This window comes from Leopardus geoffroyi, chromosome C2, assembly GCF_018350155.1.
Source record: "Leopardus geoffroyi isolate Oge1 chromosome C2, O.geoffroyi_Oge1_pat1.0, whole genome shotgun sequence".
NCBI lineage: Eukaryota > Metazoa > Chordata > Mammalia > Carnivora > Felidae > Leopardus > Leopardus geoffroyi.
In genome coordinates this window covers 64,022,645-64,094,733 of record NC_059333.1, presented here as the reverse complement: position 1 = coordinate 64,094,733, position 72,089 = coordinate 64,022,645, and positions in this window count along the sequence as shown.

The following is a 72,089-nucleotide window of genomic DNA, read 5'->3' as shown; positions in this document are numbered from 1 at the left end:
ATGTTCTTTTGTTTAAAACATATCCTTGAACACTAATTGCATATTAAATAAATTAAAAATCCTTATGGGTACCTGGGTGGCTCAGTTGGTTAAGCTTCTGACTTTGATTCAGGTCATGATCTCACATCTCATGGGTTTGAGCCCAAAACTGGGCTCAGTGCTGAGAGCTCAGAGCCTGGAGCCTGCTTCAAATTCAGTGTCTCCCTCTCTCTCTGCCCCTCCCCTGCTCACACTCTGTCCCTCTCTCTCAAAAATAAATAAACATTAAAAAAAATTTTTTTTTAATCTTGATCCTGGTCTACTGAGCCCTGTTTGATCCAAAGCTTCTTTCTTTCTAGGTTTATCTCTTCACTACAACTCTCCTACAGTGATGCAAGATTATGATTTCAAATCATATAAAAATACCACTGCTGAATCATTAAAAAAAATATGGCAGTTGTTCAAACAAAAATAGGCCAGATTTTTTTTCTTGGCCTTCGTATATACTCTTCCTTCCTCTGCACAGATTTCCTCTGTTTCTTTACCTGGACAGTTTCACCTCATCATTCATATTTGAGTCTAGATTTAAAAATTAACCTTGGGAAGCCTGATCTGACTACATCCTCCTCCTTTCTGGTCTGAATTAGATGTCCTTGGTTTTTAACTCTTATACAAATTGGATTTCCTGCATAACATTTTAATTCTCTTGTCTTTCTGTGATCTCCCACTATACATAAACTTCATAAAGGCATGGGACAGGCTTCTTTTGATGACGGATGTATCTTGAATGGACAGTATAATACCTAGCATTTGGTAAGGCTTTAATAAATAAGTGGTGAGTCAAGAATAATTAACCTAAAAAAATACCATGAATGAGATATTTATTGCCATAATCTTATTTGGTTCTTTCAACAAAGGGTGTTATCTCCTGATTTTGATATGTACTCTAGCTGTATATGCTGCCATCATCAGAGGAAGTTGGGGAAAGGGTTCATGAGGTACTATGTACAAATTTGTGTTTGCCTAGGTGCTTCTAAGTATTTTTAAACAAAAAAAGTTAAAAATGATGATTTAGAAAAGCCAGGAATGGTAGCTCCCATTTAAATTTGAGGAAAGTAAAGTCATGTGCATGAGGCTTTACAGATTAAGGTCATGTGCATGAGATCATTACCAGCCTCATGCCATGGACACTTTTGAGTGGAGCCACTCAGAGACTTTTTACCTGTTCTGGATCTTCAAGTGAATATAGCACCAAGTACCGTGTTTTGTCTCTGAAAAAATTTAATTTTCTAGCCCAGAGCTTTTGTAATTGTTTGTGATGTGTTTTCTAACCTGAAAAGCTGAGCAAGAAGGGAATAGGACATAACCTTTAGGTCTGTCCTTGAAAACCTAGATTTTGGAGTCACCCCAGGCAATCAGCTTCCCCTACCTTTCTTTTGCTCTGACTTGAGTTCTCTTCGCTTATTATTTCATTTCTTCATTCACTGATATTTATGATATTTTCTGTATCTCAGATCATGCTCTGAAAACTCTGAAAAATGGAATATGATGCAGATTCTACTCTCAAGGGAACTCATATTCTAGCAGATGGCATTCCAGTAAAAAGTTAATGATAGGGCAGTGCTGTAACTACTGTTTCAGCAGTTAAGTACAGGGTGCTAAGCACACAGAAGAAACTCTTAGTTTGGCCTTGAAACATGTATAAATGCTCGGTAAAAGAGGTTATTGCTAAACAGAATGTTACAGATCAGGCAGCCAGAGAGAACTGTATACTTAGCAGGGCTGAATGGCAGAGTGGAATGGGGTGGGATAGCAAGAGTTGAAAGAAGTGGGATCATGTACAGAGATTCTGAAGAGGAAGGGCAAGACTGGGAGGAAACTCTCAAGTAGCAGGTATGCCTCTAAACCAAATAGCGCTGACCCATGCCTTTCTGTTCTGGAAAAAAAAAATAATAATAATAAGTAAGATATTTTTTCACTTCTCCTGCTTGAGACACCTGCAGACCAAGATATGAAGAGGGGATGGGCCTTGTTATTCTCCATTGCCAAGCATAGGCATCATTGTCTCCATGACTCCATGTCTCTATGCTGTCCATGTGAACTTTGATACCAGTGCTGAGATGCTGATGAGGTTCTTCCCTGAAAAGTGAAAAGAATGTAAAAAGGAAAAAGGATGCAGGAAACAATTGCAATGTTTAGATTCCAAAGAATTCTATTAACTTTTTTTTCTTTTTTTCCTTCTTTTTTCTAGGTAAGTGAAACCAATTCTTACAACAGAACTGTGATTATGGTACTGGATTGCATCAGCATATAATGATTTTCTCCACTGAATGTGCCACAAGCGACATCTCAGTATTTTCCATCACCTCTACTTGATTTGTGAGTCTTTACCCGGAAGTGCTAAATAACAATCTAGGGTTAAGAAACATTTAAATAGTTATATCTCCATACAGTGTTTAGTTGTACCTTTCTTTAAGGTAAGTGAACCCTATTCAAGTCATGATTTTAGACAAAGAAGCACTGAGGGGAATATTACTCTCTTTACAGCAATATCCATAGTGAATTTTCATTAAGTACTCTTCCCTAATGCATTTTTCTTCATTCGATTTTCATAAAGTAACTTTTCGCGGGGATCTTCAGGTAAGTGTCTTTTATCATTTGAAATTCACTTCTCTCTATATATTGATAATTCTGTTTTGTTCCTTTTGACAGTATAGGATTGGCATGATTTTTGGTGTGCTCTGGAGTCTAAAATATTAAACTGTGTGGCTTCTTTCCCATGGTATTATCCAAATCTACCTGGAGGTTGGAGTTTTAGGCTTGAAGTAAACGAACTCTTAGAAGTTCAGTGTAGAGTAGGATCTAGCTGGCCAGATGGGAGATAAATAGTAAAATGATGGAAAAGAATACTTGGGAGTTATTAAATATTTGAACAGTGACTTCTCCTAGAAAGTTGGCAATGACTCTTCTTGGCCTCTGGCCTCTTGGCCCTTCTTTTGACTTTACACACTGAACGATTCTTCAATTGCTTATCTTGCTTTCCAAATTTACTTTTCGTTTTCTTCACAGACATCATCAGCCACGTTGTGGTTGGCTGTTTGCACTTAGTGAGGGGGATCTTAGTTGTTTCAGTGAAATGACTTCTGTCTGGCTTGTGTATAATTTGGTACAGGTACTTCTACACTCTGTAGTGAGGTGCCACACCTCCTTATTCATAATAATTATCCCAGCTGATGGAGCTCATCAAGCCAACCCCCTGGCTGACTTGATGGGGACAGATTTTCTGAGGTGCTGCTGATTCTCTGTTTGAATCCTGTCATCAATATCCACGTGTGAAATTAATTGCAAAGCACAATGGAATGGTCTTGCAGCAAAAGATTGAACGGCTTCACTTGAAGGTCACCGTTGGAATTGGCCTTCTGTGATACATTATTATAAGCTAAACATTTCATGCTGTTTCATTGTTAATTGAGTGCCTCATTCAATGGTTTACTATTGTGTGTCAAAATGGGTCTTGCTATATATGGAAAACGTAGGATGGAAGTATTGCTGTGCATTACGTAGCTTTCAATTTCAGAAATGGGAAGGCCCAAAACACCTCTATCTTAAGGGAAAAAAAGAAAAATAAATTAAATGGGTTTAACGGTGACATTTTGATGAGTTTGGTTTCTGAAGTTACGGTGAGTCTACGAAGAACAAAATTTCATAAATAATAAACTATAGGTGATACTAAGATGATGATGTGATGACGATTATGATGTTGATAATGATAGTGATGATGGCGATGGTGATCTTATTCTAGGCGTGGACCTATCAGTGTCATAGCTTCTTTTAGCCATTGATTTTGCTGTGTCTTTATCATTTCCACGTAAATGTGGACAATAGGCTAACATGTAATTTTCATTGCCAAACTCTTGATACTGTTTACAACAACATCCAAAATAGCAAATGGTTGTATTATTAGATATAGGCCATAGATTCTCAGTGAAAAAGATTCAATTGTGATTCAGTAATGAGCAAACTGGCTACATTTTAATGAAGTAACTCCTGGGGCATGGCCACTGGAACTTCACTTGGGCTCCTCTGGTTGCCATCTGGGTAAGTAAACCAAAGAATGGAAAAAAGGATGTGTACAGAATGAAAGATAGGATGTTCTCCTAGCATTCACTTCTTAGCATTCTTCTACAGAGCTGTGACTTTCCTACCAAGATTCATCTCCATATTTTTTCCATGTTGTCACCTCTACTGTTGGCAATGATAGTAACAACAATAATAGCCAACATTTATCTCGTGCCTTCTCTGTGTCATGCACATTCTAAGTGTTTTATGTGCATCAATTTATTTAATCTTTGCAACAAATGTATGAGCTAAGTACTGTTATTGATCTCATTTTTTAGTCAGAAATCTTAGTCATAAAGAATTTGAGTAGTTTGTCCAAAATATTTGATTTCTTAGTCTGTGCTATAAGCCACAATGAATACTTACCACAGGATTGAGTGACTTGAAATTTCCTTACTTTTTGACCCCCCTACTTTGGTGATATAATTTTTATTATCAGTATCATCATGATCACTATGGCTTTTAATCTCTTAAGCTTTATATTTCAGTGTGTATATATTAACTAACTCCCACAATAACCAAAGGCTATCATTTGTTTTTTCATTTTATAGTTGAAGAAACTAACACTTAGTAGTGACTCTACAAGTGTTACCTGCACAGCTAGAGAGTGGTTATGCCTGATTTGAAGCTACATCTATGGAACCTCTAACTTCTAACCCTTATACACCAGGTCACACTAACTACTATACAACATGGCATAGAATATCCTCAGTGTATGCAGCGACTACTCTGATGGTATATAATGATGGAATGGGAACTTGTGTGTTTCTCCCAGCTTGAAGTGGTATGTTACCTTTTTAGAGAATAGCTCTGTGACAAAGCGTAGATCCATGTCTCCAGGGCAGTAATGACAACAGACACTAGTTTTTGTGTGATTGATAACGACTTGAGTATGCTGAACAAGCTTCCATTGGGTAACTATATACCACTATTCATCTCATTCTATATTTTAGTGTTGTGCAGGTCTGTGCTTAGACATGGCTGTAATTTGGGAGCATCTACAGTATTTCCTGGTGTGACTCCAACTGTCTTTTCTCCATTGCAGTCCCAAATGAGATAGTAGCAAAGATAACTTGAAAAATATTCCCATTTTCATTCATACCCCTATAAATCCTCACCATCTCCTTTCTTTTGATTATTTTTATATGTGGACACATTCAAGGAATCTGAATTTGGATTCATAAGATATACTTTCACAAAATACTCTTTTTAAGTTAATGTCTGTATCCCGCTGAACTATATCCTGTGAGTATACTGCTTTGATACTCTAAAACCTGTCATGGTCCTTTACACTCTGTTGAAACGAGTTTATAAAATCATTTCTCAAAGTAGATTTTTGTCAGGTCATGGTTGGGGTGGGGGTGAGATCATGAAAGGTCCTGGGTGCCTGGGGGAGTTTGGGAGTCATGGGTTGTTCTACTGGAAGGAAAAGGAGAGAAGGGGGCTATCTAATGAGGTGCGAAGCATTTTGCCTACCACTGTGTAGTAGGCATACTACTCTGTGTATGGTTCCTGTCATACTTTTTGTCTTTTTGAGTAAGGGAGAAGGTTTCTGGTAATATTATCTGTTTTCAGAAGGTACATGTATGATGAAATTGTCTGCCTCAGGCTACCTGTATTGATTGTTTTCAGGAAAATGTGTGATGAGGTAGGAATGCATTTTAGCACACATTATACTGGCTTTTCCAAACTGGATTTATTTTTCTTTGTTCTGTTGGCTTTTAAGAGGTCAGCATGGGGGATGGAGTTAGCACAGAACACAGTACAGTAGATGGGTATATGTGGTTTCGTAGTTTTAAGACTGAAAAAAAACAAACCTTCAATTAATACTATAATTTAAAATGATTTTTAAAACTGTATGGTAGTATGCACATATTGGTTATGTTTATGGGTTTTATCATTTCCTCTTATACTAGGGACCGAGGGAACTCCATAGAAACTACACATAAAATCATGTGGAAATATTATACCTAAATCTGGAGTAGTTTGATCTATGGTACTCTTAAGGTCTGGAAGAGAAAAATTCTCCAGTTGTCCTGTGTTCTTATAAAGTAGAATAATGATAAAGTGATTACACATAGACATATATTCTGTAAAATTAATTGATCTGAACATATTCAAGTGATATTTTGAAAGACTTCTTATATATAAATACATAAACACACAGTTTTCCTCTAATATTGAAATGATTAATACCTGAGACTTTGCTGAGGGATTGTATGTTTTATTTAATGTTCACTGATACTGTATGTTGGATATACTTCATTTAGCTGGTGTTTTAAGTTGAGAGCCAGAATCAAACATAGTGCTCCAGATCTTGTCTGGCCAGGGCAACCCAGATATGCACAGTGAGTAAATGACTGCTCCAGGATTCGATAGCAAGTACTATGTCAGTTCCTCAGCTGAAGATACTTTTTTAACCATACCTCAAGTTAGGGTGTAGAAGATAGTGGTCTAGGTTGATACACCTGTACATTGGATCGCCTCCATTCATATCCTGATCCCCCAATTACCAATTAGGTGACTTTGGGCAAATTCCTTTACCTCCTTATTGTGGGGGTTAAGAAATTCATAGAAATCACTCAGAATATTCTCTGGTCAATAGTAAGTGCTCAAGAAATATTAGTTCTTATAATTAGGCCCCATGCAGCATCCTAAAAGAAATTCTCACATACTTTTCAGGTCTTTCTTATCATCAGTGTTAGCACTAATACCATCATCATTCTATAGGAAAAGTAGTTCCTCTGGGGCCTTTCTGCTTCTGACAGTGGAGATGACTCTATAGATTAATTATGGAGCTTTGCTTCTGCGAGGCACTACATTTTTAACATTCATATTTCTTCCTGAAGGAAAAGAAATATTTTTGACCTGGGTTTTTAAACTATAATATTTAACTGCTGGTTTGCACAATTAATCAAGTGTTTTCATAATCTGGTTACTCTCTCAGACTTGTAGAATTTCAAATTAGGAAGGCTCCAATTGTAAATTACATTTGTATATTCACACTGGGTCACATAAGTAAAGGGAAGTAAACAAAAAATAAAATAGGGGAATAATTTAGATCGCTGAAGGAAAAAAATACACACTTCATAATTTCTTCAATTATTTGGCTTCTTTGGGTTTAAGATTTAGTATGAATGATTTACCTTTGCAGATGCATATCATGCAATGCAGAGTCTTAGACTTTAAAAGATCTCAGGTCATTTGAACTCAAACTTAAGTATTGTTGAACCTGGTGTGACATCTCCATGGATCCATGAAGATCCATAGATCTTCCAGTCTATGTTGGGACACCTTTCTCATTCTCAAAGTGGTCTCCATTCTCTCTTTGGACAAGTCCATTAGAAAATCCTTTCTCCTTTAGACAGGTGTTCTCTTTTCTGGTAGTTTCCATTCTTGGTCTTCCACTTCCCCCATGGGACCATTAATCCTAGCTTTAGGATTCTATTCTAAAACATTGAAAGCTTTTCTCCCTTTCTTACTTGGATATGTTTCATGTTCACCAAACAATGTAGTGAATTTCACTGATCCTCAATATATCGCATAATAATTGTTTTGAGAACTCAAAACAATTAGATAGCCCAATGCCCCTACAAAAAAATGCAATCTTAGTGTTTTCATGGGGGCAGAAGGTAGACATACTGCTTCAAGTTCCCTAGCCGAATTCTGATCTAATTTTGATAGGGCAAGGTTATCCCAGGACAAATAGATATAGATGCTGCCTTTTTCAGAAAACTATCTCAGGACTGTGTTTCTTTTGAAATTAGTTTTATTTCTTGGCTTAAAGTAGTAACCTTTTATTCTCTTGAGAAGGCTCTTCTTTGAAGAGTCTCTGGTTTGAACATTGATTTCAAATCTCAAAAACAAAAACTGAGGGAAAGAAAAGAAAGAGTAAAGTGAATAAGGGAACAGAAGGAAAGAGAAAGAGAGGGCAGATAGGTGGAATGGGAAGGGGGACAAGAAGGAGTAAGTGAGATGTATTTGTGATATACAACGGACTTAAATCTATAACTGAGAGAATAAAAACGTTTACGCAAAGAAACTCCTTGATTTATAATAGCAACCTGAGAACTTTATACATGGTAAATACTGTTCTAAGGGGTATATTATTTCTATATTAAATGTGTATTATATATTACATATGTTATAATAATTTTTATAATCATGTAGTGTGTATAAACTTTCCTAGTTGTCCCTAAGACACTTTAAAGTAGGTTTAATTGTCCTATTTCTGTAATCGAGATAATTGTGATGGTTGCTTAAAGTCATTTATCTGAAGGGCAGGGCGCCTAAGTGTCTCAGTCAGTAGAGCCTGTGACTTTTGATTTCCGAGTAGTGAATTTGGTATAGAGATTACTTAAATAAATAAATCTTAAAAAAATAAAGTCCCTCATCCAAGAAATGGTGGAACTAGGAGTTGATCCTAGGAAGTATTGTTCCAGAGTTTACCCTTTTAACAACACCCCTTCCAACAACAAGAACTAACATTTATTGATGACTTACTAAATATCAGCCCCTCTTCTAAAGAACTATTTAATCTCACAAAACACTCTGAAGAATATCAATATATTATCCCCTACAGATGAAGAAACAGGGACATAAATTTATTAAATCACTTCCTACACTCAAACATCTAGTTACTGGTAGAGCTAGGTTTTGAATCCAAACTTGAAGATATGATGGAGACAGAAATATCAGCCAGGGCCTTCAAGATGTGGCCTAGTGGATAAAAAGGGCACACACATAAATATTCCGCATATATAGTACTCAAAAATGGATTAAGAATACTTAGCAATATATCAGCGAGTAGAAATTATTGTGGTGCAATCTGATTACACAAGTGTAGAGAGGAACCTGAGTAGTTAACCTAATGAGGGAGGATAAGTGTGTTTTTAGTTTACATGGGAGACATGTGAAACAGGCATTTAAAAAAATTAAGGAAGACTAGGCTTGAAGAGCAATTGTTATCTGGTCAAGCTGCCTTAAGAAGGTAGGAGGAGTGCCTGGGTGGCTCAGTCAGTTTAGCCTATGACTCTTGGTTTTGGCTCAGGCCATGGTCTCAGGGTTTCTGAGCCCACATTAGGCTCTGCACTGACAGCACAGAGCCTGCTTGGGATTCTCTCTCTGCCCCTCTCTCATTGCCTGTCCCCAGCTTGTGCTCAAAATAAATAAACTTAAAAAAAAAAAAAGGTGTTATGGAACTGAGGGAATACAAAAGTACTGAGTTCCCTTTGAACCTGTATCTGTACAGAACCAGGAATCTTGACAAATTGTGTGCTAAGACATTCTTAGGGCCCTTAGCTAGGGTAATCACCTCCTTCCCCTTAGATCTTTTTCAGCTCTGGTATTTTGGGGCCTTATTCTTTTTTTTTTTTTTAAGTTTTAATTTATTTTGAGAGAGAGCAAGTAGGGGAGGGACAGAGAGAGAGAGAAGGAGAGGGAGAGATTCCAAAGTAGGCCCCACACCATCAGCCCAGAGCCCAACTTGGGGTTTGAACCCACAAGCTGTGAGATCATGACCTGAGCCAAAATCAAGAGTCGACATTTAACTGAACGAGTCACCCAGGCACCCCAATGGGGGACCTTATTCTTACCTGACTTAGATCTTGAGAAAAGTATTCAGAGACTGAGCAACAATGTAGGAATTTCAAATAACAAGACTTTGCTTCTATCTCCCTCAACCCCTGTTATTTTTTTTTGTGTTTTTGTTTTTTGACTGACATGAATTCCTGTTTACCACATGTTCACAGTCTCCCAACTTCCCCTGAAAAGAGGGGGGCTTTACTGTATCTAGTCTTTACTTGGTCCAGTTTGAGTAGGACCTGTCATTTGTAATGTAACTTTTGCATCCGGTGCCTTTCCACTCTCTGTTATGCCCCTTTTGAGCCATATCTTTGAGCCTACTCCCCTCATAAAACTCACATCAGACCTCTTCCTCCTTGGCTATATTCTTCATCAGTTTACCTGTGCCAGAAGTCCCCACACCTCTTTGGGGATGGATTTCATATAAAAAAAAAATATCAATGTACTCTCCATGAGTTGCAATTTCTTATTTTTCCAAATATGTTCAATAAAACATTCAATTTGCTGTCACTATGAATTCATGAATGTAAGAACATTTCCGTTCTGAAAACATAGGGAAGACATAAGTTCATAATAAAGGGAAATCCTTTACATTGAAAAAATTCCATGAAAATATTCAAGGTTATTTTTTGTTATCACCATGGGCCAAAATTAGGGAAAAGCTGAACTAATATGCCTTTAGGTATGCTGAGATACTCATGGCCTTCTATAACCATTCTAACCTTCCTCTTAGCAAAAACCATTTCTTAAGGATTTGTGTTTGTATGTGACTTAGTCATATCAGTGTTTACACAGATCAAAGCAGTGAGGTCATAGTCTCATAGATCATAAGTGTTTGCAAGCCATTGAGATCATTAAGTCCTAGGCTTCTTTTCACATGATTTTTGGATTATATACTGTCTTACATGGAATACCTAATGGTAGTAATTTCTGAGACTTGTTTTTATTTTAGTGAGTGTTTATCCTTACTATATGTCAGTGTCTGTGTTAGGCCTGAGGTTTATGAAAAAGACTGAAGTGGCATCTTTGCCCTTGGATATCCACTAACTCACCCTCGCACCTACCTGCCTGCCCTTTGGATATTTCTGCTACCTGCATCTCATGGTCTCTCATAGCTAAGTTGAGACTTACTAGCAAGGTGAGACTTGGGGAACCCTTGAATCAGAGGAAAGGGTGATAAAAAAAAAAATGACTGGACACCTGCTTAGGCTTTTTATATACTGTGTCAGTTTTTATGATCAAGAAAACCTTTTGGGTGTGTATGGATTTCAACAGTTTAGAGATGAGGAAGCTATCTAAGAGAGGCTCAGAAACTTGCCCAAGAGTTCTCTAAGGCATCCTTAGGACTGTTCCCAGGTTCTACTTGTCTAGTTCCAAAGACCTTGATCTTTGTACTGCATCTGCATACCTTCAAGAGGACGCAGAGATCCAAATTACAACCCTAGTAAAGGCTGAGCCAAGCTTTGTTCGCATTATATAATCTTGAAATTTGCATAATTACCCTTTGCCTTTACCTTCTGGATCCTTCACTTGCTGCTCTGTCTACATAAAATCTTTGCATGGATATAGATAGATATAGATACAGATATAGATATATAGATATCCATACACATACATACATACATACATACATACATACATACCATCAGTTCACATATTACTTCTTCAGTGAAGCGATCCCTGAGGGCTGGTCTGTACAGTTATCTTCTTGTTACACTATCCCCTTTCCATGTTGTAATATTTTATTACCCTCACTGTAATCTGAAATTATGTTACATAATTATTTATCTGTTTCCCCTCAGAGAATATTGTTATTGAAAGCACTATACTTGGATGGTATAAAACAACTATGTTCCTAGTGTGTAGAATGGTATTTAACGTAGAATAAACCTTCGATAAACTTGTAGAGAAATGAATGCATTTTAAGATAAAATTAGTTGGGGTGCCTGGGTGGCTCAGTCGGTTAAGCGTCCGACTTTGGCTCAGGTCATGATCTCGCGGTCCATGAGTTTGAGCCCTGCGTCGGGCTGTGTGCTGACAGCTCGGAGCCTGGAGCCTGTTTCCGATTCTGTGTCTCCCTCTCTCTCTGACCCTCCCCCGTTCATGCTCTGTGTCTCTCTGTCTCAAAAATAAATAAACATTAAAAAAAATTAAAAAAAAAAGATAAAATTAGCATTGTTATTCATCCTTTATTAGAATACTACATTATCTTTGAAAATTCTAGATATACTTGCTATCACAGAAGGCATATATTTCTAAAGAGTTATGAATTTTTCATATTGAAAAAATAATTTTCTATTATGTTAGGCATAATTATTTAGGAGACCTATAAACCTTAAGCAAAAAGAATATCCCTGTGTGTAACAAATCACCTTCTTTTAAGAATTCACCTTTCTACATTCATCTCATACTGCTGTATCTCACATATTTGAAAATGGCATATATTTAAGGTGGCCAAGGAGGTAAATGACATACTCAGTTTCTGCTAAGGGCAACCTGGGTGCAGTTCTCCTCTGCTGTCAGCAGGGGTCTCAAAAAGCTTTTTACCCACCAAAATACCTATTTAAAAAAAAAATTGCAGATATATAATTTGTTTTATTGCTCTTAACAGAATGGAACACACATACTTTAAAAATCATTAAGTTAATTTTAAAGGTCTCTCTTTTAAAGTAATACATTGTGGTGGGGTTTTTTTTTGTTTGTTTTTGTTTTGTTTTTTGCTTATAAGCATCAATAACTTTTTTTTAGTGTTTACCTAGCACTAAATTGGTAAGCCTATCTTAAGCATCAGAAAACACGATATAGAAAGAACACTGATTTATTTGTGTTTCTAATTAGAGTTCACAAATTCAAAGTTTTGAATGTACTTCGTCTTTAAACAAGTCCAAGGAATTGAATGAAATGAACAGAAATGGCATAAACACAGCCTGCAAGTCTTCAGTCTGCCTCTTTCTGAGTTTTTCAGTGACTTGTTAGGGAAACAGCCGATTGCAATTGTCTTTCAGAAAATGTCCTCCGCTCAGCTGCACTCAGATGAGTCAGGCACAGTAGCTGCCTTCCTGCTTCCCATAGACAACCCTGATTTCAGGAAGGGTAGCCCCACCTCCAGTAGCATTTTCCCCTCTCCTCGGCCACTTGATACCATTTTTGGCATTTCTCATTGTATCTCCATTTCCCAGAAAGTGCCAAAGCAGATCTACCTAGCAGAGCACCGCTTTCTAAAGTTTTTTCCCCCTCTGAGTGCACCCACTGATATTTGCTTATTGTTCACACTACTCTGACATTCTTAGAGTTGCTCTTTTTACTTGCATTACCAATACACATGTACAACTGGGAACAATCAGCATGAAAAATAGCATCTCCAAAGCACACCTTTACAGGTACCTCTATAAGATTTGTGATAAGGCATTCTCCCAAATCAAGTGTTGATTGTTGATGTGTCCCTCTGTTTTACTACATCTATCTCTAGATTGATGGATGGAAAAATGTATAGATGGATGAATGGGTAGATGGAGAAATAAATAAGAAATATCTAAAAATTTGTGGAGATATGATTTATAATATATATATTATATGAATAGATATGCATTACATGTACACACAAACATATGTATACATACCATAGTATGTGTGTACATATATATGCATATATTTATGCATACTGTATATTAGAACTCTTTTTATATTTGTCTGTCAACTTGTCCATCTCTATAATAAAACCTAGGGAGGGGCACCTGGGTGGCTCAGTTGGTTAAGTGTCCCACTTCGGCTCAGGTCATGATCTCACATTTCATGAGTTCAAGCCCCACTTTGGGCTATGTGCTGACAGATCAGAGCCTGGAGTCTGCTTCAGATTCTGGGTCTCGCTACCTCTCTGCCCCTCCCCAGTTTGCACTCTGTCTCTCTGTCTCTGTCTCTCTCAAAAATAAGCATTAAATTAAAAAAAAAAAAAACTTAAAAAAAAAAAACAAACTAGGGATACTGTGAATTGAGTTAACACGAGACAGCTTCTCCTTTACTCTTGACATTGAACTGGGCAAGGAAGGTAAAAAAAAAACAAAAAAAAACCTGCCTTCAAACCTGTATAATTTATGAAAGGTTATAAACTTTAGGACATGAAAACCTTAAGGACAAGTGACATGTAACTAAATTCATAAACTCTGTAAGATGCATATTGCTGAGGAGAATGAAATCACACCATGGAACAAAGGTGGGATTTTTAATGGAAGATATCTCAATGGAAGAGTGTTACGAGCCCAAATGTAAATCAATGAGTCAATCCCAGGTTGTCTTACGAGAGCATCCAGGTCCAGGAAAGAAGAGGATGCAGCAGGGTCTGCAGAGGAATAAATTGGAAGGGACTGTGAGGGATGTGAGAGTGTACTTAGCTTGGATTCTACACCTGGGTCTCCTAGACTTTCTCACACTTGAGAGGATAAGGGCTCAGACTGGTGATTTTGCCACTTGTACAGAAGGAATGGTCAGAGAACACTAATTGAGCAAGCATTGTCAGATTCCTTCCTTAATTTATGTGTTCACTCACTCTCTCTCTTGTTCACTAACCTTCAGGCACACCTTAGTCTCTTAGGCTCTTTAGGGTTTTCTCACATTTTCTTTTTTGCGTCTGAAATCTTTTTCTCGTGTTTCTTCACATGATGTGTCCATTCTCCTTTCTCAGGTCATAGTAATTGTAATTCCTTAAAGTGACTTTTCTTGACCAAATTTTATCACAACACACTGATTATTTCTTATAATGTCCAATCACTTATGAATTTGCATACCTATTTATTGTATTTCCCAGGAGATGTGAAGATACGTGAAAGCTGAAATATTTGTTCCCCACACCATGTGTGCCCATGGCCCAGGATGGTGCCTGGCCCGTAGTAGGTCCTCAGTAAATATTGGTGTAGATGAGTGCATGTGGCGCAGGAAGACACAATGAGGGTAAATACGAAGAGATTCAACCTAAAAAAATTTTTTTTTGTAGAATCCAAAGGCAAATCGAATCTAAATTTAATTTAGCCATGACCTGAAGGAGAACAACAATTCCAAGTGCTTGCATATAGAAACCATATTATGTATTAAAAGCATATATGATCTGTAGATGAATAAAGTATAAGCTGATACAAATAGTTCCTGAGGCATGACTTCATATTTCCCAGAGGTACAAATAACCAAAAAAAAAAAAAAAAAAAAAAAAAAAAAAGATACATGCTATAGTATTTAAAGCCACCTGGGGTATTGGAACTGATATTAGAACGTCTTTGTCTTATAAGATTAACATCCTCATCTTTAGAATACTCTCTTTCTAATGTACAAGATCTGTCATCATTGGCAGCAATATCAGCATCATGAATATTTATTAATTACTCTACAAGGAGTTGTGCAGTCTGGTTTAGAAGTAATCCCTGCCTGTATGGAAATTTGCAAGCTATAACAAATGACATTTGTATCGGTGACAAGGTGAATTTCTATGAACCAGCAAATGTCCGTCAACAATTAACATATTAGTAGATTATGCCTGTGTTGACACTTCCAGTCTCAATAAATGGTTTGCCTCATTATCCAATGGTTGTTATCGAGCCATTAGTGCTATCCATGCATCAGAGCAATTGTTTATTGAGGCAAGTAAAGTTGTGAATTAAGTATGTGCTTCCTTTGTTCCCAAGAATAGTTTCTGTGTTCTACCATCTTATCCTGTGCTAAGGAGAATACAAACTCCAAAAGGGAAGGGAATTTGTCTGTCATGCTTACAGCTACATCTCATTCTCTCTGCATGCCTAGTTCACATAACAAGTTAGGACCTCAATAGGTACTTGTTAAACAGTTGAAAAAGTTCAGACTTTTTCCTTAGATATTGAGTACCTACTGTATGTCAGAAACTAGGCTAGGCATCTTGCATAAACTATCTTATTTAATCCCCACTACACATCTTCAGTTTTGTGATTTATTATTCTTACCTTACAGACAAGAAAATGGAGTTTTAGAAAGATTATCTTGCCTGTGAGTTCACATACAGTCAATGAGGAAAAGACTGTTGAACCTCAGGATACTTTCTACCATCCTACTGATGCTATTAGACCAAAAGGCACTTGGAAGTTTGTACAACAGAGATTCATGCATGACGGAGACTTGAGTTGTTGATATTCTGTAGTCAGTAGATGACAGTAGGTATAATTCACTAATGTTCTCCAGGCAAAATTAACCTTTTTTATAAGTAATAGTAAAATCCTAGACTTTATGGATTATAAACTGCCATAAAATTTTAAATATAACTTCATCGGAAAGAAAGAACACTTTATAGAATATTAGCTGTGAGATATAAGACTAAATAAGTTGCCGGTTCTGCTTTTTATAAGCTGTACAGATGAATTTGATTTTTCTCTGCCTCAGTTTCCTCATCTATAAAATGGAAATGATTGTGACAAATAATATGGTAACTCTAACATGTTTTCACAAAAGCTGACAAACACTAAATGCTCAATAAATGTTACTGCTATCGTAATTCATTCATTTCAGTTCCAGAAATAAGAAGACATGGTAAATTTTCTTCAACCACCATGGATAAAAATCTATTTCAAACTGTGAATGGAAGGGTTTTCTTTTGAAGATGCTGTATCCATTTCTATGTCTCTGTCTGTATGTGGATACCCTAGAGTTATAGCAGACTTTCAATAACAAACAATTTAGTTAGTCCAATATAGTTGCCTTTCCTTTCCTGGACTCAAAGTACCTGATTGTGCACTTTTTGCAGAAAATTCCTTATATGTTCCATTTACTATATAATAAAAAGTAGGCAATATAGGACTGGCAATTGGTCTGGCAAAGAAAAATGTATTAGTTTGTAAATAATACCCCAGGTCAATATGTCAACCACTATACTACCACTTTTGGTTCTAACAACCTAGAATTCAGCCCTCCTGTGTTTTAAGTGACTCTAGCACTCGGTGGACAATGGTTTTGGCAAAGTTTTAATTACTATAAAATCTCCTCTAATGAAAACTCTATATGCATATTTCCCTCATAAAATGTCACAGCAACATAAATTTTAAAATGGGGGGAAATCATCAGAATCCTATCATTCCAAGAAATACTCTTCTTGTTCTATATCTTCCGACAGAGCTGATTATATTTATTTTTTCCACTGTGAAGTTTTGATTAACATGAAATTATAAATATTGGTCCTCGTAGGTACTTATTCTTAAATACTCTTTTAGTTGTTTATATGTTCCTGTAATTTGACTGATCAGTCCCTCTTTATAGATATACAAATGGTTTCTTTGCCTTTTTCATAACTGATATCACAAAAATTCCCTTTGTAAGAACATTTGTGTATTTATCTTAATATGCTTCTTGTAGGATGAATTTATGGATGTGGGATGGTCAAAGACTTGGTCAAAGGGTTTGATTAATTTTCTGACACCTGTATTATAAAGTCAAATCTTCTTCCACAGGGTTGTACCAGTTCATCAGAAGCAATTCATGAATATCCCAGATTTATGATTGACTTTCTATAATTTAGCTTTATTGTCATTTATTTTTCACCTTTTCATTAGCATAAGTTGATACCTCAATGTAGTACAGACTTGTGTTTGAGATGTCAGGCTCATCATTTCTAGTAATTCAATTGTGACTCCTTTTGTATAAATTAATTTTTTATTAACTTTTGTCCATTTAGTTTTGATGTCTTGATTTTGTTTTATTTGTAGGAAGGGGCATTTATATAATATAGACTTTAGTAATTTAATATTTCCTGTTAATTTTCCTGTCTTCCATTTCCACTGCAATTTTTCTCCCTCAGAAGGTTAATTTAATGTCGAAAAATAGATGGACTTCTTGCCTTTTTATTTCTTTTAATGTTTTAGAAATTCAACAGTTCTTCCACAGATCTAATAAATGTTGTAGGTTTCACTCCATGTTTTTCTTTACCTAAATAAAAAAAAAGAAATCATTTGGGTATATGGTATAAAGCGAGTTCTCCTTTTTCAAATGAAAAGCTAAACCTTTTACCTGTCATCATTTATTTAATTACATTTCTGTACCCATTGTTTCACGATGCTTGCTTTGTCATATGTTATATTCTTATAGGTAATTGGATCTCTTTATAGGCCTTTTGAAAACAGGATTTGACCTATATAAAGCAATGATGACTGGACATTGCTTTAGGATGTTGATTGAATGCTTCTACATGGCATCTTCTCTATGGCAGGTTGTTAACATTTGAATGTTTTATAGAAGTGAATTCTTAAAAAGATGTTTGTGAGTGCATTGGAAACCTTTTAAAAAGGCTGTAATTAGCTACTCTGGGAGAATGTTATAGGCTTTGATGGGCCCCTCAGTGGCAGTTCTAGTGGCCTATCCTATTGACTGACAAAAGATTGTAGGGGAATATTTAATGTTGTTTTAATTAACAACTCCTAAAAGAAAATGTCAATTATCTTCCATTAGCCTGAGGCCTTATCTTTCCAAAATTTTCCCTCCCCCACCTTTAAAATGGCACATAGAAAATTGTTTCTTTCATTTCCCCATGGACATCCATCATCTTTTGGAAGTGAGATCAGTGTTTAGTACATTTTGAGTTAATGATGATTTTTTCGGTCTAACAGAAAAAAAAAAATGCCGCCTTCAAAATATCTAGCTGGCAGTGATAGGGACTTAATTTTGGATATCTGTTTCTCAGAAGGTGAAACAAGAAGGTTTGGCAATCACAGAGCATAATTAAACATGTAAATTTGTTGCATGGGATTTAGAATGAAACACAGTAGATGTCATCCTTATTTCTTTACTTTGTGTCTCTTTGGACACATTTACCTTCAGTCAAAAACCTTCGGTGTTTCATGTGTAGAAGGGTAAATACTAACTTACTTCAAAGGATTGTTGTATGGGTTAAACACAAAGATCTCAACTGGTATGTATCACATGGCTCAGGGAACGGTGGCCATGGTTATCATTGGCTACATTCGATGGACCTTTTAAGGCCTAGATGTAGAGAAAACAAGAGGACATTTTAAGCAGAGCAATTATTAGCTCTGGACTTTTTGCTTGTGCTGACATCTCTGCTTTTGGAGGCATGCTGGGGGACTAGGTGTGCATTGCACAGAGTTAAAAAGAAAAGAGTTCCTGAATGAAGGAGTTTTAAATTTTAAGGCAGCATATGAGCACATTTTTTTTTTTCTTAAGGTCATATGTCAGAGAGTATGTCACTAGTTTGAAAGAAAACTGCCAGCCTACTGGTTCTCAGGCTTGATGATGCAATGAAATCATCCAGATTCTGTGATTGTCTGTGTTGGCCCATGGCTCCACTGGTGACTGTTTTCATACTCCTACTTAAACTATTGCAACTCCAGGTGCACAGAAACTGGCAAGAGAATCCTCAGTATGAATGACTTCTAAGGTCAGGAAGAGGTAGAGACTTGGAGGCCCTGAAACAAGAATTTATGCTTTAGGAAGGCTTTTTAGTGAAAGTGTAACAGGAATAATATTATAAAATAACAATTTTATAATATATACAATATAATTTATATATTTATGTAATATATAAAATAATAATTTTCCTTCAGACAAATGAGTAATTAGAGAATGTAACGGACATTATTTGGTCCATTTTATTTTATTGTATTTTTTAAAGTTTATTTTGAGAGAGAGCGAGAGTTGGGGAGGGGCAGCGAGAGAGGGGGAGAGAGAGAATCCCAAGCAGGCTGTCAGCACAGAGCCCAACACAGGGCTCAGACTCATGAACCCTGAGATCATGACCTGAGCCTAAATCAGAAGTCGGACGCTTAGCCAACTGAGCCACCGGGGCGCCCCAGGTCCATTTTATAAAATGGAAATAAATTGCATTCCTCTGTAATGATAGCTTGCACTGTATACATGTGTTACATAAGCATTTATTACACCACAGGCAGTGATGGAAGAACTTTATTAATCCACTTATATATTAGAAACAACTTAGGAAGGTAGGTACCCTTTTTTAACTCTTCTTTTCTGACAGTTTATCTGTTTGTTCTCAGTGGAACTTGAATTTGAACTCAGCAGTTTGGACCTGAGTAGTTCCTCTTAACCCGTATACTTCCAGTCTCTTTACATTAACATAGGCTAAACTCTTGAGAGAGCAAACAGAGGCATTGGATCTAATGGGCCAAACTGGCTGAACCTACTGTTTTGCCCAGATTTCTCTAAAACTTTCTCTGGAATTGCTCAGCCCTTTCTGAATGTCAGAGATCTGTTCTCTTTCCCACTTAAAAAGTGGACACCGTTGTCTGTACTTGAATTTCACATTTGTCCTTGTACTATCTCATGTTATCCCTGGCCTTGCTGACCATTTCCCATCATATGCTCAAAAAAATAGCAGGAAGTAGTCTTGTTGGTTACTAAAATTTTAATTTCTTGCTTCTTTATTCCTCAATGATTAGGGTCTGCCATCCCTGCCATTGTAACCAGGATCATCAATATAATCTAAATTGCTTGTTCATTCATCCACTCATTTTTTTTTTTCTCAATGCTTTTGATCAGGTCTTTATTCAGAATTAGCTGTCCAGAATGAACATTTACTCATTTTTGGTGCCACAGCTGATTTACTGTGCCCAGTATTTTGTAAGAGTAAGGATTTCTACACCTCACATCTGCTGAGTTCATCTTTAGAAGGCTGTCAGCAAGGGCTGTGAGAGAGACAAGAGAGGCCTGCAGGCCAAGTAAGAGGAGAAAGGGAGGAAGAGACCTGGAAAAGAGGAGAAGATGAGGAAGGAGCCAACAGAGGGAAGGATCATGGTAAAATCTCCTACAGGTAACATGTTCCAGAGAGTTTTCACACCGGAACATATAGTTTGGTGAACTCTTGAAAGATGAAGTTAAAGATAGTGGAAGTGAGAAATGAATAGAAGAAGTATGCACGATGAGCAATGAACATGTTGAATAAGTAGCCTTTTAAAAAATTTACCTGATTTGGGGCGCTTGGGTAGCTCAGTTGTTTAAGTGTCCAACTCTTGATTTTAGTTCAAGTCATGATCGCAGCGTTGTGAGATGGAGCCCTGTGTCTTGCTCTGCACTGTCAGCCTGGAGCCTGCTTGGGGCGCTCTCTCTCACTCTATGCCCCTCCCCTGTTCACTCATGCACTCTCTGTCTCACAGAAGAAATACAAAAAACACTTTTAAAAAATTTACCTGAGGGGCGCCTGGGTGGCGCAGTCGGTTAAGCAGCCGACTTCAGCTCAGGTCATGATCTCGCGGCCCGCGAGTTTGAGCCCCGCGTCGGGCTCTGGGCTGATGGCTCAGAGCCTGGAGCCTGTTTCCGATTCTGTGTCTCCCTCTCTCTCTGCCCCTCCCCCGTTCATGCTCTGTCTCTCTCTGTCCCAAAAAATAAATAAAACGTTGAAAAAAAAAAAAAAGAAAAAAAAATTTACCTGATTTCATGCAAGGATCTTAAGTTTTAGTTCATTTTGTTTTTTTTCCTTCCCTATAAGAGACCTATTTTGTAACAAGGCAAGATAAAAAGGTTAGTATTCTAGAAGTGTCTTTGAACTTTCCCCCCTAATATAGACTTAATGAAATATTGAGTGTAAGGGACTGACCCCAAAGCATCATTTTTATTACGTCCTGCCTCATTCCAAGCCCTGACGGTTCACCTCTCTCCTCAAGCCTCAGGGAGGTGAGAGACACTGATAGTTCCATACAGCTTCATGCTCAGGATTTTGTCAAGTTAAAGAATTTACTGCTAAACATTTTTGGTAAATATTTGGAACACACGTATGCACACGCACACACACACACACGCGCACACACACACGCACACACACACACCTACACACACATCCCTTGTGTGTACCATATCATAGTACAGATTGCTTTTCAATTGACTACTTTCATTCTAACATATAAAGAATCCTTGAGTGATAGAGAAATTGTTCTCTACCTTGTTAATGAGTTGATTTAGACATTCAGGGACTAGTGGTACCATAATACACATCTGTGTGACATAGTCTCTGACTGAGTTATGAACAATTCCTGGACACCTACTTATGCAGTGACACGAGAAAAATGTTATGACGGGAAAGGGTGGATCTGATGATGGTGATAAATTTTGCAACAAAATTGTGAAAAGGATTATACAGTAGTCATACTAGTAGCAGCTACCATTTTTTTGAGGGTCACCAAATGTCAGGCACAATGGTAGGCATTTTCTAATGTTATCTGCTTAATTAAAACAAGGAAAGTGAGAATCATAAAATTTGAGTTACTAGAGTAACTTGAGTTCATTCTTTCCTTTATTTAGCAAGCAAAGATTTTATGACAGGTTATGTCTGATACCAAAATCCATTTCCACCTTTACCCACCTTTAAAGACTCTCTGTGGCTTACATAAAGGCTCAGGAACCTAGTAAAAGAGGAAGGAATGAGTCAACTGCTATTTAAAAAGTGCATGTCAGAGCACCTGGCTGGCTCAGTTACTAGAGCATGTGACTCTTGATCTCAGGGTTGTGAGCTCAAGCCCTACGTTGGGTGTAGAATTTACTTAAAAATTTAATTTAATTTAATTTAATTAAAAAAAAAACAAAAGAGTGTGTGTCATCAAATATCTTAGCTTCTCACTGGTTAAAATGTAATCACTCCTTGTCCAAAAGTTTACAGGCCTAAGAAAGCCCATCCTATTCTCCTGACTATGGGTGCAGCTGTATGTAGGATTTGGAAAGAATATATTCTGGGGTGGTACATAGGTGCATTTAGAAAGTAACATGGCGTGCAAAATTATTCCACAGCAAAAAAGCCATAATGATTTCATGCTTAAAAAAACAGAAGACGGGCTTTTGGGTAGGGCTGAGTGGGTTCAGTGTCTGAGTATTGATTTCGGCTCAGGTCATGATCCCATGGTTTGCAAGTTCAAGCTCCACACTGTCAGCACGGAGTCTGCTTGAGATTCTCTCTTTCCCTCTCTCTCTGCCCCTCCCCTGCTTGTGTGCGCTCAAAATCTCTCTCTCTCTCTCTCTCTCTCTCTCTCTCTCTCTCTCTCTCTCAAATTAAACAAATAAATACATTAAAATAAAAAAGACAAACTTGCCTCAAGTCTTTTGGCATTATTGCTAGATCTCAACTGGAAAGTGTTTAGTCTAACATTAAAATAAATAAATGTTTATCCTTCAGTTATTTGTTTCTCATAATTTTCCATAATGTAGGGGACAAGGGTGCTGGGAAGACCTGCAAACAGTAACCTACCTTTTATCCTTTGCTAATAAATACCAAACTGGACCAATGTACAAATAATTATATAATTTTGAAGAAAACTCAGAGCTAATATTTTAACTAAGAATAGCTTTAATATTTTATTTAATTTTTAATATAAAGATTTGGAATGATTATTTTACTTCCGGAAGTTTCTCAGTAGTTTTCAAGTAGCACAGCAGAAAATATATAAGTGTCCTCTGTGTAATTTCCATCACATTGTGTATGTATGTGCATACTTTCCTCCCAAATCCTATCTGTAACTATATTAAAAATTAAGTTCAAGTTGATTACAACTTATTATTGTTTTTTTTAATGTTTATTCTTGAGAGACAGAGAACGCGCAGGGGAGGGGCAGAGAAAGAAGGAGACACAGAATCTGAAGCAGGCTCCAGGCTCTGAGCTGTCAGCACAGAGCCTGAGGCAGGGCTTGAAGTCACAAACCACAAGATCATGACCTGAGCCGAAGTTGGATGCTTAACTGACTGAGCCATCCAGGAGCCTCAATTATTTATAACTTTATATTGCTACCTTCAGTCTTCCAGTGATGAGAACTTTCATTGTACAGCAGCCCACGGAACAGATTCCTAAAAAAAAAGGGATGAGGAAAAAGCCTGATTACACCCGTAGCTCAGTAGATCACCATTAGAAATACTTGGATACAAAAAAGTTGCAACTATTTATTTGAAGAAGCGTTCTTCATGCTTAGCAAGGTAGACATCCTCCCTCACCACCACCGTGTATATTTGTCAAAGGAGAATGAGAGCAGCTGTTGCCATTCCTTAGTCCACCTGGCAAGAAAGCATGCACATGTGGGGTCCCATGTTTCTTTGTGGCCATGGCCCTTAAAAGGGACTTTAAAATCAAGAATTGGGGGGAATATTAGTGGGAATAATTTCCAGTAGAAAATTAACTTAAATCTGGAAGAGACTTAAAAGAATTGGGAGTGAAGATACAAATGGTTGTGTCATTTGGGGTATTGCCAGTGCTTCCATTTCACTACTTATTCAATCTCTTGGTCTATATCGGTAATCCCTCTAGATGGAAAAAAAAAAAAAAGGATGGAAATAAGTAATAATTCATAAAATATTTAAATTACCCTTGTACATGAATCTGGTGATACAGTTTTGTTAGAGTGGTTGGGCACAACGTGGTACTTAAAAAATTCAGGTGACAACGAAGTATTTTTTTTCCTGGGCAACATAAGAGGGTACTCAGGAGGACAAATACTAAGAATATACCTTCCTGGACACCTGGGTGGGTCAGTTGGTTAAGTGTCCAACTCTTGATTTCAGGTCAGATCATGATCTCAAGGTTCCTGAGATAGAGCCCCATGCTGGGCTCTGCACTGACAGTGTGGAGCCTGCTTGGGATTCTTTCCCCCTCTCTCTGCCCCTCCCCTGCTTGTGTGGGCATGCCCGTATGGTGTCTGTCTCTCTCTCTCTCTCAAAATAAATAAACGTTTTTTTTTTTAAAAGAATAGACCTCCCTGAAAAAGTCTTTCTACATTCATTCACTCACCAACTTAATTATGGTTGAATTTTGCCACTTGTAAGTTATAAAGTACACATTGAACTGTAATCCTAGTGTTCCCATTTCTAAAAAAGAAAATTACCTGCAAAATATAACTGACCAACCTAATTGATTTGGAGAGATTCTAGGAGTTGATTTTTATCAATCAACTTCTGAAAATAAGGCAATTGATGGTCAAGAAAGGAAGCCATGTATTTTTAATTCTTTAAACCCAGGGCCCAAATAATAGATTTATTTTAATTTTTTCCCCAAGGGTTGACACATGAGAGAAGTGATCATTAACTCAGGATGCTTGAGTGAATATGGAAAAACAAACTTTAACAATGTTCTAAATGATTGATTTAAGAAAAAAAAATAATTAGAAGTACCAGATTTTCCCATAGAGCATCCATAATTTCATTGGAAGCCTGGTTCAAGGCCAATAGCAGTGAATTTTGCTGCTACCTACTGGTGAGTTCTGAATCTATATAGCATAGAGGGAGAGATATGCAAGCACATTTAGGAATGCTCTTGGGGACATCTGAGCTCATGGTACAGCTGAAGACCGATCAGTGGTGAGTCAGGGTTTTGTTGTTTCTGAGAAAGTGTTGGCAAGATAAAAGCATCTAAATAAATATTTGAACAACAGTACTCATGTAGCGCTTTAAAGTCAATCCAAGTATTTTAAAGATTTTAACTAGGTGTTTTCACATGTACTTGTTTAGTCTCCATTTATGATGCAGATAGTAGTTTTTATCTCTCTTTAGCAGTTTAGGAACTAAAGCTGTTTAGAGACTAAGTAACTTGACAGAGGCCTTGTAAGGGAGCTGAGAAGCAAGCACAGGTTATGAGACTCCAGCCTCAAACTTTTTCTCCTGTATCACACTGACTCTTATGGTACCATTCCCCCCATCTTGGTACACCTCTCCTCATCCCGCAATTCACTGTTTTCCTCTGGGATCCAGGGTTGCTGATTCACATGGCATTGATCCCAGTGGTTCAGGACTAACCTATAATTCTGCCAGACACATCACCTTGTGTAGGATGATGCACAAGAGGCAGGGGAGACTAGTGATTAAGAGTTGGGAAATCAAATCCCTGGGTCGAACATCCTAGAGCTCTACTACCTACTGGCTATGTGGCCTGGGGCATGTTTTCTTAAACTTTCCCTTTCTCAGTTTCCATGTAATAATAGTACTGTAGTACTATCCCATAATATTGTTGTAGGACTAAATGAGTCAATTAACGTAAAGTTTTTAATATACCACCTGGCAAATGGTAATCACTAAGGCTTGGCTATTATTTTTAAATTTTTTTTTTTTTTCAACGTTTATTTATTTTTGGGACAGAGAGAGACCGAGCATGAACGGGGGAGGGGCAGAGAGAGAGGGAGACACAGAATCGGAAACAGGCTCCAGGCTCTGAGCCATCAGCCCAGAGCCTGACGCGGGGCTCGAACTCACGGACCGCGAGATCGTGACCTGGCTGAAGTCGGACGCTTAACCGACTGCGCCACCCAGGCACCCCTTGGCTATTATTTTTATAAACACCCTGTTCTCCTTGGAAACATGCAATGGAAAATGTGGTTTTGTCTTCCTCAAGTTCATCTTCCCTTAGGTACAACCTTTTAATTTATTTTCAATAAAACCAAGAGAGTATATTTTTTAAAAAAAGAAACTCATAGCCATGAGAGTGATGTCTTCTTTTCTGAATATCAGAGTACAAATGATGTGGGTTCTGACCTTGGTTCACCCTAGGAAAGAAATTATTTTCTAATAGTCCTTTTTACCTTTTGGATTTAATTTGTGTTTTTTGCAGGGATTTTTTTTTTTTTTTTAAGATGCTATAGAATGGCATCACATTTACCAAAACCGAATTTTGTAGCCTATACCTTTTGCAATGCAGAAGTCAGATTAATACATTTGCGCAAAGAGACTTTTCTGCATTTATACCTCATGCACCATGGACATCTTCCGCACAAACCTCTTCATCCTGCACAACTCGTCGCTTCCGTTTACCAACCCTGTGTTTCCATCTGAAGAGCATTCTTCATTTACGGAGTGAAGGGCTTTGAAGAGATGATTCTAACTTTGGGCCCATATAATGTGCTCTCAGCTGCTAATTCATTTATATCTAGCCAATTAAGAAATAATTTTTTCCTCTCTGTCTACATACTGCCATCTCTTGTGTAGCACAGAAACAACAGACTAGATTTCCTAAACCTCTTTCATTATGTTATTCCCTGGCTTAAAGACTTTCAGCTATTACTCATTACATATGGGTTAAAGTGCAAACTCTTTAGGGCAGAGTCCTCACCTGGGTCTGCCTAGATACACGGACTGCATTGTAGCTAAACTAACATTCTAACTCATATTTGTGCCCTTAGCGTTCTCTTCTCAACTTGCAAATGTCCCTATCCCTTTGTCTCTGTCCTAGTAAACTCTCTCCATCATGAAAAGCACCCTTATCCAGGAAGCTTCCTGTGTCTAGCCTACATCTGGCTCAGTAGACTAGAAGAGTTTTCTGTTCTACCATTTCTTTGTGGTAGAAGTGTGTATAAGTTGCTTTAAACATCTCAAGGCCTTACCCCGGTTGAGTATTGGGATGAATATTATGTAGCATTCATGGTTATGATGAAGACTTACTGAGGTAATACAGGTAAAAGTGATTGCTGTTATGCCAGAAACGTAGTTGGTCAGTAACTTCAACAACAAATATTACCTCCCATTTGTGTATCATGCAACTTATTAATGCTACCAATTTGATACATATGTTTTTGTCTGGTTATAGTTTTTACAGGTAATGTTCTATCCTTCCAAAGAGACCCAAGCTCTGTAATAGCTAGAATTACCTCGTATGCATCCTGGCATTCTCCACTTATCCTAGCAAAGGACTTTACACAAAATAGAGGCTGAGTAAATGGTTGCAAGATTAACCATGGAAACAGTTTTTCCGCAGGTACTGTGACCATGAAATTGACGGAACAGAAAATATGCTGTAGTCCCTGAGTGGCATAAGGTTCAGGGACCTGAAATAGTGGTCTTTGTATGAGCCTATGTTTGGAAAACAGAGAGCATATTTTAAGCCCTAGAAATTTTGGAGCCTATCAAGGACAGTGACTTCTTGTCCAGTGTCACCTTCATATAAGCTTGACTTGGCATTACAGTCACATTTTCTTATCTCATGAATAGATCTAAAAGTTACTCAAAAGAATCGCTTTCTTTTTGACCCTATCTTCATTTGTACATTCATTTATTTGTTTACTCAAATATATTCCTCACAACTTAGTGTGCTCTAGATGTTGGGCTAGGTGTTGTGAATGGATTCATGAGTCATAGTTTAAGGAGCTTATATTCAGTGAGAAGTATGTATATTTACTGCATGATGACAATATTCAGAAGAAATTAAAATTCTAAATTATTGCCATAATGGAAAAGTATTAATTCTAAAGTATTAATAATGAACACATTGCTATCTTTTTTGTGAGAACTCAGAAAATAACAGCATTATTTCGTCCACTGTTTTAAAGTACACACACACACACACACACACACACACCACAGTTTCCTCTGTTTTGAGGGACCTTTGAGAGTAACCAGTCTTGATGGTTTACTCTGCACATGGAGTCTCCAGGGGGGAGAGAGTTACTGTCTTGGGTCATGAAGTTGGCAAGGGCAGACCTAGGTACGAACTCTCTTGATGGTAGTCTATCACTTTTCCTTGTGGTTATCTTGTCCAACCCAATATTGGCGGTGAGGGTCTGTCAGCTGTCCCCTTGGCTCTGAAAGACTGTTAGGAGGAGTCAGCCTCATGCAAACCAGCAGCTGCTTTCTCTGAGCAGCATTTGAATGCGACACTGACCCCCAAGGAGGAAATGGTTTCCCTGTGGTGTGAACTCTTCTACACTCTTGCCACCCACACATATTTACATCTCCTGCATTCCTGAGTTACAGTGGAATGCTTCATTACAGCGGCTCAGCCAGGAGGACATGCCCTGGGGAGTTGATTCACAGACAAATGTATTATTCACAAGCTTGATCTGATCATACAAAATTTGCACTAGAACCACACGCCCTGAGGAAATTCCTTTCATAAACCTAAATGATTGTATTTAAGAGAGTGATGTGGAAGAACAGAAAGTCTGTGAGCTGGAAGGGGGTGGAGTGATCTCCAGTTTGCAGTGGGGCAGCTCACAGAGGAACCAGTTCTGAGCCCCCTCCTCTACTCCATGCCTCCTGTAAGCTCTTCCCTTCCCTTTAAAGAGCCCTCTTTTGACAGTTTTGAAGGAGGGAATGATGAATTAAGTAGAGTTGCTGAATTATTTTAATGATGGTTTCTATGACAACGAGACAAATAACTTTCCATGCACTCTGTGTTTTAAGCAAAGAAGCATTAGGCAAATAATTTTTCTGCAAAGTGAATGTGGTAAAAATGAAACCCTATAGGTATTTGGTTACCGTCAGGTATGAAAGATTTGTACAGTATTACTCCACCTGCATTCAAAAGTTGTTCTACTTGGAATCGGAGTCAACATTTTCTTAGCATAAAAGTCTCTGGCATTCCTTGACCCAAAAAATGTAACCTTAACGTGTACTTTTACATTCTTCAGACCTGGACCTCCCTAGTTTCCTCCTGAGGGAGGTTATAACCTTGCCGGTAATAGCTAAGGGGAATGCTTGATTTCTTTTTTTCTGGCAGTTCTTACCTGTACAAGCTTCTCTGTGGTCATTCTGTAAGTCCTGCCCTGGCTCCAACTGGCCAGTTTAAACTCACAGGGTAACTGCATTAATGTAACATTTTTGCATTGAGGGTTGGTCAGCAGAGTGCTGTGCAATTGATACTTCTGCTACTTCCAACTCGAGCTTTGCAGAGAGAAACCTATCTATTATTAAAAACCCTATTAGCAGTGGTAAGATTGCACTGCTCTCTCACTATAGCTGCTGAGTGTTATCTAATTGGTTTTTATTACTTCGAAAACCCTGAGAGTGTGCGGTTCAAATGCGCATTTGCTAACAGTTGTGTTCTTTCCTTGTACGCATTGGAGATGCTTTTACATCCTTTAGGTTTTTGTCAGCAGGAGAAAAGGGAAAATAATAGCGAGCATTTCCAAGAGTACCTGGATTAGGACTGCAGACCCCAGGATTAGGTCGGCTGTGACCACTGTAGGACTCAGCTACATGAATGTTCATCACTTGTGTGGCTTCTCCCATTATGTGGAGTGCAGAGTCTGTTTTCAGAATTATGGCATTATTTATCGTTCGTGTGATGCTATTGTCTATTTTCTGTAGACTTGATTTTATTCACATTAAGAAAAATGTTTATATATTTTGAGAGAGCAAGCATGAGCATGAGTGGAGGAGAGGCAGAGAGAAAGGCAGGGAGAGAGAGAATCCTAAGCAGATTCTGCTCTGTCAGCCTAGAGCTCAATGCAGGGTTCAATCCCACAAACTGTGAGATCATGACCTGAGCCCAAATCAAGAGTCGGACACTTAGCCAACTGAAGCCACCCATGAGCCCATTTATTTGCATTTTTAAACTGGTAACTCAGTTCTCTATAACTATTGGTTTACTCATTTAAATGGAACAATTCAACAATGAGCTTATATCCTTTTACTTGTCATGTGAGTGTCTTCTTCAGACTCAGTATGAGATGTTAGAAAAGATGCATCCTTTAGCCTCAGTGATTACCAGCTCTCTTGCATTTAATTTCTCTTGAGAGGTACTATGGTTCTTGCTTGAAAGTAGTAGTAGTAGTAGTAGCAGCAGCAGCAGTAGCAGCAGTGTTAGTAGTAGTAGTAGTAGTAGTAGTAACAGTAGTAGTAACAGTGGTAGTAGCAGCAGTGTTTAGTTGTAATAGTAGTAGTAGTAGTAACAACAGTGGTAGTAGCAGCAGTGTTAGCAATAGTAATAGTAGTATTACTAGTAGTAATAGTAGCAGCAGCAGTAGTATTAGTAGTAGTGATTAGCAGTTGCAACAGCTGCAGCAGCATTAGTATTTTCTCTGGTGACTTTTTCTTTTTCCCTCTAAGGGCTTTGCAGCCTTTCTTGAAATACTTTGAGCCAGCGTAAACATTCCAAACCACCCTCATTCTTGGGGAAAACTGACCTGTGCGTCAAGGCTTGATTTGTGAGTGTCTAGATGTTTCATTTAGTTCATTATCTCCTTCCTTTTTGACTCCATTTTTACCCCTTCGCTGAAGTAAATGGCTTTCTCCAGGATCATCTCCGGTACTTGCATTCAGCTTTCATCTTTGTTTTCCCTTTTTGGTATCTATGTTGCCTTTAACAGTATGTTCCCAGTAAGTGATAATAATAGCAGAATTTTGTGAACGCTTACGATGTGCCAAATGCTGTTGTAATCACTTTAAACGTATAGTCAAGTCATTGAAGTATTTCATTAACTCACTGAATTCTCACAATATCCCACAAAGTGAAGAAAATACTATACTTTCCAATTTATAGACAAGGACGTCGAGATAGAATAAGGTGAAGTCACTTGTCCTACGTTTCCCAACTTGGGGAGCTGAGATTCTATTCCAGATGTTCTCAGAGGTGCATAGTCTCTGTTCTTGGCCTCGCTGCAGGGCTGTCCCTCAGAATTCTCCTCTGGCTTGTCATCAGTGATGTCCTTGCCTCTCACACTGCTCAGGCCAAATTCAATTGAACAAACATGAATTGAGTGTCCAATAGGGGCCAGTTCATTGTCTCTTTCAGAGTCTCCTCTGGTCCCCTTGATCCTTTGTTGTATTCAGCAGGGAGAGATTAAGGCCGCAATCATGCTATGGCTTTTAAGATCTAAGAGCTCATTTCTGGGTGGGGAGAAGGCCGTGTTGGGAGCACCGAGGACCTGCGCCATCAGTCCTTCCTCATCTCCTAATGATTAATAATTTCACTGTGATCCTCTCGATGCCCCAGTCTTATCATCATAAATTTATGCAATCGCTCCCTTTTCTTTGACCTCCAAATCTAATCAGCGGCTAACTGTTAGTGATCTCCCCCCTTAAAATTCATCTCTACAGCCATAACTCTACCTGAGGCTCTAATCGCTTTGCTACTGAATTGCAGTAATGGTCTAAATGGCTTCTCTTCCCCCAGGTTCTGTCCATTCCAGTCCAGTTACCCACATCATACGCACTGGCCCCCGAAGCACTTCCAGTTATCTTCTGTGACCTAGATCAAATATGAACTCTCCTCTGAAACCTTTCCAGATCACTCTACAGTTGGTCATTCTTGCATCTTTTAGGACCAGTCAAATAGTATCATATACCTGTTTGTCACGTCACTGCCTTTAAAATTCCTTGTGACCAGGACTATTATTTTTCTTTGTATACATCACATTCAGCACTGTGTCTGGTGCATAATAACCACTCAGTTAATGTATGAATGAATGTACAATTGAATGCGGGGATGCATGACCGGATAAATACGTAAGTGAAAGAAATAACATTAAATGACTGAAGGGATTTTCAGTTGCCCACCTTAGCAAGTCCAAATCTCTCAACATGGTCACACAGGACCAGTGCCCTGCCCTTCCTTCAACTGGTCTTATCTCTAACACTTGATGGTTTGGCCCTGGTTTGCCAAGCGTGTTTATTCCTCTCTTCACATATTATTTTCTCCTCCTTGCATTAATGGTTCAAGGCATTCCCTTCTCTTAGAACATCCTTTTACATATTTCTCCATCATTTTCTTTCTCAACAAAGTCTACCCCGATCATCTCCAGTTCCACTAGTCATCATTCTTTTGTTCACATAAATAATGATCACAATAGACTGGTGAGGATCTGTTATTGTCATGATAATTTATTAAAATGAAACCATCCACCAAGGAGTTGGCATGATGCCATTTAACATATTTAGCATCAGACATCCAATGGCCAGGATTGCAGTCTCAAAGCTAGTATGTGCCCACAGTCAATGTATTGCCTGCTGTGAGCCTTAGTTTACTCTTTGGTAAATGGAGATAAAAAAACTATTAGCTACTTCACAAGTTTGTGGTAGTATCGAGTGTTTTCCAGGACCAACAACCAGCACTCTGATTCTGTAAAGGCCAACTGGGGGTCCAACAATTCACTTCAATACTGACAGTATCTATCTGTAGTTCGCACAACTTTGGACAAGTTAAAAAGTTCAGTCCCACGAGACTGCCCCCCACTTCAGGCAACAGTCAGAAGTCCTGGGCCTCCCAACCTCTGGCCAACTGGCTATAATCAGTTCCTATGACCCCTGCTAAGGTTCATTAATTTGCTGAAACAAGTCACAGAACTGAAGAAGGCAGCTTACTTATGCTTACCTGTTTACTAAAAAGGATACAAATGAACAGTCAGATGGAGAGGTACATAGGGTGAAGTCTGGAAGGGTCCCAAGTTCAAGAGCTTATGTCTCTAGTGGAGTTGAGGCACACCACCATCCCCCGCACATGAATGTGTTCACTTAAGAAGTTGAGCAGATTTCCTTGTTTTAAAGAATTTTATCTCTGGTGTCTTTCCCTTCTCAAAGGTGTCTCTGAAAGTTCTAACACTTTAATCACTTTAAGTGACCAGCCCCATCCTGAGGCTATCTAGGGATTCCACCCTAAGGTATCTCATTTGCATAAACTCAGGTCTGATCACATGAAGAACTAAAGACTTTCCTATCACCCAGGAAATTCCAAAGATTTTAGGAGCTCTGTGCCAGGAAACACTCGAGACAAAAACCAAGTACATTTCTTATTATATTACAAAATGATTAAATGAAACTATTTATGCAAAATATAATTTAGTAAAATATTTTGGAAGTAAGTTTTCCTTTGTAAGGTATAAATATACATAACAAGGTATTACGTAAGTGTTGTTGTAATAAGCACTTAACACTGCCTTTCTTCTCAAGACTCAAAAGGAAAAACGCAATGTTTTTCCTACCCCTACACCCTTAACATCATTTTTCCTACCCCTACACCCCTAACATCATTTTTACTGCATCACTGAATTCTATAGTTTCCCTGTCTCTAAAAGGCTTTCTTTCAAAATATCCCAACTAAGCTAATCTTCCCAAGGAATAGCCCTTAGTGTATGAACAAGCACACCATATATGGGGAAACTTCTAAACTTTCTCTAAACCTTACAACAGTCCTAGCTGGTCAACAGTATCATCCTCCATGAACAGAGGAATAAACTGAGGCTCAATCAAGTCAACTCACTTTCACATGGGGACAAGGCTCCTAGGTTTGGAGCTGCGATTCAAATTTAAGGTTATCTCAAAATGAAGTCCACACCCTAGTCATGGCACCATGATGACTGTCACAGAGGGTCATTATTTCACATTAGTATTTCATTGAGGATCCTATTTTACAGTAAATGCAGCATCCCTGCAGTTGGCTACTAGGATGTGAAAGGAGACAAAAGAACCACATGCGGATCTGGATGTCTGTGTGGAGCACTGTCCTGTTGGGGTCAGCAGGTTGGCTTCTTGCCATCCAGGGATGATGCCTTTTATAATGAGGAAGTTAAAAAGATAATTATGGAAATTAATTCCCGAACTGCTGTGGCCTGTGAACTCTACCAAGCAGAACTTTGAATGTGAAGGGCAGTGCTGCAAGGGAGAGCAGAAGCAGAAAATTGTACCTTAGCAGTGTCTTAGGGGGTGAGCAGAACTGCTTTCATACGACCCCACGGTCTTACTGACCGAGTGTGTGTATGAGCTTGTGTGTGGGTGCGTGTTGTGGTATGATTACATGTCTGTGAGCATTCCTGTCACCTGGTGCATACAAATGTTCTATTAACGAAATAACTTACTGTAGTCAATAGGCTAAATCAAACTAAATGACATCAACTTGCTCTACAAGGATAGAAATCTATTAGGATTAAGGGAATGTAAAAGCCAGTCAGAATGAACGGATGAAAAAGGAAAGAAGGAAAGAGAAAGTTGAACATCTAACCCATAATCTACTCATTTCTTCCTATTCCCAGAAACTGCCTAATCTACTTTTGCAGATAGATGAGAAAATACCCCGGCTTGCAAAAGCTTGTCAGCATCCCACCACATTGAACACTCAGCCGATGCCAAGCTCAAGGCATGAAGAAATTCAAGATCAATGCTGAGAAATGCATTTCCTAGGTTTTTAAATATTCTTGGGTCATAATCTGATTTCTTTTCAACCAGTCCAAACTCTTCCCAGTTCTGTGCTTCAGCTAATATGAAGGGCAGTAAGCATATTCTCCAAATGTGGATTCTGAGAAGTCACTTAAGAAACATTCTTCCTGGAATTCTGTGTGATTCAGATGGAAATGTCCACAAGTAATATCCATGTATCACTAAAAATGGAAGAAGAGAGGACCACACATTTCTATTTTCTAATACTGCCAAGGTGCACACTTCCTATAATTTCCAGAGACCCACACTATAATTCACTCTCTGTCCTGTGATCTGCCTCTTTTCTGTGTCTCATTAGATTTAATTCAGTAATCATACCCTGCAAGCCATTCAGGCAGAAATACCCTTGCTGATTGTAACTTTTGCCGACTAGTCCATGAATATTACTGTAGTGTGTGTGTGTACGTGTGCATATCCGCATGTGGGAGAAGAAAGACTGTTGCCTCCATCAGTAGCTGCCTCTCTCTGTGTGTTTAATTTGGTCTTTCTCCCTATTTCGCATTTCCCACTTTGTGTCCATGGGAATTGGAATGCCACCCCTCAAGAATGCCAATACCGGTAAACAAATCCTTTTTCCTCACCAGCCACCTTAGCGTGAAGTCTCTTCCTTTCTTTCTTTTCTGTAATTACCTCATTCTTGTGGTATTCACAGGCCATCACCCCTTCTCAAAGACTCCTGTGTTTGTAACCCTGTTATGCTTTTACAACTGAGATTTCTCTCTCAGCCTTTTCCTCTTACATTTCAGTGTCTGTGCATTGCCTGCTTTTTGTCCCCATTGTTTTTTGGCTTTCTTGCTTACCCCCTAATTTGTTTTCTAGACGTGATTATCTCTTGCTTATCCCCAGGTGAGCTTGTGAACATGGTTTCTTTTTGCTTCCCTTACCTCTTGTGTGGCATGTATACGTCAATTCCCATTTCCTCTGGGAGAGGTATAAGGAGTAGCAGTTGCTGAATGGTATGTGCATTTTAGTTTAGAAGATGTATCTGTATCTTTCCACTGCCTTGTTTCATTTCTTTATGCATGAGCAGCATCACTCAAGCCGAACTAAAGCTTAACAGCCTGCAACTGCACAATGCGTATCCCATAAAAAAATGGTTCAGGTTCCCAAATGAATATGAAGCATTGATTTGTATGGTAGAGAAGTTAAAGGGTCTCAGGAAGCCAAGATTTTGTATTTTAATATTTTTTCTTTATGCAGAGCCCTAAAGAATCATTGATTTGCATTCTGAAGGATCAAATAGAAGCCATAGCATTTTGTCCCTTCATATTGAGCAATGAGATTGAAGATTCTAAAATGCAAATCCTAAGGGAAGAGTCAAATAAGGTACCACATCTTAAAGGGGGTCACATGGGGTAAAGGTAGGACCACCAATATGACACCAATTTACCTCATGTTTCTCTACCTAGATCTTGTGTGTGGCCTCTGGCCATGGTCAGATCATTTCCCATTTCCCCTTTCTCAGCATTAAATGAATTTGTTCTCCTTCTGTAGTTAGAAATGATAAAGGCATGGTGAAAAATGTACAGAAATGTACAGTTCTATGATCTTGTCTCACTTGTACATTTAATAATAGTTGCACAAATTTGGACCGGTTTATACTTTTATATTGAGTTTAGATTTATATATGTGTATTTTAGTAAGGGAGGGGCAAAGAAAACAAGACAAGGGTAAGTATATGACAATAGACACAGATAAGTGGTTTCTCTTTATTGGAAAAGTGAATTACATAGTTTCAAAATGTGTACTATCATCCCTCAAGAATCTAAGAATGAAATATATTTTTTAATCACTTTATTTGAAGGGCTTTCTAGGAAAGGTAATGGTAAGAAAATAGGGGTGAGAGGGAGGGAAAGGGAAATTAATATTAGCATCTACCATGTGTATTCAAACACAGGGGAAACTGTGTTCATATGGAATGGTTAATCTAATTCTTCCAACAACCCTAAAATAGGTGATGTTAGCTCTATTTTTGTAGCTATGAAAACTAGAACTTCTATAAATTAAATCATTTCCCTAATCACACAAGTAAATGGTGAGCAGCAGACTTGATTTCAGATGACTTGATTTCAAAAGATATATTATTTCCTAGATTTATTTGGAGAAACTTTTTTCTAACCATGATTAAATGTCTTGTCTCTTGATTAGGTTACTATCTGTGGGCAAGAATGATTTGATGTAAGATATATGATGCTGTCTTCTCAACCCAGGAAATAAATGTAAAATTCTGTTGTTCCATACAGTGTTTATAGAAGTGTAGAGGTTTCTTAGCTGAGCAGTGTTTGTTTTTGTTTTTTTATTTGGGGCCCCACCTCGTTAACTGAGGTAGATTGTCAATCTTGTGAGTTATTGCCTAGACCCAGGGAAGAGGAGCTCTATACTGGGTACCATACTTAGATGATTTTGTCTGCTCCTTTAACAAACACATCTCTCCTTACAGGGTTAAGCGTCAACATACTAAAATAATGTTTGCCTGACACCTTCTAACACCCTATGCACCTGGCATCCCGGAACTCCCTGCCCAGAAAAGCCGAGACCCATTTTCTGGGTTTGCATTGGCTTCTTCCTGTCTGTCCTTGAAAGGGCTGGCCAAGAAAGTTTTCAGGGGTTGTCAAAGAGTGTGATCATGAGAGTAAGGGACGCTCAAAAGGATGCGTTGTAGAACTGAGGACAGCACAAGACAAGAAGGAGGGAAATTCATAGGTGAGGACCAGGAGTCAGGGACATCTGTTATAGTTCTACCTTCTTTAGACACAGACAACAGGGAATTGAGGATTCTAAGTGAGACCTGGTCTTCTTGGAGAATATGATGGTATTATTTCAATAAAGAGAACATAGACCTCTATTTGTATTATTTTCCTCGACCACACGTTATAATAGAAGCAGGCCTGCATAACACACTACTCTGATTGTATTTTACTAAGGAAAAAAAAGGATTCACCCTGCTGTTTTCAACCTAAATTATATTTTTAAACACAGTTTCATCTCCAGCTGCCTCTAACCTTGGGAAACAGAAAAAAAATCAAATACTATTTGGTTCTGAGTTCCCAGAAGCACACTCCCTTGAATACCAGCATCCCTACACACGTTCTCTTCCGTTGGCAGGCATACCAGCAACCGAGACCCTATCCTTGAATTCTGCAAAAATTGACTTCTTCTGATTGGGAGTCTGAGCATTCTTCTTTTAATGCTGACCTATTAGAATTGTGGTGAAAATTAAATCAACGGAAAATGGGGTGTATAGCGTTTGGCACCAGAATGCACAAGCTCACAAAGTAACTACATAACACATGGTCATTTCCTTTCTGTCCCCTCCCTTCTGCTGGAGCAGTGCTTTCATATCCGTTGGGAAACATGAGTAATCCATAAGTGGGGTCAATTGATCTTTCTCCTCCTAAGTTCTCTCCAAGCCGCTCCAGCACACACGTTTACCACCCTCCACCATGTATTAAATGGAAGATACTAAAGAGGACTCCCATACCTTTTCATCAGGTCCCTCACTGATAGGGTAAACACCCAGCTCAACTCAAGAGACACTTCTGTGTCCCATCCTGCCTTTTCTTGTCCTCATTCTTGGTGTCACTGTTTAACCTCCTCCCCACCCCCATGCACTCACTTCCCCGAAGTGTGGTCACTTCATCTCTGTCACTGGGCTTTTAGTTAGATGAATGGAAAGCACTTATCCAGGAGACCTGGCTTGAGTTGCTAAAAAAAAAATGTCACAGCCCATTTGCCTAAAAAACTAAAAATAAAGTCATCTGCCCTGTTTATCTCTAGCTTTCCACAGAGAGTGGCAGTTGCTGATGTTAATCTGTTGTGATAAAATGTTGTTTGGCCTAAAACCCACTGCTTTTCTTACCTGTGGATGCAGAACTGAAACCCACCATAGCCGCTTTGCCTGTTGCTTAAACTCCGGGTGGATAGGCGTGTGTTGCCGTTGATAATTTTCAGTTTCTCATTTTCTGCTCCTGATGCTCTTAGCATATCAAGAGGGACTTAGATTTGGGATTACAGCTCTTCCCTTTTCTGCATTAAATCAGCATGCAGGGTATGAAACTTTTCATATTTAAATATGCAATGGCTTTGTACAGCACAATATGGGAAGGAAAGTATGCCCTGTAGTACTGGTTGTGTTTTGAAACTAAAAGTGATGAGAGGAGAGTGTAACCAGAGGCAAGTATTATGAAGGTACTGTTATTAGGGGCATTTCTCTGTTCATTCCTTAGCAGTCTTTGCATTAACAAGAGTTTTAGTATTAGGATAGCTTAATGAGGTGCTAATGAGCAAAGAAGAACTGAGCCCTCTGTTAAGTCCCCCATACTGCATTGTTTACAAGGGGTCAAATGCTCTCTGCATATTTCTACATGAACAAAATAATTATAGTACTTTCTAATCTCATTTCAAATATTATCCAGCCAACCCGTGTGTAGGCTGCATATGTGCATGTGCGTGAGCGCGCGCGCACGCGCGCACACACACACACACACACACACACACACAGTGGTTTGAGTCAGTATAGAGAAAGTGGACTAGAAGTGGATTATAGAAAATGGAAGGAAGCTGATCCCCTCATCTCTATTCATTTCTCCTGGAGTTAACTGCTGACTTATTGACAATGAATTTGTGCTCAGCTTGAGTCAGTTACATATTTCATTCAGAACCGACAGGTTACAATCTACCTATTGGCATCCTGCTGGTATCATATGTGACACACTTGTGAGAGCTGCTGCATACTGGACATGTTTAAGATGAACATCTTGGGAGAGTTTTTCCCCAAACTATTAAACAGCTTTATACTTGGAAATAGGTCTTGCCTTAAGCCCAGGAGAAAAAAGAAGGTAGGGTGATTTTAGCAGCACTGAGAGGGTATACACACACACACACACACACACACACACACACACACCCCAAAAAACAAACAAAAACAAAAACAAAAAAACAAAAAACAAAAACAGAACAAAAAAAACCAAAAAACATGACAGTAACAATAAATCCCCAACCCACTTACTACAAATCATTTATTTAATAAAGGCCTAGTTGTCCTTTGCACGATTAGAAAGAAGACTTCATTATGAATATAACTGAAAGATATTTTGGTTCAACCTAATCATCAAAATTTATATCTGGGATAACAAATACAGTTCAAGAAAGTATTTATTGACTGTCTACTCTGTTTTTGAGAGCTCAGTTTTACAAGGATCTGTGTTATATGCTACCAGAGGTACTAAGGTTGAGCTGCGGAATTAAAAAAAATAAAACTGCGATAATTCCTTTATGTTGGTATGGTTACAGTTTTGGAAAAACTTTCACTTCTATCATTTCAAAATAACTGTCAGAAGAGACCACACAAATATTTCAGTGGTTCAGAAGGAACAGTCCCATCCAATTTGGGAAGAGAGACTATTAGGAAGAACTTGGCATGTAAGCCTGGCCCAGAATGATGAAAATCAGTTCCTCAACTGGACTTGGAAGCCGTGTTTTACAGGTATCAATAATAACAGCAGAGCCATTGAGATTAAGAAAATTCTAGGTCATTTGTTGGAAGAAGTCTTTAGTTTTATTAAGGTGGAATTTTGGTCATGCTGCTTCAATTCTGTGTCATGTAGGTTCTCAAGTGTCAGGTAAAGTAATTAGGATATAATTGAAAGTAGTGAGTAGCTAATGATGGTTTTTAAGCATAGGATAATAAGATGATAGCTGTGTTGTAAGAAGATTAATCTGTCAGCAGTGTGTAGAAGTAAGACAACCAAGTATTTCAGGTAAGGGACAACATGTGTCTCAATTACAGTGATACCAGTGTGGAAAGAAACCTGTTTTACAGATAAACTGCAGGGGCTCTGGTGGCAAAATGAATGTGGATTACAGGGAAAAGGAGGCATCTGAGTCGAAGAGCTGAAGAGTTTAGAACTAATGCTTGAAACAGTGACAGCAAAAGGAATAGCAAGAGATACTAAATGGAGAAAAGAGAGGAAGGAGTAAAAATAGTTAGGTTGGGGTGCTGGATGCATAGATTGTGTACAGCAAGGTACACAGGTGATTTTTTTTTATAAAAGGCATTAACCACAGATGGAGTGTGCAGATGAGTTGGGTTATATATAAATATTTTATTCACATATTCCAAGAAATAATATATATTTTAAATGTTTATTGGTGTGCAGATGAGTTGGGTTATATACAAATATTTTATTCACATATTCCAAGAAATAATATATATTTTAAATGTTTATTATGAGAGAGAGAGACAGACAGACAGAGAGAAGTGGAGGAAGGGCAGAGAGAGGGAGAGAGAGTCCCAAGCATGCCCAGCACTGCACTGTCAGCACAGAGCCTGATTCAGGGCTTGAACTCCCAAACATTGAGATCATGTCCTGAGCCGAAATCAAGAGCTGGACACTCAACCAACTGAGATACCTGGGTATCCCCCAGGAGATAATAATTAATTGGGGGCATTGATGAAATCACTAAGGAAAAAACTGCATGCAGTGAAAAGTAGGGGCACATAGGGTATGTTAGGGGGCACTACAAATTTAGGATATGAAGATGCAGTCCAGGAGGACTGTCTTAGAGCAAAAAATAATAGCATCTAAGACAAAGCAGGTAACAAATGCTAAAGGGAGTTTAGAGAGAATGAGAACCTCCCAAAGCAATTGGATTAGATTGATAGAGGCTTCTCAGAGTCTTTTCATAACACCTAGCTGGAAGAAGTAAGAGACTTCAGAAAGTAAAGTAGTCAGGAGTGAAGAGTGGGAAAAGCTGAAGGAAGTGTTTGTAGAATATGGCTTCAAGAGTATGAATAGGGGAATTGAATGGAGAGGGTGGTCATTTAATGGAGTTGGGGAACAAGAGCTGTGTGTGTTGTCTGTTTGTTGGGTTGCTTTCTCTGTTTTGGTTGCTTCTTGGTTTGTTGGGATAAAGTACAATTGAGTCTGTCTGTGAAAAGTGGACAAAGCAAATGGAAAAGAGAGAGGAGGGGAGAGGAAGAGATGAGAGGCAGGAGAGAGGCTTTGATGGATAAAGATTCCTCAAGAAACCAAAGGACTTAGATTTAAAATTCTCAGTAAGAATATTCATTAGGTCTGAAAAGAAAATGGACTGTTATCTTTCATATGTGAGTAAAGAGAATGAGGGTTATTATAGGTAAAGAGGGATATTGAGGTGGAGAGGAAATTTATTGGTCCTTTCTTGAGAAGAACTTTTTTTTTTTAATGTTTTTTTTTTTTTTTTCTTCTCTTGAGACAGAGACAGAGCATGAGCAGGGGAGGGGCAGAGAGAGAGGGAGACACAGAATCTGAAGCAGGCTCCAGGCTCTGAGCTGTCGGCACAGAGCCCGACGCGGGGCTTGAACTCACGGACTGTGAGATCATGATCTGAGCTGAAGGCAGACGCTCAACCGACTGAGCCACCCAGGCGCCCCAAGAACTTCTGATCTCAAGGAGAGAGACCATGAGGACCATAGTTCCCTAAAGAAAAGGGGGGGGCAGGGGAAAAAATAGAGTAAAAGGAGACCTGAGCACCAAACAAACCTTGCAGATTTTTTTGATTTTGCCTGGGGCCAACGATGCGCCGGAAAGCTTTCAGATGTGGTATTCTTCTTAGCTCAGGCAGAAAAATCAATGGACTGTATCATATTGACAGCACTGAATACAGCAGGATTGTTCCTGCCCACGAAGGGACTTTTCTCTCACTCCAAACATGGAAAATATATTTACAAGTAAAACCAAACAGAATGTGGTATTTTATTTTTAAACTAGAACAGACTTACCCGCTGTATACAAATAAGAGCAAGGAGCACACACATTTATTCAGAAGGACAAAAAGAGAAAATGAGGAGGTTGACCTAGGAAGAAGGCCTGAAGCAGAAGGGAGATAAAATGGAGACCATTCCTTTGATATTTAGGGAAACAGTCACTTTTGGCAACCTTGTCTTTGGCAAAGGCAGGAGCATTAATGCTATTGTAAGTTAATTGAAGTGGAAAGCTTCTCCATTTCTGCCTTAGGGAAAACCGGAAATTGTTGATGATAGGAATGTCTGTGTCTTAACCCAGAGATTTCAGTCACAAATGTATTCAATGAGGTGAAGCAGTTTTGACATTTCTGGGGAAAAGTGGAGACAGCTTTGACTTACCAAGCCAGAAGAGTGTGAAGAGGTGTGGCTGGCTCTGCAGTTGATGCAAGAACTCTTCGTAAGCCTTTGTCTTAACAGTGCCTGCACTAGGGCTATTACCCAAAAGGCTTTCCTTGAGTACTTGTTTTGAAAGTAGCCTTCTCAAAGGTGTGAGGATTTTAGTTAGTTCCTAGGTGAAATAGACGGAGCCAGTTAACATTAGAGTACTGTATCCACTGGGGCACCTGGGTGGCTCAGTCCGTTAAGTGGTTAAGCAGTTAAGCCTCGGACTTAGGCTCCAGGTCATGAACTCCCTGTTGGTGAGTTTGAGCCCAGTCAGCCTCTGTGCGGACAGCTCAGAGCTCTGAGCCTGCTTCAGATTCTGTGTCTCTCTTTGTCTCTGCCCCTCCCCCACTGGTACTCTGTCTGTCTGTCTGTCTCTCTTTCTCTCAAAAATAAGTAAAGATTAAAAAAAAAAAAAAGTAGTGTATCCAATATGAGAAAACACTTTCCTTTGGGAATAGGTCATAATCAGTAAAATTCCACAGAAGTCCTGAGGAAAGTTTGGACACTGCCACTCCAGAGGGGATTTGATTCTCTTTGTCCAACAAACATGAAGGTAATATTGCTATGATCAGCAGAGTGATACGCAACAATAAGGCAGTTGTTCTTTCATTTGGAATTTTACAAACTGTGAATACCTATTTTTCCCTCAGTAATCCTTTCTCCAAAACGAGAACTTGTTTTTGAAGAAACCGCATTGCAGGACCTACTTACCTACCTTATCATAGCACTAGTTGCTGTGTACCAGTAACTTAGATCTGAATTTGTGGTCCCCATCTAATCCATGAGATATATGGGAATCTGGAAATAGGCTTGTGACTTCAGTAACCCTCCGCATTCTGGCTAAAACTCAGGCTGACTGGAGAGACCTGTTGGCGTTGGTCTATGTTTGTGTGGAGTCCACTTTCCCTGGCTTATTCCAGCCAAATCTCAGGAATGAGGATTTTGTGTTAGCTATATTATGCATGTCTGTTGAAGTTCCCTAACTATTGAGGGTGGACAGAAAGCTCTCATCTAGCATCACCACCTCCTGCTCTCCTCACTTTGCTTCTTTCTTTCTTTCTTTCTTTCTTTCTTTCTTTCTTTCTTTCTTTCTTTCTAACAGTGTGGTTTAAAATAGACTGGAAGTTTCATGGGTAGGTCTGCATTAACCTTTTATTGATGGTATTACCCTAGGAATCCAGGAATGGGTTCAAGTAACCACCTACCAAATGGTGGTAGAAGAGTCCTCTAAGTTGACTTGGGATCTCAAAACAAATTTTATGAATCAGATATGAGACCAAGAGACCATAACAACTCAACTAAGATTGCTCTATGATCAGCATTCCATATCCTTCTGACTGGCCAAGCCCTAGAAAAGTCAAGCAACCTCAGAGGAACATTTTATATGTGTGTGTGTGTGTGTGTGTGTGTGTGTGTGTGTGTGTGTGTGTGTGTTTACATATGTGTATATGTATATATGGGTGAATATTTATATGTGTGTGTGTATATAATATACATGTCTGGCAAAAGAGAAAATACCAAGCCAGAGGTAATAGCATTGTTTTCTTTAGAGTCTTGGAAACTTCAACAGAATTTTGCCTCATTTTGGCTGAGTTGAAACAATTTATAAGCCGGGTTGGTTGTGGACAGCTGCCTGTGTACTATGATCTGATAGAGGACTGAGCCAGGACTCTGCCTCTAAATTGACAATGTCTGCCTTCTTGCCATGGTGATGTCTTTCTTTTGGATTTGGCTCATCTACTTGGGTTGAGAACACAGTTTCACAAGTAGGACCCATGGACTTAAAGTCCCCTGATGGTGGAAAATCTTAGATGTGTTTGAAAGAAGGATTGTTGGTGGACTTCTCAAACCTTAATAATATAAATTTATTTTATCCATATGATATCAAATATTATATTTGGCTTATAGGTTGCATAAAGCCCTGAACCTTCAGTGAATACTGCATATTGTAGTTGAACACTGTAAGTATAATACGGAGACAGATTATAATAAAAGGACTCTACCTCTTCAAAAAAGAGTTTAATGAACCCAGAAACCAGTTGGCTGTATATTGATAAAGCATGATGAAGAAGCATATTATATCTGGCCAAATGGTATAGGAATAGAAGTATTATCTTTTTTTAAGTTGGTTTGCATAGAAAACATATTCAAGTGCCCTAGCAGGGCTGAAAAAAAATGTTTTCATTAAGGTTAGTGAAAATTAGGATTCCTTTTTTAGTATATTAGCATAAACCTCATTTAAAAGAGAAAAAAAATCTTTGGTAAAATAACTAGTCCTAATGTAAGTGGGGATGCCACTTAAAGAATTGAGTTCACATTTTGATGAACCAAAGTAAATAGAGTATATAATTCTTACTAAGTTGAGTTTTGTCTTATTTCATAAAGAAGAAATGTCCTTGAATATCAATTTATCCATTTTTTGTCTTCCATATGAGCTATTGCTTAAGCCCTAACATTATTTGACATATACATTATTTTGTATCCCATGACAAATTTTGTAGAAGTTAATTAACAGAATTTGAGAGAGTATTAACACATATGGATAATTAACTTTATGTATTTGTAATTTAATTCAATATCTTGAATTAATTTGTTTTCCATGAAAAATCTCTTACGTTGTAATATCACAAAATTTGGAACATAGATACAAGATTACACTTATGAAAAATACATGTTTTTTCCCCCCACATAGGCAACTTAATTGTTTTATGAGACTACTCAATGTAAAGTTGAGGTTGGGGATTTTTGCAGCTGTGAATAAAGGCCATGTTATATAGTAATATTCCTGCAAGTCGTCTGTGAAGAGAGCATGTAAACTTGATAATTCTAAATATGCTTTTAAAATACGAGTGCATCTCATTTACTTTTTGGCTCCATAGCTACCAACCATTAGCTATATGCAAAAAACTGTATACTTCAAAACAAAAATTCTGAGACCTCAAATAGGAGCTTAAATTGCATAATTGGCTTGTGTGACCCTATCCATCCTTTTCCTAAATAAAAATGCTGGCTACCTGGCCCGGGGTCTTGACTCTGTAGCATTGTGAAAAGACGGCATTAAACTGCTAAATTCTAACACCATCTGTATGACTTAAATCCTAAGAGATGTATTGTCTCTGCTGCCAAGGCCAGAATCAACCTCAGCTGCCAAGTGCTAGACTGAAAGAGGAATGTAAACAGCTTGATGGAGGGGTGGTTCCTGGTGCACCTGTGGTTTTGACAGCTTTTGCTGCTGCTTGAGGAGGAAACAGGTTGCCTGTTTGTTCTTCAAGAGCACTTCTGGCATCCAGGTATTATGCAGGCATGCACTGCCAGCTGTGAAAGATGCTGCTTCCTTGTCACTTCAGAGAAAGATGCTCCTGAAGGAAGATCCCTCTTGCTATTTCATTCAGGGATCCTGAGAAAAGAAGACAAAAAGGACCAATTGCAAGGCACAGGGCACTAAAAGGGCAGGGGTCTGAAGTAACTTGTGTCAAAGTCTTGTGTTCAAATTCCAAGGTGATACAATAAATAAGAATGCTTTAACTGTGGTAATTTTTTAAAGTTGTGAGTCCACTAATGGATGAGTTAACGAATAGCAAGAAAATGCATATGTATCTGATTGTGACTGCCTGTATCTTTATCATCCAGTGTTCCATTCTAGGAAAGAGGAGGGTGTAGGATAACCTGCCCTATGTCAAGAATCACAAATGCAGAAAAATAAAATACTAAATTGTTATGCCAGGTTATTAATTGAGAGGTTTCACCCGAAAGAATGTTTCTCAGATAGTCTAGCACTGTGGCATGCATTGTTAATCTCATAACTAAATGAAACATCTACCTTAGGACAGATATCAAAAAAGAAATTTCAAAATATATTTTCATCAATTAAATCCATTGTAGAACTTCAGTACTTAAAACAATATAGTTTAATTGATAAAATGGATCAGTAGAACAGAGTCTGAGATAGACTCAAGAGCATAAGAGAATGTGATGTATGATAAAAAGAGCTTTTCAAATCCATCTGAAAAAGGTAGATGATTTAATACATTATGTGAGGCAGCTCTCAGGTAGAAGGGAAAGCTTGATCCCTTTCTTTCTTATATTAGTCTAAAGACCTTATAGTAGACTAAAAATAATAATAAAAGACTGAAATGTAAAAATTAAATAGTCACAAAAAATTAGAAAATGTAATAGTCTTGGAGTAAGAAACTCCATTTTAATAACATCATAAAATGGTTTCTAAAAACCACAAAGGAAAATATTTATAACTATTATCATATAAACACACAAAACTTTCTAATGGCAAAAGAAAACCAGCATATGGTGAATTTGAAAGGAAGATGAAAATTAATGGAAATATTTGCAATAGCATCATGGATAAAACATTCATATCCTTAATGTATAAAAGCTCTTACCAATCGATGAAGGCAGAGAAAATGGTAATCTCAATAGAAAAATTGGCAAAGGATCTAAATAGGCAATGGGCAAAAGATGAAATGTGAGAGGCTAGTAAAAACATGGATAGATGGATGGATGGATGGATGGATGGATAGGCAGGAAGCTAGGGAGAAAGAGGGAGAAAGGGAGTGGAGACACCAGCAGGGGAAGGGAGTGAAGGAGAGCAGTGGGGAGGAGAAGGCAAACAAAAGGCAAGGGAAGAGGGAGAGAAAAGAAATCGCCATTGTTCACTTACCAAACCGGACAAAGACTTGGAGAATGGGCCACTGTCATGCCCTAATGTACAATATATTCCAGTGCTAATTATGCACAGATTTGACCTAGCTGTCTCAATCCTAGAAAGTTACTATAGCTAATATTATAGCTATGAAAATATTCACAGCAGAATGCTTTATAATAGGAATTATAATAAAGAAAACAACCTAAATATTCATCAGGTATTATTTAATTGAATGATGGCACATATTATAATTGGATTTTATAGTTCCATTGAAATAATTATGTAGGGTTAATTTATTTGAAGAGATGTCCAGAACATATTGTTAAGTGGATAAAAAGAGATTGCAGAATAGCCTATAGGACATTTTCCTAGATCCTTATGTGTTTATATTAACATATGTACATATGCATAAATATCCATAAGGATAATTATGAAAGGACATCAGTGATGGTAATTTCTATGTGGTGGCATTTGAAGTAATACATCATTGTACATTTCTGCATTTTTTATATTATGTGACTTTTTCCATGAAGGCATATCGTTGTTACAACATGAACAAGTTATTTTCAAAAGATAAAAAAGCATTTTGCTAATTTTAATCTTGATTTGCCTTTTTTTGGATTGGTTTACTAACTTGTACTTTTTATCCTAAGCAAAGTAAGATGATTGTCCATGCATTTCCCTTCTAGCAATATTTTATCTGGAATTATGGTGCCTGAAGAATTACTCAGGGAAAGTTGTGTGTGCCTATCTTTCTGTGTTTACTGGTTATTCACTCTTGGTGTATTTGGCATTTTGTTTAATCTATAATTCAAGATTTCATGATCTAGTTTATAATTACTTTCATTATTGTAAAATCTTACAATTTGTTAGGTCAATAAATAGGGTTATAAATAAATGATTTTCAACCTTTTCTTTACAACAACCCCAAATGCCTCCATTTAGTTTTGAACACGTCTCAATATATCCACAAAAAAGCCTCTAAACAAAATTAAGTTTAATTCACTTTAAAGGAAAGCACTTCTACAGACCATTTTAAGGAAGTGGGGGGAGCCAATTTAAATAAATTATCAGATACTCGTTTTATACAGATGAGTACTGCTAATTACAATCAGTCTCATCTATTCATTAAAACTAGTCCGGCAAGCTTGGATAAACTTTGTCAGCAGTTAGTCACTGCATTTATTTGAAAGCCTTAAAACAACATTTCTTTAAATATGTATTTTAAGTACATTTTACTTATTTAGATCATTTTCTAGGCATCCCTAAATAGTGAGGATTTATAATAATTCTAATTTGTGCATGTTTCTTCTTTTTTGATATGTTTAATCTTAGGAAATGTGAGGATTTTCAATACTGTCCTCCGATATTCTCCTTTCTGTACATGTAAATCCTCAGTTGTTTCAAGTTATCAAGTATGTGTCCAGAGCAAACTGTGTTTCAGGAGAATCCTCCCATTGTTGTCACATGCAGTTTAATCTGGTGTAGTTAATTTCTTATTTGACTGTCCCAGGGTGGTGTCATCTAAGTTATAACATTGACTAGTCAATGGAATAGAGATTGTGCTTGGCGCATGATGAAAAACTCTAATAGAATTGGGCTTACCCTTATAAAACCACTATAGCATAACAACTGGCTCTTCTTTCCTAGATTGATCATGGAAAATGCACTGACTGGGTTTTTTGTCTCCTTATTGTCATTCCCCCCCCCCCCTAAAAACTTAAAGTGTAAATTATTCCAAGTGGAGCAAATGGTCTTTCTAGGCCCGTTTCATCCAAGACCGCTTTGGGCTGATCCTTTAATTATACAATTGGCTTGTTATTACAAGCCCACCAAGCCAGAAACCTGCTGGGGGATTTCCAACCAGAGATCTATATGTCTTTGCCACCTTAGATAATAGCCTAACCCACAACCCCCCTCCTTTTTATAAATTTCAACAGCTGTGTCTTGTTAGAAGATAAACAGTGTACATGATGTTACAATTCTTTCTTCAACTGAACAGTTCAGAGGCCATTTCAGCCTGTGTATACACTTCTTTCTCTAGCATTGAGCCCAGTGTCTGGCACAAATATCCCTAAATACTTGTTGACTGAATAGATTTTATTTTAATTAACTTTATTTAATAATTTTTATTGAAACTAATCTGAGTTAAATTTAATTGAGTTTTATTTATTAATTTAATAAAGATAGCCTGAAAGTATAGGAATGATATTCTTAGTTATAGTTTAAGTTATGAGGAAAATAAATGAGGCAGGACCTTTGTGGAGTTGTGGCTCTCTGCTATTTACTAGCAACAACATTGGAAGTTTTAAAACTTAAGTGTTCTGTGAAAATTCTTTTATCAACTTAGCAATTAATGTAAATCTACTATAATTAATTTCTGAGAAACCTGAAAAGCCTATTAGCTGGTATTTATAAACCAGCTGATACTAACTTGGGAGAATTGGTTGAAATAAATCCACTAGTATCAGCTAGATATGTTGTCCTGGCATCTGTCCAAATAGAAGCAGACTATTTCCAAGTTTCAGAAAAGGTAATTAAATTCAACTTAAAATGCGTCTAAAAGCCATTGTCTGATGTACTGGTCCATGGAAATAAATAATTGTAAATTGTATTACTGGACTATTTACCAGGAGTTCTAAGCACTATTTTAATATGCAGATGTTCATAATATTCTTATGAACTGGAAAGGAGGTGCATGTTTTCTGTGTATATTATTTACCGGGGCGGGGTGGGGTGGGGAACTTCATGGAAGTTATTGGCAGATCATGAGATATCCATTCTCTTTTGGGTTATGGTTCCATGTTTTTCCCAGTAGAACACATCACCCAGCACCCTGTCATCAGTAAGGCAGATACATTTTAGCTTTTTTCTTAAAAAGCAAATGGCTCCTTGTAAACAGATGGTACCACACTCCTTTCCAGCACTTTCCGTAACACTCCTGTTCTCAAAGGCTTAGCCTCTGATTGAGCTATAGCCATAATGTTGTCTAGCAGATCTCAGAGCTCTGTATCTTCTGAACCGAAAACACATGGTGCTAACTTGCCTTCTTCACTTCCCCCCCCCCCTTTCCTTCACCCTCTGCTCTCTCATCTCCTCGCATACACACAATAGGAAACCTCACAAAGAGACACTGTTTCTGGCTTTTAGATTCTTCCCTAAATCAAAAATTATGGTGTTATTCTCCTCCTCTCATGCTAACCTACTTGTAATGTATTTGTTTTTTCTGTTAACCTTCAACTTGCAATCTACTTGACTACCCAGACTCATAATTACTTCTACCTACATTTAAAAATTGTTAAGTTTCAAAATTTACTTGCTTATTTGCTTTTTCTTTTCTAAAATAGATGATGCAATAGATAGATACACATTTGGTTTCTCTGCCAATACCTGCTAGACAAAGAGCTCCTTGAAGTCTTTGTATCCTTAGCATAGGATGGCTTAGTCATTCTCTGCCTGCAGATGACCTTGTCCTGTTGTCTGCTTGATCAAGAACCCTCTTTCTTAAATACATTCTTATCTTAACACTTCTTAGGATTCAGTTAAATAGTTACCTAAACCCCAACATGACTCCACAAAAGTGTAGGAACATTGCTTATCTCTGTAGCTGTTCACCACAGCTATTAGTCTCTTTTTGAAAGGAGACAGGAGGCCAAATGTTAGGAGCTGATAGAATGTACTAAGTATAGAATCATGTTCAAGAATACCCAACCTTTCAAAAAACTAAAACGTATAAATCCCAGGTAAAAGAGACCGAATGTTAAATGTAATATCATTTTTATACCTGATCTTTTGGTGCAGTTGCAAACAGGGTATCTTTTATTCTGGCAATATAATCCTAATTATGAATCGCAGTTTTTAAAAAAGACACATTAAATGTAACATCCACTTCTCTGTACACTTTGACTTTTAACAATGTGCATGTATTATCTTCATGATAATAAACTTAATTTTTAAAATATGTAGTTGAAAATAGAAACAGAAGAAATTGAGTAATTATTAGATGAATTTATTCTTCATTAGAGCTCTTTCATTTAAACAGGTCAGGTTATGAAACCATTCTTAATGTACCTGTTTAATACTTAGAAGGGATGAACTTCTCAGATAATTTCATCAAGGCCATAGGAAGCCAAGGAATAAGGTGATGATAAATTCATATCAGTAAAATCTTCCATATCTACATGTTGGGGTGAAAACACAGTGGTTATGTGTTTTTCTTCATCTTTCATTTTTAGAAGAGAAAAAAGGGAATTTGGTTTGATGTTACTGGTTTTGATTTGTGGAAACCCAAAAGGTCCAGAAAAAGGATAAATCCTTATGAATTCCAGGTGTTACAATCAATGTGGAGAATGGTGATTGGTTCTATTAACTAATTCAATTAACAGGAGACCAGCAAGGATCATGTTAGGAGAGCTTCTGAGCTCCTTACTTAAAAACCGCAGGATAACCTCAGGGTTTTGCTGAAGTGGATATTATAGGTGTAGAAGTCTCAGATACTTTTCTGCAATTATACTTTGCTAAATGAGCAGAACTGCAGTTCAGGTAGGAAATGTTTATGAATTCTGGTGTCTTGGAAGAAGCCTTTTGGCCTTTTGGGTGTCTTATGTAAATGTAATTCTTCTTGAACTTGAGGAACTGATCTAAGTTGAGGAGCAATCCTAGAATGAGAGCAGAATATTTCCGAGGCCCCTTGAAATAGTTCTTGACTTATGTCCAACCTGGTTCTGAGTGTCTTTGCTCTGCCCTTTATGCACCCAGGCACTTGGTCCTACAATATTTCCTTTATAAACAGTTACTGAGATCTTAACATGTGCCAGGAACTATTCTTAAACTTTCCATATATTAACTCATTTAATTTTCATAACAGGGAGACAAGAACATATTTACTGAGCCGACCGCCCTCTACTATTGTTTGTTTTAATCCAATCATAAAACTATAAACTGCTCACTGAGAGCAGACAACAAATTTGATTAGATTAGCAACATCTAATTCCATGACATGCTCTTTTAAAATAGATATTGTATAGTTCACTTTGGGTTTCAGTAAACCAAATTAGAAAGCTGTCATATTAGTCAGTGACACTGAAGAGTTTAATTCTTCTAGAGAATGGATTTTGCCACTTGTGAACTATGCCAAGCTATTGCTAATGGTGAGAGTGGGCATTTTTGACCCATTGTGGCCTATTTGATCTCTCTCAGCTCCTAAATGACAATTGGGTGTCTTGATGAATCTTGCCCAACTGACAATGTAAAATCTTGGTCATAATTCAAAATTTTTGTCTGCCCAAATATAATTCAAATGCAGGATCAGATGGATATTCTTTTAGAAAGCCACAGTATGATTAATATTGGAAGTATCCGCTATGTTAAAAGTACTGGGAAAACCATAAGAGACTCTTAACTATAGGGAACAAACTGAGGGTTACTGGAGGGGAGGTTGCTGGGGGTGGGCTAAATGGGTGATGGGCATTAATACGTCAGGAATTGTAATGAGCACTGGGTGTTATATGTAAGTGATGAATCACTAAATTCTACTCTTTAAACCAATATTACACTATATCTTAATTCACTAGAATTTAAATAAAAACTTGAAAAAGAGCACTGGGCTGGAATGCAGGGGGTCTGAGTTCTAGGCCTGGATCTACCATCAGTTAGTTCCATGGCAATGAAGTAATCTTCATTCACAGAGTCTCATTTCCTCTACATATGGAAAAAGAGGTTGGAATACGTGATCTACAGATTACTTCTATCTGCAGAGCCTATGATCCAAAGAAATGAAGAAAGACAATGAGAGCACTTTCAGAGCTTTTGTATTTAGATGAACAGGTGTAAGAAGGATAACTTAATTTCTGATAGTCTAAAACATTTTCCAGGACTTCCACAATGCTGAGCTCCATTTTTTTTTTTTTTTTTTTTTTTTTTTTTTTTTTTTTACTATTTTGTAAAAGTATTTTCTTTAGAAAAAGAGAGGAAAGTAAAAGTTCAAGACTCCTTATTTATTAAGTTTCAAAAACTAGTTACTAATGCTTTTGGACACTTGAATAAAATGAATTTTTTGCAAGAAAGACATCCCTCAGCCTGTTTTTTGGACAATACTGTATTTCCTTATGTCTCATGAAAGCTTTGGGCTGTTGCTATTCATTGGAGATGTGAATGTTCTTAGTGGTGTCCAACAGTGTGAGTGGACTCTGTGAGCAATTGGACAACAGGCTTCATGTTCCTGGAGTGTCAGTTATACTCACGGGAATTTCAAGGAATGGGGTTGTTACTTTTACATTAAAAACATACATCTCTTATGAAGAGAGTAAAATCATGTATTAGTACAGATTCAAATAGATTACTCTCCCTACAGCAGATGCATTAGGTGACTACCGCCATCCCCTAAGGTATGCATTTCCCCTCCTCTGCCTCTAGGACACTTTGAGGGAAAAATCTTTGCTTAATGAAAGAGCTGTTTTTTTTTTTTTCTTTTTTTTTAAGAGTCAAGCAGAACCAGGTCAGTCTGATAGGTCTGTCACTAGCTTTGTAGACTGGATACATTGCTTCATGTTGCAGAACCTCAGTTTCCTTATTTAGTAGAGAGTGATGTGGCACTTGGTTGGCTCAGTCAGTAGATCCTGTGACTCTTGATCCTGGGGTCATGTGTTTGAGACCCACACTGGTTGTAGGGATTACTCAGAAGACAGTGATGATAACTTCATAAGATTGTAATGAGGAGTAAATTAGATTACTCAGGCAAGGCACTTTGCTCAGTGGCTGCTTAGTCAAGTCTACAGTAAAGGTCTGTTTTTGTTTTTGTTTTCTCTTTGTCCTGCTTGGGACTTTAATAAGTCCCTTTTAGATCTGAATTCTACAAGTAAATGTCTTCAGAATGTATGCATTTATAAGCTTTCAAAGGAAAAATTTGAAATGTTGATTAACTGCAAAAATGGTGTCAGAAACTTTCTGTTGAAGCAGTCATCTGGATTTTTTGCTTTTTACCTACATAGCAATACTATTCATATACACCACACAAAATGCATATACGTACACCTCCACCACCATTCACAGCCATTAAATACAATGCTAGAAGAAATTTGGAGGTAATCAAATCCAGCCATTTCAGAGTAGAAAGATCTGGGATCCATAAAAGTTGGCCAAGTTGCCTAATTATTGACTCAGATCCCCTAACCCTTATTTACTATTGAGGTTGCTTTCCCCCTTCTCTTCCTTCCTTTCCCTTTTAATTCTTTCTTTCACACATATTCATTACATACTTATTATTAACCACATACTCTGTTAATTACTAGAAACACCAATAGACGAGAAGCCATTCTAGTAAAGTAATTGCTAACAGAAGCATGTACAAATGCACTCTGGAGCCACTAAGGAGTGGTCCTTCTTGGTTCTCAAAATAAGGACCTGATATCCAGCCCCTTTCGAGATTTTTCTTTGGTCCAGAACTTTATAACTACTTAACACCTAGTTCATTTCCATGATGCCATTTATTCAAGAATCTGTTGAATAGAGGATTGTGCTAGCTATTGCCATTAATGTAGAAAGCGTGTGTGTGTGTGTGTGTGTGTTGGTTGGACATGATTTACTTTTTAAAGAACAAAAATTGAAGATACGGGTTGCTTGGATAAGAAAAGTTTGGGCATGCATAATTTCAAAATCAATATCAAAATAGAAGTCATTTCTCAAAAGACCGAATGTAAAATAACCCATGGAGAGAGGAGATAAAGGAACATAATTTAACAGGGGAAGAAAACACATTATCAGCTATTTTATAAGAGAAAAATGCATTTTGAATAAAATCAGCAACATTGGATGAAGATTACAGATGAAAGATAATAATTTTAATTTTGGCTTATTCAAATTGGAAACATTTGGAGCGTATGCAGTTTTTATCAATTTTGATTTTTATTTACTAATTAAGTGTGGTATTGCTCTTCACTTGGACTTGACACACAAAAGTCAGTGATCGAACCCAATCCTTCTAGATATTTTACTGGGCTTATCTACCATGCTATTTAGAATGTGTCTAAAATCAGTGCATATCAAACATCCAGTGTGCCTGAGTGTACAAGGACCATCTAACCATATGGTTGTGTATGTGCAAAGGTAATAATACCAAAGGGCCTTGGATTTGTGACAGCTCTCACACTGACTCATAAAAAGACTGTTGTCATAGGAGAGACTTTGCAATATCCTCTGAGCAGTTTTTATATGAAATCCATGGAAGTAGTTGGCATTAACACTGATACATGTAGAAAGTTACTCAGAAGGAAATAACCCATTTCACAATGGTGTGATAAATGCCTTTCTTTCTTTTGCCAGTTTCCAAGGATACTCAATTAAGGATACCCCAGAACAGTTCTAGAGTACGATCAGATCTCTTAGCTTTGGAAGCCATCATCCCATTCCCCAGAGGCTCCCAGCTGCAGAATGATCTTCAGTGACAGAAAGAAGTCAATATTGCTTTGTACCTAAGTCTCAGCAGGAATAAACAGGTGTTTGTTTTTGCTGCCAAGGATGGAGGGTCAGAAAGGGTCTAGGTTGTATTTTGAGCCTTTGAAGAAGCATATTTGGATGTATTTTCCCACTGAAATGTTATTAATGACTATTCATTTATTGATTGATTAAAATCCCATTACCACCAATTATGGCTTTAAAAAAGTCATTTGTAACAGGCACATCTCTGGATGTAATTTATCTCTTACTTTATATGGAAAAATTATCATTTTGCATCTAACTTTTCTGACTTGGTTATGTCTCTTTTATGTGCATTTTCAACATTCCTTATGAGTTTTTATAGCACATACAATTTTTTACATAGTTTTTTTATAAATATTTGTTCTCATCAGATGGTAAACGCCATAAGGGTAGAGTACATGTCTCTGACTCATCTTGTAACATCGGCATCTGTCTTCATGCTTGGCACATAGTAGACATGCTACAAATTCTAGAATGTATGAAAGGGTAAGTGGAGGAATGGTTATATAGTGTGAAGAAGGGGCTATAGTAGATATTGAGGTTCTATATTAAGATGAAGGCAAGGCACAGGTTCTGCCTTCAGAAAGCTTACAGTCTATGTAAGGAAGAAAGAAGGGGAGCATGCATAGGTAACTATAATATATGGTATGAATGAAATGTGATGAATCATGGGTGAAAATAAAGCAACATAGGAGAAGACATTAGTTACTTACAATATATTTTTTTTTCAACGTTTATTTATTTTTTTTGGGACAGAGAGAGACAGAGCATGAACGGGGGAGGGGTAGAGAGAGAGGGAGACACAGAATCGGAAACAGGCTCCAGGCTCTGAGCCATCAGCCCAGAGCCTGACGCGAGGCTCGAACTCACGGACCGCGAGATCGTGACCTGGCTGAATTCAGACGCTCAACCGACTGCGCCACCCAGGTGCCCCTACAATATATTTTTAATTAAACAATACACATCTTAGGTTTTAAGCAACTGACTTACAAATTGAATCATGTAATGTAAGCCAGGAAGAATTCATTTATAATATAGATATAACCTTGCTGTATTGTTTACTCTTTTTTTTCCATTCTGGTACATAAAATATATTATTGAGCAGAATTCTATTAATCTCTAAATTAATCTGAAAAATGAGTATTTCGGTATGGCCACAGAACAGGATAATTATTGTATCTAGCCCAACAGTGAGACACAGCAACATATTTAAGTGTCTTCTTGTTTTTAGGAAAAAATTAAATTATTTACAGGATAGGGTTCAGGGGAAATTATTCCACATAGAATCCTTATATCATTGTAAAAATGTTGGTAGGTTTAGGAACAGGTTGAATTTGCATTGGAACCCAGTCCTACCAGAGTTGTTTCAGGAGAAATCCTACAAATTTATTTTGTAGGATTGCCATGGGAGAGAATATGATTTGGTATACATAACAGTACTTGGCACAATCGAGACACTCAATAAATATTAGCCTTTATGATAACTATGACTGTGATTATTTGTAACCACTCTTTGCAAAGAGTTCTGAATTGGTCACTGTGGAGGTATGCTAGAAAATCAAATCTGGCTTTCTACTCTTAAAAGAGCTGATAGCCTGTTCTAATAGTTTTACAGTAACCTACAAGGAAGGGGGTGAGAGCAGTTAGAAAGTAGACATGAATATCAAAGCAATTTAATATAATGCAAAGTGTGTGATTGGAATAGTTTGGGGATAACAATGGAGGATTCCATGAGGAAGGAGTTCCTTGAACAGGATTATTTAAGGGAATACATGAGCCATCCCTTTGATTGGAGAATGTCCAATTAGGAGAAAGATCTAAGAGTTCAGGAGAGGAATGAAACCACCTCAGGTCTGAGAAGAATTTGCAGCTCCGCGTAGGGTTCCTGATCTCTCCAAATGCCTTCTGGGAAACCACACATGGATGTTCTGTGAGTGTCTAAAATGAATCCCACCTATTTTCCTTCTTGTCTACCTCCCTACCATCTTCTTCCTTCAACAACCTCCATCTCAGTTGAGAGTGTCACCATATTCTTTAGCTTTAAACTTTAGTTTTCTTTTACATTTCTCTCTTCTCTCTTTCCATATGCCCTCACCTAGTTAGTGTGCTCAGCTCTGTTCTCTGCATTCCATGTACATCCTCAGCTTTTTATTTCCATAGTTCCATCCTTGAAGAGCCTCTCCCCACTGCCACCGTTCTCACCAGGACCATTGCAAACAGCTTCAAGTCTCTGGTCCTGCCACCCTCACCAGGCAATGCTGGCCAAAGTCCACAGGTGTTCATGCCAACTCCCTGTTCAAACAAACTGCATATTTCATATAGTACACAGGAAAGGAAAACCAACCACATTTCTGTGTTTAGATATCAAATTTGTCCAAAGTTCAGTTCCACTGAGTCTTTCCCTTCTTATTTTCCGTTGCAAATATTTATCTTCTTCTTTACTTGACATTCATGGATCTTAATTTTGGGTTTATTCCCCAAACGTACTCTGCATCTCTTGCCTCTAGGTGTTGGTTTGCCAAGACTCTCTGATCATCAGCTTTTCTGCCCACATGTAGTTCTAAGCACCACTTATTGAAGGCCCAGTTCAGAATTCACCTTTTAAGAGAAGTATTCATAGATCACCTATGTCAAATGAACTGATTTAACAGAACTTTATTACTTGATTATCTTCTGGGTTCCTCAGAAATATGCTTGACTCCACCCCTTGACTACGAACTCCTAATAAATAAGGTATAGTTCTTACTCATCTGTGAACCTTTCTCAGAACAGAGCCCAACTAGTACATCATTGCTGGCATATGATAAAAATTGAATTTTCAGGTCAAAAACTGAAAGTGTTAGTACATGATTTATATGGTTCTTTTATTCATTATTGGACATATTTTCATATTGGGAAAAGTCTGATTTTTATGCTTTTTAAAAAGTATTTAAATTTAAAAGATGCATTTAGAGGCCAGTTGGCTTTAAGACTACAAAACTTAAACTTCACATTTCTCTTCCTCTCCTGCACAATCCCCATGCCAAAGCCCTGGGAGGGGCCCTAGCAATGGGTTTTCATGGTTGCATGATTCTGTAAAGTTGAAGAAGCATAATCACTAACTGCAGTAGCCTAAGGCTTCTCTGTTTTTTACATCTAATTTTAAAATTTATATTTTAAATAGAGCCTCTAAAATTTTTATAAGGAATTGTATTAGCTTTAGGTCCCACCAGAGCTGGATCTGGTGCTGCACTTGTGTGTGTTTCATGAGGGAAGGCCTCCACCATGGAGCCCACGGGAAGGCTCCTCACAGTGAGCAGCTGCTTAGTTAGGGCCGACTAGATCTGGGCTGAGTTGACTTCACCTCAGTAGGAAGAGGTCACCATGCTTTAGATCTTACACTCATGTAACTAACCCTTAGTGAGCATTCATCACCTCAATGTGTGTTGATGTCAGCAGGCCAGGAGGATTTGAGGTAGCAGAGCTAGTGAGGCTCAAATTGAGTTGGTGGCTTTTCTATCTGTGAATAAGTCAGTATTTCTAAATAACCTGGCTGGCCATACCTTTAGATGGCAACCTGAATTCACCACATTGACTACCATGTTAGTATTACCAGATACAGAGGTACCAATTGCAGCATCTGGGCTTCCTAAGTAAAATGGAGGGTACCAGGAATGGAAAAGGCAGGTATCATTAGGCCAGAACCAGGCCCATTCTTCTGAATGGGCTAAAACCCTTGGAGTACAAGAATATTGTTGAAAATGAGCTGGAAGAGATTGGCAATTATTTGAACAGTAAATGCTCTAGCATGGGCTTTAAGAAGAACCTTCAGGGAAGCATGGCTGTCACAGCTACTGGCCTTCAAAAGAACCTGGATACTGACAATGCAGGAACCTCCTAATGGGAGATGAGATCCACAGTGCCTACATGAAGCCACCGCTGATGACCTCATTTGGAGTCATAGAAGGAAACAGTGTTTTCATCTGTATCTCTAAACTAAATAAGATTGAACAGATCTCTGCTGAGGAGCTGGATAGCATGTATAGACTGACTCCCTACTGAGCCATCTCTGCTTGTCGCCACTGGAATTTTCAGCCTATTGGAGTGGATATGGGACTAGTAAGCATTTATACTAGGCCCAAAGGCCAGCTACTGAACTACACATCTCTAGCACTGTTCTCTGACTCAAGACCACAGTGGAGGAAATTTTAATGAAGGTTCACCAAAACTGAAACAACAACAAGCCAAAACAAAAGAGAAAGTCCACACACAGTGGCTTCCCCACAGTGACCAAGTCCCTGTCCCAGGCTCTACCTTGGCTTTGGTAGCTGTTAGCCCAGGATTTAGGAAAGAGAGATAAGGCCCAACCTGTAACTTATCGTCTCTTGGTCACTCCTGGAATGTTGAATTGCTTAAAAGACCTGGTCTTTTATTTGGCAGTGTTAGTTGCTTTGTATGAATAAGTAAATCGCCAAGTTTCCATGTAAAATATGCTTATTCTAGGAATTCCTTTCCTTCTTTCCTCTATTTCAACTTTTGAATGTACAAGAGAAAGAAGAGAAACTTGTGGAACAGTCTTTTACTCTAAACCTGTTTGAAGTACAATAACTTTTGACTGGAATAAACCAAAGGAAGATGAGATAAGGTTTGAATGAAGATACAATATCGTGGTATTCTTGCACTTAATATATTGAAGAGAGATCTGTATTTCACTACCTAATAGTTATAAGTAGTAAACATAGTTCAGTCTCAGTGAGACATAGAAAGTTACAATATCGTGCTCCTGAGAGATTTGGTACACAATCTGGCAAATGACCCATTTCACTGTTACAGCCCAAGATGGGGGTAGTGGATATGTGGGTTGTGAAGTCAGCGTTTCTCCTGCTATGGCACAAAGGGGAAGCAAGATTAACTGCACTCTTCTACTGTTAGTGCTCTAGTGGGGGACTGTAAGAAATAACCACTTATAACCTTATTACCCCAAAGGGGGTTTTGAGAGTAACAACCAACTATTCCATTCTACGGTACCACCAGTACCTTTTTTGCCACTGACCATTTCACTGGGCATAATTCAAGAGTTTATCGAATTAAGTTAAATATGAAGTTATTTTTCCCTACCTGGTAAAGAAAGTTGTCTTTGTATAATTTGAGACCAAAGGTGCCTATTAGCTTAGAGGGTTAGTACATGGTGTTAACAAAGTCATAGTCATTATTACAGCCTAAAAATAATGTACAATCATATAATGCTTTACAATGAGAGAGAGTGCCACACTGTCACACTTTTAGCCTTTATAAAGGAACACTCTGGAAAGTAGCTTTGTCAGGTAGTGATAATTCAATTTCATAGATTAAAAACAAAAACAACAACAAAAAACTGAGGCTCCGACAAATTTAGGAACTTGTCAATTAATGATCACATAGAAGTAGAATGAAAATGGAATTAGGACTTCTGACTTTTAACTTATTATACGCTATTTGAAGTCACTCAGTATCTTTTAATGTTTACCTACTGATCTCAAAGTAAACTCCCTTTGGAAATCCTGGCCTGTGTTGTAGACAGTACAGAATAAGCTTAATACCACACTTCAGGATAAACAGTTAAAAAAATGTAGCTCACTAGCAAGGGCTGAAAAACTTTCTTCAGTCTAAAACAGATTCAGGAAATATTACAAACCTAGTAGACTTTTCATTCTAATAGGGGGTCATCACAGAATTAATAATAAAAGTTGTAACCTTTTTAGTGAGATGGTGATACCATCAGTAAAATACCATTTCACGCTATGTTTAAATATGGTGGTATCTCATGTCTGTATAGTCCCTGAGTACTAGGAATAGTATCCCTGATTCTCTCTGCTTTTCTTATAACCATGGCGCTATATTTTGAAGTTATAAAAGACTAACAGACAGATGTCTTCAAGAGCTCTCTGTGAATGCCCTTCAGTTAAAGGCTCCAAGTCAACTCACTTGTAACGCAAAAAAAAAAAAAAAAAAAAAAAAATTACTCTTTTCTTGACAGGGGTATATACAATGTGGGACAAATGGAGACTGCTGTAGGCTCAGATTGGCCATTTCTTATCCTTGACGTTATGAAAATATTATTTAGACACAGCCCACTAGTGGAATATAATTTTGAAGTCCTGTCTTGGTAAGTGCTAAACTGAATAAAATCTAGACACTATAGTCCACATACATTCTATAGGAACTTAGGAGATTGCAGTTCAGTAGTGAAAAGAAGTAGCCTTGATTTTAACATAAATGATCAAGCATTTTATTAATAAAAGTAGTCATCCTGAAATAGTGTTATTTTTGCCACTACAGAAAATGTTTTATTCCCCTGCCCTCCAGGAGAAAGTGTACATTCCATCCACAGAGGGCTTGGAATGGGCTCAGAGTTCTTATATGTTAAATAATGACTAGGGGTGAGTAAGGGGGCCAGCTGTCAAGGAAACAGATCAATTGGCCAATTGAAATGTCATTTCTCCACTCGTAGTAGGATGTTGCCATGTCTCTTTGCGCTCTCTCTCTCTCTCTCTCTCTCTCTCTCTCTCTGTTATTCTCTTGTATTGTGATTTAGATATAAAAGCTGAGACATAATTTAAACTGACAGCAGAATCAAACAGTGTGACCTTGCCAGGATTGTTTCAGCCCTTCAACACAATCCGTTGGGGGTAAAGCATGGGCAGAGGGAGGGGTGAGTGAGAGCAAATGAGAATGGCGAGAGTGAGCCTCTCCAGATGGCCTTGCTGTGCACATGTTCCTAGAGGGCTGGTCTCAGGTCTGGATGTTTCCAAACCTGTCTAACAGAAGAGTACAGCTGGGATAAGAAGGGGAAAAGAAGAAAAAAGAAAAAAAAAAGGGGGGGCAGGACCAAATGACAAAGACTGGAGCAGTAGAGTGGGGATGATAAGCAGCCTGGGATGTGGCTGTATTAGAAGTTGAATGACTGGTGTTTAATGTTTCAGGGCTTAGTCTTGCTCACATAGGGAGAAATAGCTATGTCTATGTTAGTAGTAACGTAACCAGGTAAATTCTACTTTGTCAGATGACAGATACTGAAAGAATGGCTAGTAGAAGGGCACGTAAGGCCTTGGCTGATGGTGTGCCCCCAAAAGGTTTCTGTGCAATAACTGCAATTTATTAATCCAGAGGAAGGGGTGGGCAGACCAGTAGGTATGTTTGAGAGGACTATAGACAGGGTAAGATTGTTCTTGGCTTTTTTTTTTTTTAACTCAGAATGTCAATATTTTACAGTTTGTCTGTTTACATATGTATGTATGCATGTATGTATGTAATCTCTACACCCAACATGGGGCTGGAAACTCATGACCCTGAGATCAAGAGTTGCATGCTCATCTGACTGAGCCAGCCAGGTGTCCCTGGAATGCCAATATTTTAATGGGCAACGTTGATAAATTTTCCTAGCATCTAACATACATGTGTGTACTTATAGGATGACTCTCTCCAGATATCAGATGGCTTGGGAAGTCAAATTAGCAGGTGGTTGGGCTGAAGAATCTTTAACCCACCCAGGCACTGGTGAAGCCTGTATGAATCACCCTGCCCCACATCAGAGGGCACCTTTCTCATGGCAATATGTCTGTGGAGTCATGTGACCTTGATGGGTAGAAGGGAAATCACTAATGGTCAGTTGATGCAGAAGATGGTCCTAATAGCTGTACAGCACACACTGGCTATCTCCGAAAAAAAAAAATCATCTCTATGAAGTTAGCATAACTTCTATGAGATGCAGCTTTAACATCTAAACGCTCAGCTTTTACACTGAAAGATAGATGTCAATAGAGCTTGTGTTCCACACGAGAGAAATAAATCAGCCCTGCCTTTTTCACAGTCAGCTTGCAAGCTTGAGATATAATATATGGGCTTCCCCTACTCATAGCTCCAGAAGTGGGAGGAGGCCCGCTGTTGAAAGGTGCTAGTTTCAGGCTTGTAAACCTACCTTTCAGTCAAAAAGAGCTATCTTGTATATAGCACACTCCTCCCCAACTCTGTGTGAGTTAAGCCTCATCCTTCAGCTAACTGGAATTACCACATCATTTCACTCCACCAAGTTTCCTTGACTTGGCAGTTTTTCTGATTGCCTGGCAGTCATAGACCATCTGTCTTTTGCTGATACAGGGACCTGAGAAATGAGGGAATTGGAAATGCACAAGGCTGTCTTGGGGACCCCAGCACAGAGAGGTCCCTGAGCTGGGAATTTTTGTTGTTGTTGCTAAAGCATAGAACCAGAGTCATCTTCTGATTCTTCTGCTGACTTACTTCCCTTTTGCCCCCTATATGTCTTCTGTTCTGTCCCTTTGAACCTTGCCCACCTTAGGCAACTGCATTGTGCATTTCTGCGCAGAAGTTGCCCACAGGTATCTTGGGCACCTTACCATGTGTATTTTTTTTTTAAACCAACATTTCTTTATGGTCAACTACAGTAACCTGTGTCCAGAGCTAACGGTCCTTAATAAAACACATTTCCTCTATTCCAGTTCTTCAGAAACTTTTCCTAACCCCACTTGGTCACCATAGGCTTCCCAGGTTCAGGAACAAAAGACTCTTCTTAAAACTGAAGTTCCCTGACCCAATCCTGTTAGGGATTTTGGGAAGTAGAGACAAAATATGTAGCCACGGCCCCTTTAAATACACAGCTACTCTTGCTACTTAAATCTAGAGCCCCTGCTATACTACTTTTGCATTAATAATTTTCCATTGATTGTTATAAAAGAAGAGAAAGCATGCAACATTTAAAAATACTTTTTAACTTTAAAGTTTTACTTTGGAGATGTTTTAGAGATATAAAAACACTGCAGAGACACTACAGAAACATCTCCAATTACTCCACATGTGTTACTTTCCTGTTATTTACATCTCTCATAGTATGGTACTTTTGTTACAGTTAATGAGCCAAAGTTGATACATTACTTTTTAACTGAAGTCTATCCTTCATTCAGATCTCTTTAGTTATTACTTAATGTCCTTTTTTCTGTTCTGGGATCCCGTCCGGATATCATATTACTTTTAGTCGTGTCGCCTTAGGCTTCTCGAGATTGTGACAATTTCTCAGACTTTCCTTGTTTCTGATGACCTTGATAGTTTTAAGGAGTACTAGTCAGGTATTTTGTAGAATGTCCCTCAATTGAAATTTGTCTGATATTTTTCTCATAGATTGGGGTTATGGATTTTTGGGAAGAAGACCACAGAGGTAAAGTATCATTTTCAACATAACATATCAAGGGTACATACTGTCAATATGACTTATCATTGTTGACGTTGACCTTGATACCTGGCTGAGGAAGTGTTTCACAGGTTTCCTCACTATAAAGTTAATGCTCTTTCCCCCCTTTCTTTGTGTTGTGCTCTTTAGAAGAAAATCATTGTATAGAACCCATGCTTAAGGAGGGAAGTTATGCACCATCTCCTTGAAGGTGAGGCATCTGTATAAATTACTTGCAATTTTTTTGAACACAAGATTTGTCTATTCTCCCTCATTAATAATTCAGTAATTTATTTATAACAATATGAACTCAAGAATGTTTATGTTTGGGTTATAATGCAGTACTGAATTCTGTTGCTTAAATTATAGAGCTGTGGCCACTGGGAGGTCACTCAGTTGCTTTTTGTGGGGTTTTGGTTGCTTTGTGAGCATTTCCTTCCTTTCTGGCAGTGTAAGATGTTCAGGCTCATCTTGAGTATTTCTTACCCCAGTCCTAGAATGAGCAATTTTTTCAGAGATCTCTACTCCCATGAATTAGACAATAGTGTTAGAAATCAAGATCTGGGTGCTAGGTGAAAAACAAATTTTTTGAGCACCCAAACCTGATATTTTGTGTTAAGATCTATGAGGTGATAAATATAACTTTCACATAATCTTGTAAGAAAAATGTTAATATTTTCTTTGGTTAAGATGAAAATGGAGTGAGGGACGCTTGGGTGGCTAGACAGTTAAGTGTCTGACATTCAGCTCAGGTCATGATCTCATGGATCATGAGTTTGAGCCCCATGTCTCAGCTCAGAGCCTGGAGCCTGCTTCAGATTCTGTGTCTCCCTCTCCCTCTGCCCTTCTCCCACTCTCTCACTCTCTGTCTCTCTCTCAAAAATAACCATTTTAAAAAATTTAAAAATATAAAAATGGAGTGTTAGAGACATTAAAGAATTTTCCAAGTTTATATAAACAGTGGGCACCAGAGGAAGACTTTAACTTTGCTTGTCCAGTTCTAGAACTATACCTCTCAGCCACTTATTATGTATTGTACATTGGCAACAATAGAAACAAGTGAAATATAAAGAATGGGTTCACCACAGTCAAATGAACATGGTTTTTAATATCACATCTCTATGTCTGTGTATCTATATGAGGTGGTGATGGCAGTACACATGCAAAGCTTTTAGCACAATGCCTTGCATGTGGTAAATACTTGATAAATTTTAGCTTCTGCTATATCATCATCATCTTTATTGTCTTCATTATCTACTGTCATAAGCTTAATTTCTATTTCCCATTTTTCAACCACCTATCATAGGCATCCTGGAATGTGCCTATCTTGATCTTTTGGAAATAATAAAATAATGAGGCAAATAATTCACTTATGGGTGCCCAATGTCACACACAATATCTGATATACAAGTGCATTCCTTTAGTCATGTAATTTCCTACTACCCGTTATGGAGTAATGCAAAGAAAGTTTGGAAAAGGCATTGGGAAGGAATATTGGAGGAAAATTGCTGAGCCTACCTTTGATGAGAGTGACCAGATTGGTTGGCAAGCTGGCCAAAATCTTCTTGTCCTAGACTTATTCCACCTTTTTTCCCAGAAGTCTTTTCTCCACAGCCAACATGGTCTTCTGGTCCCTGCCTGAAGGTGTGTGGGTGAGTGGAAGCATGGAGGAAATGTGTGTGTGTGTGTGTGTGTGTGTGTTTGTGTGTAAGGGGCCTGTATCCATATATACTCCACTTCCTCTCCTCTAGAAACAGAAAAACTGTATGCTAGGTGAGGGAGGGTATGCAAGTATTCATGGAAGAAACTGGGTCATCAGTCTTCATTTATTTTGGTGATCCTCATTTTTTAAATATTAACCCTAAGTTATACACAGCCATTATGCACAAAGCTACTTAAAATGTAAATCTTTATCATTTCTACTTTAGCTTTGCAGCATCCTGAAAGGCCTGTTTACAAGGGACATGCTTTAAACAAGGAGTATACACGCTAGGTCAAACGTGAGCAGAAAGGGAGAGAAAGGCACTGCTTTGCTAATGAACTGAGATTTGGATTTTCTTATCTTGGAGATGTCACGTCTAGGGTTTAAGCACCTCTGATCTAGCAAGAGATCAGAAGGTCTTTGAGAGAAAGGGGTTTCACGAGGTCATCTGTTTCTTCTTGAATACTTCTAATGCAGGAGAGATGATCAGGAGACACTAGGCAGGCAGTGCAGGTCTGGCCGACTGCTACATTGTTTTCCTGATAATTTGAAGGCATCTTGAGTACAGTTTACCCCTGGCCAAGCTCAGTCTAGGTGGTGGCAGATTATTATAGGGGGCCCATGAGGAATGTGAAAAGAGCTAGATTCCCATTGAGCATTGAGCCCTGATTCCATGTTTTCATCTCTTGTTAGTCCTTACTCTGGCTAGTGCGAAGCTCCTGGCTGCTCCTTCAGTATAACCTCTGTTGTGCTTTGGCAACAAGGAGATGTGCCTTACAGGATTTGTTTCCTTAGAGCTCCTGTGAGCTTTTGATGGCAGTTGAAGCTAGTATTGAAAAGAAACAGAACAAAAGAAGAAATAAAGAAGAAAAGGGGCAAAGAAAGATGAAAAAGGAGTGATAAATGTATATAATTGTACCTGATTAACTTGTTGTTCAATTAAAGGTAGAAGATTATAGGAGTGAATTGATGGGTAAATCTACCTGATTCTAGTCAAGAGTACACTCACTTTCCTCTCTTTTCTCTGATACTTCCTTTCATAGAATTGTAGAAATATAAAGAGCTGAAAATAAGCCAGAAGATCATCCAAAGCAAACTTTTTTCCCCTTAATTGATGAAAACTTGATTCCTGAGTAACTGAACTCAAGTCCATATTTTTGGATTCCCATTATAGTGTCCAGGGATACCCTCCTCATAGTCTGTTGTGTCCTTCTTTGCCTTTATTCTCATTCTATCCTCTCTCCCAACTGCATGCAGGGCTAGTCCTATATTTGTTACTGTTTCTGCTATATTTGCAACTTAACTTTCGGATGGAAACATGGAGCCCCACTGATCTCTGGCAGAGATCTGCTTCAAATGCTGATGAACACTCCTAGCACTGGGCACCTGTCCAACAGCAGGTGCCTTGCTCGCTGAATGGCTCTGTGGCTGTGTCTCAAAGGAAGCAGGTTGAAGTCCAACACTGTCTTCCTGATGCTTCGAGGTTATGATCTACCACCAGCATTTCTCTCCTCTGGTGAAAGGAAGGGAGGTATGGCTGCCAAGGTTAGCAACACTAGACATGGGAGGTGGCCATAGGGAGCATCTGTGACAGCTTAAGGATTCTTAGCTTGATGGATGGGTATGAAAATAAGATGAGACAGTTGAGTTTGTTTACATAGGAGTATTGTCCGTGAACCTGAGTGGGTTGACCTTCAGGTCATGAAATGTCTATGTTTTCTCAAGTTGAGAGTGAACTACAAGGACCTGAATTTACATTATTCTGGGGCTCTTTTAAGAAAATTATTCTTTTTTAATAATATACATTTACTGTTTTTCATAGCATACACTGTAGGTACACATAGAATATTTGTGACAGAATTTTAGATGAGCAAAATGGCCGGTAATGAAAACAGGAACTTAGAGTGTATAAAACGCATACTGTTTCAAAGTTAATAAAAGGTTATAGGTGCACAAAAGGAATGACAGACTATACCATGAGATGGATGGCATAAAGGCAGGAAAATGCAAGATGTGTGCAAGGCAGGAAAATGCAAGATGTGTGCAAGGCAGGAAAATGCAAGATGTGTGTAAAGGCAATGAAAAAAAAATGTTTTGAGAGAACCTAAGGGTTTTGGTATGAATATAATGAAAAGAATGATGTTCCTGGGTGAGGTCCGTTCTCCCAGATTAGTGAGCCAATGAAAATATTATTTACAAGGGCAATGATTTGGCTAAAACGTATTTAGGAATATTAATCTGGCTGCATGTGCATTAAGTGATGCTTCTGAATGACTACAGGTGAGCGACAATGGTTTCAATTGGAAAATTCTGTCCATTTTCCAAAGATAAGAAGTTTTAGGACCTAAGTTAAGGTGGTGGCATTGAAAAAGGAAAGGAAGGATGGATAGAAGGATGGATGGAAGAAGTACTGCACAGAAATGAAGGAGCAGCTCTGGAGATGAATTTACTTCGTGGGGCCACGGGGAAGGGGGTAAGTGTGATGAACAAGTTAGATGTGACTGCAACATAATTCTTGCAGTTGTGTCAAAGGGGATGATTGTGTGATAGGATCAACTCAGAGGTCTTGACCTTGGCTGATGAGGAAAATGGTGATGTAACTTGTAATATGAAGAAAAGCCAAAGAGCAGAGATATAGTAGAGAATGAGAGAGAGGATGAAGAATAAGCTGTAGTTAATAGAAGTTGTAGGGAATATAGGACCAGTGCTCAGAAAAGGTGGCAGGTTGGAGCTAAAGGCTTGAAATCATTTATATACAATTAGAAGTCATAGGTTGAGATAATATGTCAAAAGTCAAATGTGTGTAGAACAAAGAGGAGAAGACCAAGAAATGAACCTGTGCCCAGAGGTCAGGAGGGGGGGAAAAAGTGAAGTTTTCAGAGATGGAACAGTCTAAGAAATGGGAAGAAAATAAGAATCTCATTCTGCTAAGGACAGAATCTGAGTAGCAAGATGTTAGGGAGAGAATGGGTGCAAAAATGGAGGCTGCAATTGTAGTCTCCTTTTCAAGAGCAGAAAACTAATTACATCCACAATGATGCACGTAATACTTTCCTATTTGGGAATGAGACTTGAGCTGCCTTCTCATTTCAGATCCTATCCCATGTTTACCTCACTTTTTCATTTCCATGCAATACTTATTATTGTCTAAGATTTGACACTCTGATTTATATTATTCTGTATTCCAGGAAATAGATTGAGTGACTCCAGAGGGTCTCAAATAATTTTCTGCCCCAACAGATTTTCTTCTCTGTCTGGCCCCAGGAGGCCTGACTCCTTTGGATCTTGTGAGATAGAGCCTGCCTCTGAGCTGTGTTTGGTTTCCCCTGAGCTCCAGCTGCTGTATGAGGCCCACCATGCTTTCTCTTATTTTTGCCTCTGATGGGTCTTGTCTCTTTCACTGTGCATTATCTCCTTTGCTTCTCCTTGCATCTGCAAAGCTGTTCTCACACTTGCATCCTCATCTATCACTTAAGAAGCTAGGATATTGGGGCGCCTGGGTGGCGCAGTCAGTTAAGCGTCCGACTTCAGCCAGGTCACGATCTCGCGGTCCGTGAGTTTGAGCCCCGCGTCAGGCTCTGGGCTGATGGCTCAGAGCCTGGAGCCTGTTTCCGATTCTGTGTCTCCCTCTCTCTCTGCCCCTCCCCCGTTCATGCTCTGTCTCTCTCTGTCCCAAAAATAAATAAACGTTGAAAAAAAAATTAAAAAAAAAAGCTAGGATATTAATATACCTCTTTATAATATTGAAATAATAATTATTTACAATTTAATAAATTTCATAGTTTCTTAAGTGCTAGCGTGTGTTTATTTCATTTGGCCTTTGAGACAACCCACAAGTTGAATAGCCAAACGATGACGTCTGTCTCACTGATAAGGAAATTGATGACCTAGTGGAAGTTGAGTAACAAATGCACATTGGAACCCAGGTTCACATTCTCACTTTCTGACTTCTCAGTGCGGTCATCTTTTTTTGTTATTTATTTATTTTTTTTGAGAGAGTGTGTGTGTTTGTGTGTGCGCGTGCTGCATGTGTGCAAAAGCAGGGAAGGGGAAAAGGGAGAGTGAGAGAATCTCAAGCAGTCTGCATGCTCAGCATGGAGCCCCACATGAGGCTGGGTCTCAGAACCATGAGACTATGACCTGAGCCGAAATCAGGAGTCAGACACTCAACGGACTGAGCCACCCAGGTGCACTCCCGCCACTGCTCTTACCTTGCATATAATCTCTCTCATGAAAAATCCCACAGGTCTCTATGTCACAGTGTAAAGTAATTCTTAAGAGCACTGGCTCTGGAATCACATACTAGTTCTGCTGTTTGGGCCTTGGAGAGGCTATATAAGCTCACTGAGTCTGTTTCATCACCTGTAAAATATTAGGAATAATAGTACTTTTTCATGGTGTTTCTGTAAAAATCAAATAAAATTACAGAGACTGTCCAGGGACCACTCAACAGCAATAAAATCATTTGTCTAGGCTTTATATTGATATTTGATTATGGGCTTCCCTTTACAAGTATTCCCTCTGAAATTCACACAGCCTACCCTTGGATGCCCTTTTATAGCAAGGGGGATTTGCATTTGGAGGAGATAAATCATGTTTTCGGAGACAAGTAATTTCTATATACTCATTGGAACTGAAATAAAAAATTCAGATAAATCAAGAAACAGTGATACTATTGATTAAATAATCCTTGGTTAAAACAAGTTTATTTTAGTCTAGAGGTTAGATTTTTCATTCTTGCTTTGCTTTCCCTCTCCTTATTTATCTTTTCTTTCCTTTTAAACCATGGTGCCTCATGGTGTAGTTCTTGCCCCTTACAAATAAAACCTGTTAGGGGTGCCTGGGTGGCTCTGTTAGTTACGCATCCAACTTTGGCTCAGGTCATGATCTCACAGGTCCTGAGTTCGAGCCCCGTGTCAGGCTCTGTGCTGACAGCTCAGAGCCTGGAACCTGCTTTGGATTCTGTGTCTCCCTCTCTCTCTGCCCGCCACTCCCACTTGTGCTCTCTCTCTTTCTCGCTCTCTCTCAAAAATAAATAAACATTAAACAAATTAAAAAAAAAAAAAAACTGTTGGATCTCAAAGCCAGCATCCACAATGGAGAGGGAGGAACAGAAATCTCACTCAAACACAAGTACTGCCATTAATTACTGTAATGAATGAATGGAAAAGAAAGTCGAAAATTACAGGTGGGCATAGCAACTTCTGGTGTGAATGTCTTGCTTGTTTCTCCATGATCACAGCTTGAGGTTCCTTTACCTCCGGAGGCAGGATGGATGATGGGACAGGAGACTTGGTGGGGTTTGGCGCCTTCCAGAGATGTCAAACTCATAATGTTCCAGTGGTGACAG